This window comes from Nycticebus coucang, chromosome X (genome assembly GCF_027406575.1).
Source record: "Nycticebus coucang isolate mNycCou1 chromosome X, mNycCou1.pri, whole genome shotgun sequence".
In the NCBI taxonomy this organism is placed as follows: Eukaryota; Metazoa; Chordata; class Mammalia; order Primates; family Lorisidae; genus Nycticebus; species Nycticebus coucang.
The window spans coordinates 186,918,861-186,990,949 of record NC_069804.1 but is presented as its reverse complement, the minus strand read 5'-3'; the positions used below and the strand labels follow the sequence as shown (position 1 = coordinate 186,990,949).

Here is a 72,089-nt window from a genome sequence, read left to right as displayed (position 1 = left end):
TGCTAGCAAGCTTCTTGCCTTTTCTGAAATTCTAGCCTGTTGGGGATATAGCTTACAAACAACTTGCTGGGTCTATGAGCACTTTGGGGAGAGTAATGGCCATAGAAGAGATTATAGAAAGTCCTAGAAAAGATAAATCTTCTAGGGTATTTCCTGCCCATTAAACAGGCAAAATCAGATACCCATTGTGGAGATTTGTATTTGTCTGGAGCAGAGACCAAGGGAGAAGCTCAAGCTCTGAGATATGGGCAGAAGAGCTTATATCCCTTATGGCAGAGGAAAATCCTCTGTGGTGGTGATGGGAGGAAAATGCCTCCCTCCCACTGATCCCTCAGAAGAGATTAACGCTGGTGGCGTTTTATTCCACTAGACTGTTTATCACAGCTCAATTTACTAACACTAAAATGTGGAAACAAACTAAACGTCCACCAACCTAGGAATGGATTAGCAAGCTGTGGCATATGTATACCATGGAATACTATTCATACATTAACAGAGATTGAGACTTTATATCTTTTCTATTAACCTGGATGGAGTTGGAACATATTCTTAGTAAAATATCACAATAATGGAGAAGCAAGAATCCAGTGTACTCAATTCTAATATACCCACATGAGAGAAACTCAAATAATTTGAGGTGGTGAGTTGGGGAATGGGGGAGTCAGGAGAGGAGAGGAAAGAGGGGGATGGGAGTTTACAGTGTGTAGCACAAGTTTTGGGGCTGGGATATAATTATAAGAGGGACTTTACCTAACAAATGCAAACAGTGCAACCTAATTCTTTGTACCCTCAATGAAACTGAACCAATAAAAAATAAATTAAAAAATAAAAAAGATGTGAAATAAAGACATTTTCTGATGAAGAAAAACTAAGTTAATTCAAAAACGGTAGACTTTCTTTAAAATAATTTTTGTAAATTCTTCAGACAGAAGGGAAATGACACCAGAAGACAATTTGGATTATCAAGAATGAATAAAGGAAGCAGAGCAAAATGGCAAGTCAGGAAGACCATCACGCAGAGCTCTCCTCGAGCAACTGAGAAACAAGAGTTAGTCAGGCAGCATCTTGAGAGATTTTGCCTGGAGATGTGGCTTGGGGTGCACTACTAGTTGGTGGGGTGCTGGTTACTGTACGTGAACTGGAGCAATGGGGCAGAGGGCTGACATGCTAGGCAAGTCTTGCGCAGGCCACTGGCAAAAGCCTCCAGTGGGAGCCACGGGTGGCAGCTGCAGAGATATGGGACACGAGGAAGCCTTTTTCCAGATTTTGGTTCTCAAGGGAAGCACATTGAGTGGATTGCCTGGAAGAGTGGCCATCCTGAACAGTATATAGCAGCCAGATTTGAGGGCAGGTTGGAGCAGATTTGTCACCAGTTTGGCAGCAGTAGAGATGGCCATTCTGGGAAGGTCCCAGAAGCAAGAAGTCAGCCATTATGGCAAGGTCATGAGAAGGTCATGAGGAGGTCTTGAGGCTGGGTCCCTTACAGGAACATAGCCCTTTTAGTTCTGCCTGTTAAGATAGGTCCTCTAGTCATGACAGGCTCAGGGACTCCAGCACCCCATGATAACTGTTGTCTGGGGGTATGGTGAAACCTCCATCTGAAGAACTCTGGAGAGATCTTAGTTCCCCACCCGGCAGAACCTGAGTGCTGAGGAAATAATCAGGTGATCACTGTGGGCAATTAAGTTGGGGATCTGGACTATGCCTGGGTTCTAGGGAGAGGTTATCAGCTGTGTTGTCCATCCCCTAAAACTACAGTGCCATCTGATGTCCCGGCAATATACAATATATTGCAACACAAATATATTCCTACTAAAGTTGGACCCTCATATGTATGTGTGTGTATATATATATATATATGCTTTCATGTATATATAATTAGTTTTTATTTTGTTTATTTTTTCTTTTTTCTTCATGTTAGTATTTTTGTTTTCTTTTTGTTGCTGTTCTTTCATTTATTTGTTACTGAGGTTGCTTATTTTTGTTCATTTGGAGCTTTTTGATATTTTGTATTGATGCATTTTGTTTCTTTCTTATTTGTATGGTTGATTCTTTTCTTAACATCTATTTTTACTTTCATCAAGAGCAAGGGCTCCTGTATTTTTTGGTTACAGCATTTTAGCCTCATTTATTCTCTCTGCATATTTCACTCCAGTACATTCCCTCTTTGGACAGAGACTCTTCTACCTTTTTCATCTCTCCCACAATAATCACCTCTACAATAGCTGCCATATCTCCTCCCTTTATCTATTCTTTCTCCTTTCTTTCTTTATTCCACTTCCCTCTCTCTCCTCTGTTAAATACAACAGTATTTTTAATTTCCTTTACCTATTCTTATCTTAATATTTTTGCTTCTTTCTTTTATTCTTTTTTAATTTTTTGTTGTTGTTGTTGTTGTTGTTGAAGTTGAGGGGACACAGCTGTGCTCTGGCAGGTAGGCCACAGCAGAGATCTGGCTTGAGGGGGCTAAGAGACCTTTCTACCTCTGGCCCTAGGAAGATAATTGGCAAGATCACACTGCAGAATTTTTATATTTTGTTTTCATTACTACTTAAATTTTTCTTTGTGTTTTTTGTTTTTGCTCTTTTCCTATCCTTTCTAGTTTTTCAGAAGAAGAGTCTGGCTCCACTCAGGCTGGTGAGGACTGCCTGATTTCGAGGAACCCTTTCAGTTTATCCCCCTCAAAACCCTTGAATTACAAGCATGGCCTTGGCATTGTCTTGACCAATACCATTACTTCTGTCACTCTCAGCCTCTCTTCCTGACCTCCTACTGTCCTGTTCTCCATTTTTTTTCCTTCTGTTATTCCTCCTTCCCTTTTTTCTTTTTCTTTTCTTTTACTCTTTCCTTCTTTTTTACTCTTTCTTTCCCCCCATTTCTCCCTGCCTGATCTTTACCTTTCTCCTCATTTTGGCCTCACACCAAGAGGTCTCTTCATCACAGAAACTCTGAGACAAGGTAATTTGGAGGAAAGGAGGAACTGAGAAGGGAAACGGTGCACAAAGAGGTGAACAAGGAGAAGGCACACATGAGGAGGAACCAACAGAAAAATTTAAGCACATGAAAAACAATAATAGAGCAACTCCTCAAGGGACCTTGAAGCAGCTTTTACAGAAGACTCATCTTATAAAGAATTAATGTATCTGACAGAAAGGGAATTTAAAATATAGATGATTAAGACAATAAAGGGAATGGATGAGAAAATAAAAAGACAGAACCAAAAGTCGGACAAGAGACATGCAGAATATAGAAAAGATATGGATGAGCTTAAGAAAATGAATGAGACAATCAGGGAATATAAAGAAGCAGTAGAAATCATCAAAAATATATTAGACCATGGAGAAGAAAGAACATTGGAGTTAGAGGATAAAGTCTTTGAGTTAGCACAGGTAGTTGTAGAGTCAGAAAAGAAGAGCAAGAAAGCAGAGCAGGCAGTTAAAGAACTATAAGACTCCATGAAGAATTCAAACATACAGATAATAGGAATATCTAAAGGGGAAGAAGACTGTCCCAAAGGTATGGAAGCCCTACTGGAGACTATCATAAAAGAAAACTTCCCAAGTTTTACTAAAGATCTTGACACATTCCTTTCAAATGGATATCGAACCCCAGATCATCTCAACTCTAACAGAGCCTCTCCAAGCCACATTGTAATCAACCTGTACAACGTCAAGATGAAGGAGAAAATTCTGCAAGCAGCTTGGAGTAAGAGCCAATTGACCTACAAGGGCAGAGCCATTAGGATGACAGCAGATTTTTCAACTGAAACTTTCCAAGCTAAGAAGAGCATGGTCATCCACCTTCAACATCCTTCAACAAAATAATTTTCTTTCTTTTTTTTTTTATTAAATCATAGCTGTGTACATTAGTATGATCATGGGGCCCCATACACTTGGTTCATAGACCGTTTGACACATTTTCATCACACTAGTTAACATAGCCTTCCTGGCATTTTCTTAGTTATTTTGCTAAGACCTTTACATTCCAGGGATTAATGGGATTACACCTGCGGTGCATCTAACAAAATAATTTTCAACCCAGATTACTGTATACAACTAAACTTAGCTTCAAACATCATACATTCATGATTTGGAAAAAAATAATTCTTCATTTTGTATGGAATCAGAAAAAAATAAAAAACATAGCTAAGGCAAGTCTTAGTAATAAAAACATGGCTGGGGGCATTAGCCTACCAGACTTTAGGCTATACTACAAGGCCATAGTGATCAAAATAGCATGGTATTATCACAAAAATAAGAGTCATAGACATCTGGAATCAAATAGAAAACCACAAGATGGAACTAAAATCTTAAAGCCACCTGATCGTTGATAAGTCAAACAAGAAACAACCCCTATTCAATAAATGGTGCTGGTAGAAATGGATAACCACGTGTAAAAGACTGAAACTGGACCCACACTTTTCTCCACTCACTAAAATTGATTCAAGATGGATAAAAGACCTAACTCTATGGCATGAATCAATAAAAATCCTTGAAAAAAGTGTGGGGAAAATACTTGAAGCTATTGGCTTGGGGAAAGACTTTATGAAGAAGACTGCAGTGGCAATTGCAACACCAACAAAAATAAACAGATGGGACTTAATTAAGCTGAATAGTTTCTGTACAGCTAAGGAGACAACAACCAAAGCAAAGAGACAAACATCAGAATGGGAAAAGATATTTGCATATTATGAATCAGACAAAAGATTGATAACTAGAATCTACAAAGAATTCAAATTAATCAACAGAAAAAGAGTAAACAATCCCATATTCCACTGGGCAAGAGATATGAACAGAACCTTCTCTGATGAAGACAGATGAATGGCTAACAAACATATGAAAAAATGCTCATCATCCACAATCATCAGAGAAATGAAAATCAAAACCACCCTGAAATATCAACTAACCCCAGTAAGAATGGCCTATGTCACAAGGACTCAAAGCTGCAGGTGCTGGTGTGGATGTGGACAGAAGGGAACGCTTTTCCACTGTTGGTGGAATTGCAAACTAATACAACCCTTTTGGAAGGAAGTATGGAGAATCCTCAAAGAACTCAAATAAGACCTCCCATTTGATCCTGCAATCCCACTACTGGGCATCTACTGAGAAGAAAAAAAAGTCATTTTATCGTAAGGACATTTGCACTAGACTGTTTATTGCAGCTCAACTTACAATTGCCAAATTGTAGAAACAACTTAAATGCGTACCAACCCAGGAAAGGATCAACAAGGTGTGGTATAAGTACACCATGGAATACTATACAGCCACCAAAAAGGATGGCGACTTTAATCTTTTGTATTAATTTGGATGGAGTTGAAATACATTCTTCTTAGTAAAGCATCATAATAATGGAGAAACAAGAATCCAATGTACTTAATTCTGATATGAGGACAATTGATGCTACTACATGGTGAGGGGAGGAGAATGGAGGCGTGGAGAGAGGGAAGAAGGAAGGGGGATGTGGGGCCACAGTGTGTGACACACCTCTTGTGGTGGGACACTATTAATCGAGGGACTTCTCCCTGCAAATGCAAGCAGTACAACCTAGCTCATTGTACCCTCAATGACTCTCCAACAATAAAAAAATGAATAAAAAGCAACAGAAATTTTATATGTATAATACGTATATATAATTTTCTTCTCTTATGTTCCTTATAACATGTTTGATAATTGACAGCAAAAACTATGACAACATCTCACATGGTTTCCAATATATATAGATGTAATATATAAGACATCTATAGCACATAGGTGTGAAAAGTAAAGGAACCTATATGGTGATAGGTTTCTATATTCCAAATGAATTACTGAAATATTGATCCTGAATAGACTGTGAAACATATACATTTGGTAATTCCTAGAAAAACCACTAAATTATTGTTCAAGGATTAATACTCAAAATCACTACAAATAAATTTTAAGGGAATATTTAAAAAAGCATTCAAAAATAAACAAAAATAAAACAGTAGACCTAAATTCAAATATAGCAATAAGTGCCTCACATGTAAATGATCTAAATACACCAATCAAAAGATAGAATTTGTGTCAAATTGTATAAAAGAAAGCATGACACAAACATAATAACTTGTATACAGAAAATTAAATAATGCATGTGTTCTCCAATGAGCGAATGTGTAAATGTTGAAACATCCATACAATGGAGTATTACTAAACTGCATGAAAGAACAACCTATCTGTACATGAAAAAAACTTGAGTGATTCTCAAAAGTGTATATATATATATATATATTTTTTTTTTTTTTTTTTTTGAGACAGAGTCTCAAGCTGTTGCCCTGGGTAGTGTGCCATGGCATCATAGCTGACAGCAACCTCTAACTCTTGGGCTCCAGTGATCCTCTTGCCTCAGTTTTTCTATTTTTAGTAGAGCTGGGGGTCTTGCCTTTGCTCAGGCTGGTCTTGAACTCATGAGCTCAAGCAATCCACCCCCCTCAGCCTCCCAGAGCTCTAGGATTACAGGCATGAGCCACCATGCCCAGCCTCAAAAGCATAATGTTGAGCTTAGGAAGCCAGGCTCAAAAGATTATACATTCATTCCATTTATATGGCAGTCTATTAAAAAAAAAAAAAACTGTTGAGATGGAGAACATACAAGTGTTTGCCAAGGGTTAGGGCCAGGGGAGGATATAACAGCAGAAAGAAGATTTTTGGAGTAATGAAACTGTACTGTATACTGATAATGGTGGTGGTTACATAAATCTTCATGTGTATAAAATTTGATACCAAAAATAAAAGTCAGCTTTAGTATGTAATAAATAACAAAAATTAATAAGACAACCAATTACAATATGTGAATCTTATTTGTATCCTGATTTTAAAAGAAAATACAGTAGATTAGGAAAAAAAGATGGTGGCTGAGTAACAGCTTCTGTGCAGCCAGGTGCAGTGAGAGTGGTGAGAGAAGACTCCAGGCATCTCTGGCTGGTGGGTTTTGCCCAGAGGCTACCCTTTGGTGACACGGGAGGCTGGTGAGAGACTTCTGGACCCCATGAGGAGGACAGAAGTGGTGGAAAATCTGGCAAGTGGTAGGTGCGTTTGTTTGGTCGTAGGCTGCCTGCAGCTGTACCTATAGCAACAGCGAGACTGCAAGCAGGAAAAGCCTTACCCGTGGGCTGTTTTGGTTTTCTTGGACTTGGGCACTCGATTGAACTGCCTTGGGAGATCTTGGGCCAGTGTGTGTAGATGACTTTGGGCATTGTCTGGGGACCCCGGTCTGAGTTGCTGAGGTGGAAAGGAGCTAATATAATTCAGCTGTGGGCTGCCTGCACAGCTGCTGTGGAATAGCTGCCCCTGTGTGTTGCAGTGCGGAGATCAGCCGGGAGACCTTGGGCAAGCAATCTAGTGACTGAGCTGCCTAAAGGAGGGCACTGAGACACTGGGGAAGTGTGGAGTTCCATGTGTGGCAGATTAACAGCCTTGGCCCTCAGGGGCATAGTGGGAATCTGGACTTGGCGCACTGGATAAGCAGGCAGCCACACCAGGAGAGATCCCAGGGATAAGTGCTTTCCTTGGAAAGCTTCTGCTTGGCCAAGGTTCATAGTTTGGAGTGTCTTTCAAGTGGGCTGAGGACATTTCTGGGCTCCCAAGCCTGCGGAAAACCCAAGAGATTGGCAGAGGCTTCCAGTCTCCATCTCGTATAGCTGTATTAACATTGTGATTAATATCTTATCCCTCAGAAGATCACCTGCTGCCTGGACGATATTCAGCAAGATATAGATACTATTTGGTTTAGTTCTTCAGTTTTGGGGGTTTGGGGTTTTTTTTGAGTTTTCCTTTTTTTGTTTGTTCGGTGTTTTTCAACATTTTTCCCTGGTATTTTTCTTTTCTTTTCTTTTTTTTTTTTCCACTATCCTAGTTTAAATACAATTTTTCATTTTTGCTTTCTTTAACAATTAGAATTTCATTTTTTCCCAGTGTTTCTGCCCGTTATTTGTTTTTTTCTCCTCCAGTGTTACCCCATAAGGGTTCTTGCTTGTTTGTTTTGGTTTGATTTATAGTATTTTTGGCTTTCCTCTCTACCTGGTAGAGGTGAGGTAATGTGTTTGATCCAGCTGGCAAAGAGCTATTGACCTCATGGGAATCGCCTAACCCAGCACCCCGAGAGGTAGGTTGGGGGGTCTTTAAGGTTGGGTCATAGTATCCTACTGTACACCTATATTACTCCTGTTTCTTTCAGTGCCTTTCCTTTTTTGGTCAACATTTCCTTTTACTAACCTCCTCTTCTTTCTCTTTTTTTTCTTTTTTTATTGTTAAATCATAGCTGTGTACATTAATGTGATCATGGGGCACCACACTCTGGTTTTATAGACTGATACATTTTCATCACACTGGTTAACATAGCCTTCCTGGCATTTTCTTAGTTATTGTGTTAAGACATTTATATTCTACATTTACTAAGTTTCACATTTTCTTTCTTTTTTAAATCTTTCTTCCCCTCTTGCTCTTCAATTTTATCATCCTTCTGGTCCCCTACCAAAAGAACTCATCAAAACTTTAAAGAGCAAGAAAAAGTGAAAGAATAATTAGGGTAAGGAAACAGATACAAAAAAGTACTCATGAAGAGGAATCAGCAGAAAAATCCTGGTAACATGAAATTCCAGTTCAGAGTAACCCCTTCTAGGGATCGCGAAGTAGCTACAGCAGAGGACTCCTCCTATAAAGCAAGGTTAGAAATGACAGAAGGGGATGGCCGGTTGTGGTGGGTGCCTGTAGTCCCAGCTGCTCGGGAGGCTGAGGCAGGAGAATCGCTGAAGCCCAAGAGCTAGAGGTTGCTGTGAGTCCTATGACATCATGGCACCCTACTGAAGGCAGTAAAGTGAGACTCTGTCTCTACAAAAAAGAAAAAACTTAAAAAAGAAATGACAGAAGGGCAATTTAAACTACAGATGATGAAAACAATGAAGGAAATTGCTGAGAAAGTAGAAAATAACCATAAGGAAATCCAAAAACAGAATCAAATAAGAGATGAAAGATATGAAGAATATAAAAAGGATATAGCAGAGCTAAAGGAACTGAAGCAGTCAATTAGGGAACTTAAAGATGCAATAGAAAGTATCAACAATAGATTAGATCATGCAGAAGAAAGAATCTCAGAGGTAGAGGATAAAGCTCTTTAGATAACTCAGATAGTTAAAGAGGCAGAAAAGAAGAGAGAGAAAGCAGAACATTCACTGACAGAATTATGGGACTTTATGAAGCGTTGAAACATACGAGTTATAGGTATCCCAGAAGGGGAAAAAGAATGCCCCAGAGGAATGGAAGCCATTCTATAGAATATTATAAATGAAAATTTCCCAAATATCACCAAAGATTCTGACATACTCCTTTCAGAGGGATATCAGTTCCCTGGTCACCTCAATTCAAATAGAGCTTCTCCAAGGCACATTGTGATGAATCTATCTAAAGTCAAGACAAAAGTAAAGATTTTGCAAGCTGCCAGGAATAAGCGCCAAATGACCTACAGGGGAAAACCCATCAGGGTGACCACAGACTTCTCTAATGAAACTTTTCAGGCCAGAAGACAATGGTCATCTGTCTTTAATCTACTTAAACAGAGCAACTTCCAGCCCAGAATTTTATATCCCGCTAAGCTAAGCTTTAAAATTGACAGAGAAATCAAATCTTTTATTGATATGCAAACATTGAGGAAATTTGTCACAACAATACCAGCCTTACAGGAAATATTTCAACCTGTTCTACACACTGACCATCATGATGGACCTTCAGCAAAGTATACACCCAGAAATTAAAGGACAGAACCTAGTTTCCACAATGATGCAAAAGACAACACTAAGCAATGGACTTTCACAAAATAAGATGAATAGAACGCTACAACACTTATCAATTATCTCAATAAATGTCAATGGCTTGAATTTCCCACTGAAGAGGCATAGATTGGCTGATTGAATTAAAAAACCTAAGCCATTTATTTGCTGGCTGCAGGAAACACACCTCACATCAAAAGACAAATTAAAACTCAGAGTTAAAGGTTGGAAGTCAATTTTTCAGGCAAATGGAATTCAGAAGAAAAGAAGGGTTGCAAACTTATTTTCAGATAAATGTGGATTTAAAGCAACTAAAGTCAAAAAAGACAATGATGGTCACTTCATATTGGTCAAGGGAAAAATACAACAAGAAGACATTTCAATTCTAAGTATTTATGCACCCAATTTAAATGCTTCCAGATTCTTGAAACAGACTTTGCTTAGTTTGAGCAATATGATATCCTATAACACCATAGTAACAGGGGACTTTAATACCCCTCTCTCAGAGCTGGACAGATCCTCTGAACAGAAATTAAACAAAGATGTTAGAGATTTAAATGAGACCCTAGAACAACTGTGCTTCATAGATGTATATAGAACACTTCATCTGAAAGATAAATAAAGAATATACATTCTTCTCATCATCCCATGGAACATTCTCCAAAATTGATCATATCCTAGGATACAAAACAAACCTCAACAGAATCAAAATAATTGAAATTCTACCTTGCATCTTCTCAGATCACAAGGCACTAAAAGTGAAACTCAACTCCAACAAAAAATGCTCAACCTCACACAAAGGCATGGAAGTTAAACAACCTTATGCTGAATGACAGTTGGGGTGAGAAGAAATAAAAAAGGAAATAATTAACTTCCTTGAGTATAACAACAATGAAGACACAAGTTATCAAAACCTATGGGATACAGCAAAAGCAGTCCTGAGAGAAAAATTTATCTCTTAGCCTACATTTGAAAGCCTACATTTGAAAAACAGAAAGAGAGCACATCAACAAACTCACAAGCCATCCGATGGAATTGGAAAAAGACAAACAATCTAAGCCTAAACCCAGCAGAAGAAAAGAAATATGCAAAATTAAATCAGAGATTAATGAAATTGAAAATAAAAGAATCATTCAGAAAATTAATAACATAGTTGGTTTTTAGAAAAAAATAAATAAAATAGATAAACCTTTGGCCAGACTAACTAGAAATAGAAAAGTAAAATCTCTAGTAACCTCAATCAGAAATCACAAAAGGGAAATAACAACTGATGCCACAGAGATACAAGAGATTATCTCTGAATACTACCAGAAACTTTATGCCCAGAAATTCGACAACATGAAGGAAATGGATCAATATTTGCAAGCACACCCTCTCCCTAGACTTACCCAAGATGAAATAGATCTCCTGAACAGACCAATTTCAAGCACTGAGATCAAAGAAACAATAAAAAATCTTCCAACAAAAAAATGCCCTGGTCCAGATGGCTTCACACCAGAATTTTATCAAACCTTCAAAGAAGAGCTTATTCCTATATTGCAGAAATTATTCCAAAAAATTGAGAAGGAAGGAATCTTCCCCAACATGTTCTATGAAGCAAACATCACTCTGATACCAAAACCAGGAAAAGACCCAACTAAAAAGGAGAATTTCAGACCAATTTCACTAATGAATATAGATGCAAAAATTCTCAACAAAATCTTAGCCAACAGATTACAGCTTATCATCAAAAAAGGGATCAAGTAGGTTTCTTCCCAGGGACGCAAGGCTGGTTTAACATACACAAGTCCATAAACGATATTCACTGTATCAACAGAAGCAAAAACAAAGACCATATGATCCTCTCAATAGATGTATAAAAAGCATTCCATAAAATCCAGCATCCTTTTCTAATTAGAGCACTGAAGAGTATAGTCATATGTGGCACATTTCTTAAACTGATCAAAACTATCTATGACAACCCACAAGCTAATATTTTACTAAATGGAGTAAAACTGAAAGCTTTTCCTCTTAGAACTGGAACCAGACAAGGTTGTTCTCTGTCACCTTCACTATTCAACATAGGGCTGGAAGTTCTAGCCAATACAATTAGACAAGACAAGGAAATAAAGGGCATCCAAGTGGGAGCAGAGGAAGTCAAACTCTCCCTCTTTGCTGATGATATGATCTTATACTTATAGAAGCCCAAAGACTCACCCACAAGTCTCCTGGAAGTCATCAAAAATACAGTAATATCTCAGGATATAAAATCAATGTCCACAAGTCAGTAGCCCTTGTATATGCTAATAACAGCCAGGATGAGAGGCTAATTAAGGACACAACTCTCTTCACCATAGCTTCAAAGAAAATGAAATACCTAGGAATATACCTAACAAAAGAGGTGAAGGACCTCTATAAAGAAAATTATGTAACCTTAAGAAAGGAAATAGCAGAGGACCTTAACAAATGGAAGAACATACCATGTTCATGGCTTGGAAGAATAAACATTGTTAAAATGTCTATACTTCCCAGAGCAATTTACCCATTCAATGCCATCCCTATTAAAATACCAACATCCTATTTTCAAGACTTGCAGAAAATGATTCTGCGTTTTGTATGGAACCAGAAAAAAAACCCATATTGCTAAAGCAGTTCTTAGCAATAAAAACAAAGCTGGGGGTATCAACATTCTGGATGTTAGGCTGTATTACAAGGCCATAGCAGTCAAGACAGCATGGTACTGGCACAAAAATAGAGACAGAGACATTTGGAATAAAATAGAAAACCAGGAAATGAAATCAACAACTTACAGCCACCTAATCTTTGATAAACCAAACAAGAGCATCCACTGGGGGAAAGATTCCCTATTCAACAAATGGTGCTGGGAGAATTGGATATCCACATGTAAAAGACTAAAACTGGACCTGTACCTTTCTCCACTCACAAAAATTGATTCAAGATGGATGAAGGACTTAAATTTAAGGCATGAAACAATACAAATCCTCAAAGATAGAATAGGAAAAACACTGGAAGATATTGACCTGGGGAAAGATTTTATGAGGAAGACTGCCATGGCAATAGCACAACAGCAATAATAAACAAATGTGATTTAATTAAACTGAAAAGTTTTTGTACAGCCAAGGAGACAACAACCAAATTAAATAAACAACCTACCCAATAGGAAAAGATATTTGCATATTTTGAATCAGACAAACACTTAATAACCAGGATCTATATAGAACTTCAATTAATTCACAAGAAAAAAAACAACAATCCCATAAATCAATGGGGAAGAGGGATGAATAGAATCTTCTCCAAAGATGACCAACAAATGGCCAGCAATTATATGAAAAAATGCTCATCATCCCTAATTATCAGAGAAATGCAGATTAAAACCACCCTGAGGGGCAGTGCCTGTGGCTCAAAGGAGTAGGGCACTGGCCCCATATGCTGGAAGTGGTGGGTTCAAACCCAGCCCTGGCCAGAAACTGCAAATAAATAAATAAATAAATAAATAAATAGAAAAAAAATAAAACCACCTGAGATATCACCTAATCCCAGCTAGAATGGCCTATATCACAAAATCTCAAAACTGTAGATGCTGGCGTGGTTGTGGAGAGAAAAGAACACGTTTACATTGCTGGTGGGACTGCAAACTAATACAACCTTTTTGAAAGGAAGTATGGAGAAACCTCAAAGAACTCAACCTAGACCTCACATTTGATCCTGCAATCCCATTACTGGGCATCTATCCAAAAGGAAAAAAAACCTTTTATTATAAAGACACCTGTACTAGGCTGTTTATCGCAGCCCAATTTACAATTGCCAAAATGTGGAAACAACCCAAATGTCCTTCAACTCAGGAATGGATCGGTAAGCTGTGGTATATGTATACAATGGAATATTATTCAGTCATAAAAAATGGAGATTTTTCAGCATTTGTACTAACCTGGAAGGAGGTGGAACACATTATTCTTAGTGAAGCATCACAGGAGTGGAGAAGTATGAATTCTATGTACTCAATTCGATTTGAAGACAATTAATGACAATTAATGACATGGTGGGGCATGGGGGAAGGGGAGAGAAGACAGAGAAGGAGGGAATGGCTGAGGGAGAGGAAAAGAAGAAAAAAAAGAACAAGAAAAGAAAAGAAAATGGTGACTAATTTTCACATAAATTGGTTTTAATTTTGATCAAAGTATATTATTTAAACATTAATTTTTAATTCAACATGTTAATATGTTGTTTAGGATATTGTATCCTCATTTATAAGTGACATATGTTTGTAATTTCTCCTTTATAATAATATATTTTCTTCAACTTTAATATCAGATGTACTCAGATCAAGTAGAATGATTTTGATGTATTTCTTCTTTTTCTACTGTCTATAAGATTTAGCATGATCTGTTTTCTGAAATTATCTTTTACTTTAATTTATAAATATTAGTTGTCTATTTTTTGATACTTAAAAAAATCATAAGAAGTTAACTGATGACTCCATACTGAATTTCAGAGTCAAAGCATTCTATAATAAACATACTCTTATTTGACATTGTGAATGTTACTTTCTTTGCATTATTATTATTATTGCTTAATATTTTGATGAAGCAATTGTCTGATTCCTTTTCTGAATGTATTTATGTTCATTCGTTCTTTACAAAGTTTTTGTTTCTAATCCTTATCTTAAACATTGTTATTCTTATTAAATTTTAAGTCTTTTTAATTTTGTGATGACAAAAAAGGAAACCTAATTAAAACCTTTATATGTAAAAATAAAAATTAAAATAAAAAAAGAAAAGAAAATACAGTAGAACCTCTGTAAATGTAAGTTGACCACCCAAGGATCTGTAATAAATTGGTCAACATATGGAGGTGGTCAACATAAGGAACTAGGCCTACTATACCAATACATATATGTGATGCACATCACCTTTATAAAAATTAATTTAACTTAAAATGGTGGTCATTGTAGGGAGTTGCTCAGCCATCCAGGTTCTACTGCATATAAAATGTTTCTGACATTTATGAGACAGTTGGAAATTTGAAAATTGTATATTTAATTATACTGAAGAATTATTTTTATGTGTAGTTATGATTTCTAAGTCATTTACAGAGGGTACAACAAAATGTATACACATTTTAAGAAAGGAAAAAACTGTATTGAAATTCTAATACTCAAGTCATGTTTGACTTCTGCAATTACGAGAGCTGCTCAGTGTAGCTTGTATTCATATTTTGTTATCAGTATATACTGAATATATAAGAATAATACTGGCATTTGGTTGATAAAATTGAAAACAAAAGTACTTGGGAGAAATGTCACCAGTCAAGAAAGTATAGAGTCCTCTCCTCATCTCAGACCCCAGCAGAAAGTCAAAAGGAACAACTAGGGCATCACTCCTCATGTCCAGTGGGAGCTCCTGCCCCTCATTCTGACCCTCCTGACTTCAGTCAGTCCCAGAGCTCTAATTGACAAGTGTTGGTCTCCCTTCTGGAGACCCCAGGTTATGGGAAAGGCTGGACTTGATGGCAGGAGTCAGGCTGGGGACAGCCAGAGGGAGCCTACCAGGGAGGAGATAGAAAATCCAAGCCAGCCCCCCACCTATGAAGCATCAACTGCAGGCCCAGGCAGCCACCCTGGTGACCTCCATAGCAGAAGGCCCACACTCACTGAAGAAGAGTTGCTGGAGGCAAGGAAAGTCGCTGCCAGACCAACCGAGGAGGATGCTATGATCCAGGTGAGGCCTACCGTGATGACTAGGGCCATGATGTGGAGGGGGCCTAGAGGCAGGACACACGTGGGACAAGCCCACCTCAAATGCCATGAACTCCAGAATGATCCCATAGCCTATGAGGGCCAGGTCTCCCCTTCCACTGGCGAAGAAGTGACCAGAGGATGGGAAGGATGGGCCTGTTGCCATCCAGCAGGCCTGAGAGGAAGATTTGAGCTCCCTGGTAGGCAGGAGGATGAACTGAATTCAAACCCAAGGCTGCTCTGCTCAGCTCTCCCTGGCAGGTTTGGTGGGGACTTCCAGAACTCCCTGCTGAAGAGGGGCTCCAGCCCTCCCCCCAACCAGAAGCCCCTTCAGCTCCCTGGCTTGGAGACTCTCAACGTGTGGGTGTTTGTTTCTCCCCCACACACCCCTCTTTCCACCTGTTCTGACAGAAAGGGTCTTGACTCCTTTTTGAGACCAGTCCCTTCAACAGCCATTATGCTGTGTCCCTCTCTATCTCACACTTTCTCCTATATATTCAACCTCCCTCATCTTACAAAAGCAAAGAAAAAGCTCTCCTCAAAATCACATTCCCATCTCTACCCTGACCTTCTTCTTCTCTGTCAACCCCTCAGTAGTAATCTATGCTCACTTATTCTATCATCTCCCCTGCCATTCTCTCCACAGCCTGCTCCAATGTGGCCCTGCCTCCACCACCCCACAACCACCTATGAGCTTCATGGTGTCATTTCCTCTGGTCACCTGTCATCCCTCATCTTCCTTGACTCCTCAGTGGGCTGTCTGTGTCCTGATAGACACTCTGCTCTACTGATAACACACGCTCCTGCTCTAACCTCTTTGGACACTCATTCCTCTTAGTTAGATTGTCTTCCTCAACCTCCCCTTAAAAGCTGGGCTTTCCCAGGATTCCGTCCCAGGCTGCTTCTCATGTCCCTTTATATACTCTCCCTAAATTATATCAGCCATTCCTATGAGCAAAATTACTACTACTACCCATATGCCAATGATTCCTAAAAGTCCATCTCTGGCCCAGTTATCTTCCCTGAGCTAGATCTATATATGTAACTGCCTCTTCATTACAAGCACACCTCAGATATTGTGGGTTCAGTTTCAGACCACCAGAGTAAAACTAGTTACATTAATTTCTTGGTTTCCCAGTGCATATAAAAATGATGTTTATGTGATCCTAGTGTCTATTAAGTATGGAATAACATTGTGTATAAAAACAATGTACATACCTTAATGAAAAGATACTTTATTGCTTAAAAAAAAAAAAAAAGCTAATGGTCACATGAGCCTTCCCGGAGTCATAATCTTTTCACTGGTAGAAGGTCTTACCTAAATGTTGGTGGTTGGTGGCTGGTGACTGATCAGGGTGGTGATTCCTGAAGATTGGGGTGACTTTGGTAATTTCGTAAGACAACAATGAAGTGTGCCTTATTGATTTGACTCTTCCTTTCATGAAAAACTTATCTGTAGCATGCAGTGCTGTTTGATAGCATATTACTACAGTAGAACTTCTTTCAAAATTGGAGTCAATTTTCTCAAATCCTGGTGCTGCTTTATCAACTGTGTTTATGTCATATTCCAAATCCTTTGTTGTCATTTCAACACTGTTCACAGCATCTTTACCAAGAGTGGATTCCATCTCAAGAACACTTTCTTTGTTCATCAATGAGAAGCAACAGCTGTTCTATTTAGGTTTTGTCATGAGATTTCAACAATTCAGTCACATTTCCAGGTTCCACTTCTAATTTTAGTTCTCCTGCTGTTTCCATCATACCTGTAATTACTTCCCCCCTGAAGTCTTGAACTTCTCAAAGTCATCCATCAGGATTAGAACGAAAGTTCTGTTAGTGTTGATATCCGCACCTCCTCCCATGAATCATGAATGTTCTTAATGGCATCTAGAGTGGTGAACCCTTTCCAGAAGATTTCCAATTTATTATTCCTAGATCTATCAGAGGAATCACTACCTATGACAGCTATAGCCTTATAAAATATATTTCTTAAATAATAAGACTTGAAAGTTGAAGTTGCTCCTGGTTCATGGGCCACAGAATGGATGTCATGTCAGCAGGCATAAAACTACATTAACATCCTTGTACATCTCCATCAGAGATTTCGAGTGACCAAGTGTGTTGTCAATGAGCAGTAGTATTTTTTTTTATTAGTACCCTGTTTCCCCGAAAACAAGACAGTGTCTTATTTTAAGGTGTGCTCCCAAAGATGCGCTAGGTCTTATTTTCAGGGGACATCTTATCTTTCCTGTAAGTAGTCTTATTTTCGGTGAAACAGGGTATTAGATCATAGCTGTGTAAATTAATGCGATCATGGGGCACCATGCACTGGCTTTATAAGCAGTTCGACACATTTTCATCACACTGGTTAACATAGCATTCCTGGCATTTTCTTAGTTATTGTGTTAAGACAATCATATTCTGCATTCACTAAGTTTCACATGTACCCTTGTAAGATGCACCACAGGTGTAATCCCACCAATAACCCTCCCTCTGCCCAACTTCCGCGCTCCCTCCCCTCCCTCTCCCCCTTTCCCATATTCTCAGGTTATAACGGGGTTATAGCTTTCCTATGAAAGCCATAAATTAGTTTCATAGTAGGGCTGAGTACATTGGATACCTTTTCTTCCATTCTTGAGATACTTTACAAAGGAGAATATATTCCAGCTCCATCCATGTAAACATGAAAGGGGTAAAGTCTCCATCTTTCTTTAAAGCTGCATAATATTCCATGGTGTACATATACCACAATTTATTGATCCATTCGTGGATCAATGGGCACCTGGGCTTTTTCCATGACTTAGCAATTGTGAATTGGTCTGCAATAAACATTCTGGTACAAATATCTTTGTTATAATGTGATTTTTGGTCTTCTGGGTATATACCTAGTAGAGGAATTATAGGATTGAATGGCAGATCTATTTTTAGATCTCTAAGTATTCTCCAAACATCTTTCCAAAAGGAATGTATTAATTTGAATTCCCACTAGCAGTGTAGAAGTGTTCCCTTTTCTCCACATCCACGCCAACATCTCTGGTCTAGGGATTTTGTGATATGGGCTAATCTTACCAGAATTAGATGGTATCTCAAGGTAGTTTTGATTTGCATTTCTCTGATGATTAAAGATGATGAGCATTTTTTCATATGTCTGAAGGCAGTGCACCTGTCTTCTTCAGAGAAGTTTCTCTTCAAGTCCCTTGCCCAGCCTGAGATGGGATCACTTGTTCTCTTCTTGCTTATACATTTGAGTTCTCTGTGGATTCTGGTTATTAAACCTTTGTCGGAGACATAACCTGCAAATATCTTTTCCAATTCTGAGGGCTGTTTGCTTGCTTTACTTACTGTGTTCTTGGCTATTCAGAAGCATTTTAGTTTGATCAAGTCCCAGTAGTGTATTTTTGATGCTGCTTCAATTACCCCAGGGGGTCCTCCTCATAAAATACTCACCCAGACCGATTTCTTCAAGGGTTTTCCCTGCATGCTCTTCTAGTATTTTTATAGTTTCATGTCTTAAGTTTAAATCTTTAATAAAGTAAGACTCTATCTTAGTTAATGGTGAAAGGCGTGGGTCCTGTTTCAGTCTTCTACAGGTTGCGAGCCAGTTCACCCAGCACCATTTGTTAAATAGGGAATCTTTTCCCCACTGAATGTTTTTAATTAGCTTGGAAAAGATCAAATAACGGTAAGTAGCTGGATTGATCTCTTGGTTCTCTATTCTATTTCAGACATCTACTTCTCTGTTTTTGTGCCAGTATCATGCTTTTTTGATCACTATTGATTTATAGTATAGTCTGAGGTCTGGTAGCATGATCCCTCCTGCTTTGTTTTTATTTCTGAGTAATGTCTTGGCTATTTAAGGTTTTTTCTGATTCCATATAAAATGAAGTATTATTTTTTCAACATTTTAAAGTATGACAGTGGAGCTTTAATAGGGATTGCATTAAAATTGTATGTTGCTGAGCACCTCTGGAAGATGGCAGCCGAGTAACAGCTTCCTTGCATCTGGGCACCATGAGACTGGGCAGATAAGACTCCAGGCATCTCTGGCTGGTGGGATCTGCCTATAATCATCCCTTTGAGGATACAGGGAGTCAGTGAGAGACTTCTGGACCCCAAGAGGAGGACAAAAACAGTGGAAAACTGGCATGGGAACTTAAAGAGCAAGAGGAATGAAAGGAAAATTAGGGCAAGGAAACAGATAAAAGAAATCACTCATGAGGAAGAATCAGCAGAAAACTCCAGGCAACATGAAGAACTAGTCCAGAACAACCCCTCCAAGGGAACATGAGGCAGCTACTGCAGAGGATTCAACCAATAAAGAAATGTTAGGAATGACAGAAAGGGAATTTAGTATACACATGATGAAAACAATGAAGGAAATGATGGAAACAATGAAGGAAACTGCTAATAAAGTGGAAAATAACCAAAAGGAAATCCAAAAACAGAATCAAATAAGAGATGAACGATATGAAGACTATAGAAAGGATATAGCAGAGCTGAAGAAACTGAAGCAGTCAATTAGGGAACTTAAAGATGCAATGGAAAGTATCAGCAACAGGTTAGACCATGCAGAAGAAAGAATTTCAGAGGTAGAGGACAAACTCCTTGAGATAATTCATATAGTAAAAGAGGCAGAAAAGAAGAGAGAGAAAGCAGAATGTTTACTGTCAGAATTATGGGACTTTATGAAGCGTTCCAACATATGAGTTATAGAAATCCCAGAAGGGGAAGAAGAATGCCCCACAGGAATGGAAGCCATACTAGAGAATATTATAAAAGAAAATTTCCCAAATATCGCCAAAGATTCTGACACACTGCTTTCAGAGGGATATCGGACACCAGGTCGCCTCAACTCTAACCAAGCTTCTCCAAGACACATTGTGATGACTCTCTCCAAAGTCAAGACAAAAGAAAAGATTCTGCAAGCTGCCAGAAGTAAGCGCCAGTTGACCTACAGGGGCAAATCCATCAAAGTGACTTCAGCCTTCTCTAATGAAACTTTCCAAGCAAGAAGACAATGGTCACCTACCTTTAATCTACTTAAACAGAACAATTTCCAGCCCAGAATTCTGTACCCTGCTAAGCTAAGCTTTAAAATTGATGGAAAAATCAAATCATTTACGAATATACAAACATTGAGGAAATTCGCCACAACAAGACCAGCTCTACAGAAAATAATTCAACCTGTTCTACACACTGACCTTCACAATGGATCAGCAGCAAAGTAAGAACTCAGAAATTAAAGGACAGAACCTAACCTCCACACTGACACAAAAGATAAAACTAAGCAATGGACTCTCACAAAATAAGATGAATAGAATACTACCACACTTATCAATTATCTCAATAAATGTTAATGGCTTGAATTCCCCTCTGAAGAGACATAGATTGGCTGACTGGATTAAAAAACACAAGCCATCCATTTGCTGTCTGCAAGAAACACACCTAGCTTCAAAAGACAAATTCAAGCTCTGAGTCAAGGGGGGGAAGACAACTTCTCAGGCAAATGGAATTCAGAAGAAAAGAGGAGTTGCAATCTTATTTTCAGATACATGTGGATTTAAAGCAACTAAAGTCAAAAAAGACAAAGATGGTCACTTTATATTGGTCAAGGGAAAAATACAACAAAAGACGTTTCAATTCTAAATATTTATGCACCCAATTTAAATGCTCCCAGATTCTTGAAACAGACCTTACTCAGTCTAAGCAAGATGATATCCAATAATACCATAATAACAGGGGACTTTAACACTCCTCTTACAGAGCTGGACAGATCCTCTACACAGAAATTAAACAAAGATATAAGAGATTTAAATGAGACCTTAGAACAACTGTGCTTGATAGACGCATACAGAACACTCCATCCCAAAGATAAAGAATACACATTCTTCTCATCACCCCATGGAACATTCTCCAAAATTGATCACATCCTGGGACACAAAACAAATATCAACAGAAACAAAAGATTTGAAATTTTACATTGTATCTTCTCAGACCATAAGGCACAAAGGGTGGAACTCAACTCTAACAAAAACATTCGACCCCACACAAAGACATGGAAATTAAACAATCTTCTGTTGAGTAACAGATGGGTGCAGGAAGAAATAAAACAGGAAATCATTAACTTCCTTGAGCATAACAATAATGAAGACACAAGCTACTAAAACCTGTGGGATACTGCAAAAGCAGTTTTGAGAGGAAAATTCATTACTTTAGATGCCTACATTTGAAAAACAGAAAGAGAGCACATCAACAAACTCACAAGCCATCTTATGAAGTTGAAAAAAGAAGAACAATCGAAGCCTAATGTCAGTAGAAGAAAAGAAATATCCAAAATCAAATCAGAGATCAATGACATTGAAAACAAAAGAATCATTCAGAAAATTAATGAAGCAAGGAGTTGGTTTTTTGAAAAAAATAATAAAATAGATAAACCATTGGCCAGACTAATGAGAAATAGAAAAGTAAAATCTCTAGTAACCTCAATCAGAAATGATAAAGGGGAAATAACAACTGATCCCACACACACACAAGAGATCATCTCTGAATACTACCAGAAACTCTGCCCAGAAATTTGAAAATGTGAAGGAAATGCATCAATATTTGAAATCATACCCTCTCCCTAGACCTAGCCAGAAGAAATAGAGATCCTGAACAGACCAATTTCAAGCAGTAGGATTAAATAAACAATGAAAAATCTTCCAACCAAAAAATGCCCTGGTCGAGATGGCTTCACTCCAGAATTCTATCAAACCTTCAAGGAAGAGCTTATTCCTGTACTGCAGAAATTATTCCAAAAAGTTGAGGAAGAAGGAATCCTCTCCAACACATTCTATGAAGCAAACATCACCCTGATACCAAAACCAGGAAAAGACCCAAACAAAAAGGAGAATTTCAGACCAATCTCACTCATGAATATAGATGCAAAAATTCTCAACAAAATCCTAGCCAATGGATTGCAGCTTATCATCAAAAAAGTCATTCATCATGATCAGGTAGGTTTCATCCCAGGGATGCAAGGCTGGTTTAACATACACGAGTCCATAAATGTTATCCACCATATTAACAGAGGCAAAAATAAAGATCATATGATCCTCTCAATAGATGCAGAAAAAGCATTTGATAAAATCCAGCATCCTTTCTAATTAGAACACTGAAGAGTATAGGCATAGGTAGCACATTTCTAAAACTGATTGAAGCTATCTATGACAAACCCACAGCTAATATTTTACTGAATGGAGTAAAATTGAAAGCTTTTCCTCTTAGAACTGGAACCAGACAAGGTTGTCCTCTGTCACATTTACTATTCAACATAGTGCTGGAAGTTCTAGCCAATACAATTAGGCAAGACAAGGAAATAAAGGGAATCCAAATGGGAGCAGAGGAGGTCAAACTCTCCCTCTTTGCTGATGACATGATCTTATACTTAGAGAACCCCAAAGACTCAACCACAAGACTCCTGGAAGTCATCAAAAAATACAGTAATGTTTCAGGATATAAAATCAATGTCCACAAGTCAGTAGCCTTTGTATACACTAATAACAGTCAAGATGAGAAGCTAATTAAGGACACAACTCCCTTCACCATAGTTTCAAAGAAAATGAAATACCTAGGAATATACCTAACGAAGGAGGTGAAGGACCTCTATAAAGAAAATTATGAAATCCTCAGAAAGGAAATAGCAGAGGATATTAACAAATGGAAGAACATACCATGCTCATGGCTGGGAAGAATCGACATTGTTAAAATGTCTATTTCCCATTCTCCACTCACAAAAATTGATTCAAGATGGATAAAGGACTTGAATTTAAGACATGAAACAATAAAAATCCTCAAAGAAAGCATAGGAAAAACAATGGAAGATATTGGCCAAGGAAAGTCTTCATGAGGAAGACTGCCATGGCAATTGCAACAACAACAAAAATAAACAAATGGGACTTAATTAAACTAAAAAGCTTCTGTACAGCTAAGGAGACAACAACCAAAGCAAATAGACAACCTACACAGTGGGAAAGGTTATTTGCATATTTTGAATCAGACAAAAGCTTGATAACTAGTATCTATAGAGAACTCAAATTAATCTACATGAAAAAAGCCAACAATCCCATGTATCAATGGGCAAGAGACATGAATAGAACCTTCCCTAAAGAAGACAGACAAATGGCTAATAAACACATGAAAAAATGTTCATCTCTATATATTAGAGAAATGCAAATCAAAACCACCCTGAGATACCCCAGCGAGAATGGCCCAGATCACAAAATCTCAAAACTGCAGATGCTTCTGTGGATGTGGAGAAAAGGAAACAGTTTTGCACTGCTGGTGGGACTGCAAACTAATACAATCTTTTTGGAAGCAAGTATGGAGAAACCTCAAAGCACTCAGGCTAGACCTCCATTTGATCCTGCAATCCCATTACTGGGCATCTACCCAGAAGGAAAAAAATCCTTTTATCATAAGGACACTTGCACTAGACTGTTTATTGCAGATCAATCTACAATCCCCAAAAATGTGGAAATAGCCTAAAGGCCCACCAACCCAGGAATGGATTAACAAGCTGTGATATATGTACACCATGGAATGATGTACATATATCACAGCCATTTAAAAACAATGGAGACTTTACATCCTTTCTATTAACCTGGATGGAAGTGGAACACATTATTCTTTGTAAAGCATCACAAGAATGGAGAAGCATGAATCCCATGTATTCAATTTTGATATGAGGACATAATGACATAGCGGGGGAGGGGGGCAAGGGGGGGAGAGGAGAGCAGAGGGAGAAAGAAGGAGTTAGGGGTGGGGAAAGGAAGAGCAGAGAAAGAGAAGGAGGGAGGGGGTGGGGCCTTGGTGTGTGCCACACCTTTTGGGGGCAAGACACGATTGAAAGAGGGACTTGACCTAACAAATGCAATCAGTGTAACATGGTTTCTTGTACCCTCAATGAATCCTCAACAATAAAAAAAAAAAAAAATACTTAAAAAAAAGTCTACTTCCCAAAGCAATCTACCTATTCAATGCCATTCCTATCAAAATACCAACATCGTACTTTCAAGATTTGGAAAAAATGATTCTGCATTTTGTATGGAACTGGAAAAAAACCCATATAGCTAAGGAAGTTCTTAGTAATAAAAATAAAGCTGGGGGCATCACCATACCAGATTGTAGTCTGTACTACAAAGCCATAGTGGTCAAGACAGCATGGTACTGGCATAAAAATAGAGACATAGACACTTGGAATTGAATAGAAAACCAAGAAATGAAACGAACATCTTACAACCACCTAATCTTCGATAAACCAAACAAGAACATACCTTGGGGGAATGACTCCCTATTCAATAAATGGTATTGGGAGAACTGGATATCCACGTGTAAAAGACTGAAACTGGACCCACACCTTTCTCCACTCACAAAAATTGATTCAAGATGGATAAAGGACTTAAATTTAAAGCATGAAACAATAAAAATCCTCAAAGAAAGCATAGGAAAAACAGTGGAAGATATTGGCCTGGGGAAAGACTTCATGAAGAAGACTACCATGGCAATTGCAACAACAAAAATAAACAAATGGGACTTCATTAAACTGAAAAGCTTCTATACAGCCAAGGAGACAACAACCAAAGCAAAGAGACAACCTACACAATGGGAAAGGATATTTGCATATTTTCAATCAGACAAAAGCTTGATAACTAGGATCTATAGAGAACTCAAATTAATCTACATGAAAAAAGCCAACAATCCCATATATCAATGGGCAAGAGACATGAATAGAACTTTCTCTAAAGAAGACAGATGAATGGCTAACAAACATATGACAAAAGGTTCATCATCCCTATCTATTAGAGAAATGCAAATCAAAACCACCCTGAGATAACCATCTAACCCCAGCGAGAATGGCCCACATCAGAAAATCTCAAAACTGCAGATGCTGGCGTGGATGTGGAGAGTAGGGAACACTTTTACACTGCTGGTGGGACTGCAAGCTAGTACAACCTTTTTGGAAGGAAGTATGGAGAAACCTCAAAGCATTCAAGCTAGACCTCCCATTTGATCCTGCAATCCCATTACTGGGCATCTACCCAGAAGGAAAAAAATCCTTTTATCATAAGGACACTTGTACTAGACTGTTTATTGCAGCTCAATTTACAATTGCCAAAATGTGGAAACAGTCTAAATGCCCAACAACTCAGGAATGGATTAACAAACTGTGGTATATGTATACCATGGAATACTATTCAGTTATTAAAAAAAATGGAGACTTTACATCCTTCGTATTAACCTGGATGGAAGTGGAAGACATTATTCTTAGTAAATCATCACAAGAATGGAGAAGCATGAATCCTATGTACTCAATTTTGATATGAGGACAATTAATGACAATTAGGGTCATGGGGGGGCAAGGAAAAGCAGAGAGAGGGAAGGAGGGGGTGGGGTGGGTCCTTGGTGTGTGCCACACCTTCTGGGAGCAAGACATGATTGCAAGAGGGACTTAACCTAACAAATGCAACCAGTGTAACCTGGCTTATTGTACCCTCAATGAATCCCCAACAATAAAAAAAAAAAGAAAAAAAAATTGTATATTGCTTTGGGTAGTATGGACATTTTAACAATGTTGATTCTTTTCAGCCATGAGCATGGTATGTTTTTCCATTTGTTAACATTTTCAGCTATTTATTTTCTTAGAGTTTCATTGTTCTCTTTATAGAGATCTTTCATGTTCTTTGTTAGATAAACTCACAAATATTTCATCTTCTTTGGCACTACTGTGAATGTAATAGAGTCCTTAAATGTTTTTTCAGCTTGACTATTGTTGGTATATATAAAGGCTATCAATTTATGAGTGTTGATTTTGTAACCTGAGACACTGCTGTATTCCTTTATTACTTCTAAGAATTTTATAGTAGAATCCCTGGTGTTTTCCAGATATACAATCATATCATCTGTGAAGAGCGAAAGTTTGATCTCTTCTGACCCTATATGGATACCCTTGATCGCCTTTTCTTCCCTAATTGTGATGGCTAAAACTTCCATTGCAATGTTAAAGAGCAGTGGAGACAATGGGCAGCCTTGTCTGGTTCCTGATCTGAGTGGAAATGGTTTCGATTTAACTCCATTCAATACGATATTGGCTGTGGGTTTGCTGTAGATGGCCTCTATCAATTTAAGAAGTGTTCCTCTATACCAATTTTCTTAAGTGTTCTGATCATGAAGGGATGCTGGATATTATCAAAAGCTTTTTATGCATCAATTGAGAGAATCATATGGTCTTTGTTTTTTTTTTTTGTGTGTGTGTGTTCTGTGGTTTTTTTGGCCGGGGCTGCGTTTGAACCCGCCACCTCTGGTATATGGGACTGGCACCCCACTCCTTGAGCCACAGGCGCCACCCTGGTCTTTGTTTTTTAATTTGTTTATGTGCTGAATTATAATTATAGATTTACGTATATTGAACCAGCCTTGAGACCCTGGGATAAAACTGACTTGGTCATGATTTCTAATTTGTTTGATGTGTCGCTGGATTCTCTTTGTTAGGATCTTGTTTAATATTTTTGCATCAATATTCATTAGTGATATTGGTCTATAATTTTCTCTTCTTGTTGGGTCTTTTCCTGGATTGGGAATCAGGGTGATGTTTCCTTCATAGAACATGTTGGGTAGTGTTGTTTCTTTTTCTACATTTTGGAACAGGTTGAGTAATATAGGTACTAGTTCCTCTTTAAAGGTTTGGTGGAATTCTGAAGTGAAGCCATCTGATCCTGGGCTTTTCTTTTTGGGGAGATTTCATATGGTTGATGCTATTTCAGAACTTGATATTGGCCTGTTCAACATTTCCACTTGATTCTGGCTAAGTCTTAGAAGGTGACGTGCTTCCAAGTATCGGTCAATTTCCTTCAGGTTTTCATATTTCTGAGAATAAAGTTTCTTGTAGTATTCATTAAGGATTTTTTGAATTTCTGAGGAGTCTGTTGTTATTTCGTCTTTGTAGTTTCTGATTGATGAGATTAGAAATTTTACTTTTTTTTTTCCTGGTTAGGTTAGCCAAAGGTTTATCTATTTTATTGACATTTTCAAAAAACCAACTTTCTGATTTATTGATCTGTTGTATAATTCTTTTGTTTTCAATTTCATTTAATTCTGCTCTAATTTTGGTTATTTCTTTTCTTCTACTGGGTTTGGGGTTGGAATGTTCTTCCTTTTCCAGCTGCTTGAAATGTCCCATTAAGTTGTTAACTTCTTCTCTTTCCATTCTCTTGAGCAAGGCTTGCAGTGCTATAAATTTCCCTCTTTGGACTGCCTTTGCGGTATCCCAGAGGTTCTGATAATATGTGTCTTCATTGTCGTTTTGTTCCAAAAATTTGGCAGTTTCCTTCTTGATCTCATCTCCGACCCAGCTATCATTCAGCATAAGGTTATTTAACTTCCATGTTTTTATATGAGTATGCAGGTTCCTGTTGTTACTGACTTCAACTTTCATTCCATGGTTGTCCAACGGGATGCAAGGAACAATTTCTATTCCTTTAAATTTACTGAGGTTAGACTTGTGACCTAAGATGTGATTGATTTTGGCGTATGTTCCATGGGCTGATGAGAAGTATGTGTATTCAGTTTTGTTGGGATGAAATGTTCTGTAGATGTCTGCTAAATCCAAATGTTGGATGGTTATGTTTAAGTCTAAGATTTCTTTGCTCAGCTTCTTATTGGAGGATCTATCCAACACTGCCAAAGGAGTGTTGAAATCTCTGACTATTATGGAGCTGGAGGAAATCAAGTTGCTCATGTCAGAGTTTCTCTTATGAATTGAGGCACATTCTGGTTGGGTGCATAAATATTCATAATTGAAATCTCATCGTATTGAGTATTACCCTTAACAAATATGAAGTACCCATTTTTGTCCTTCCTTACTTTTGTTGGTTTAAAGCCTATTGTGTCTGCAAATAGAATTGCAATGCCTGCTTTTTTCTGGCTACCATTTGCCTGAAATATGGATGACCATCCTTTCACCCTGAGTCTATGTTTATCTTTTAAGGTGAGATGTGACTCACCTACGTTTTTGTATCCAGTCAGCTAACCTGTGCCTCTTTAAGCCATTCACATTAATGGAGAATATTGATAAGTCTGGTGAAATTTTGGGTATTGGGTTTTTTGAAAGACCAGTGGACATTTTTAATCTTTCGCCACTGTGGAAGTTGGAGTTTGAACAAAAGTTTATGAGTGAGTTTATTTTTGTGGCAAAGGATTGGGCTGGTTGTTATGGACGATAGGTCTGAGAATATCCTGAAGAGCTGGTTTGGTTATGGCAAATTTCTTCAACATATGAATCTCATTAAAGTATTTAATTTCTCCATCATAAATGAAACTCAGTTTAGCTAGATACATGATCTGGGGTTGAAAGTTATTTTGTTTTAGGACATTAAAAGTTGATGACCATCCTCTTCTGGCTTGAAAAGTTTCAGCAGAGAGATCTGCAGTCATTCTAATATTCTTCCCTTTGTAGGTAATGGATTTCTTATGTCTGGCTAGTTTCAGAATTTTCTCTTTCACATTTACACTGGTGAAGTTAATTATAACATGCCTGGGGGATGTCTTATTCGGATTGAGTCATGCTGGGGTTCTAAAACTCTGCTATCTGAATTTCAGAATCTCTTGGCATGTCTGGAAAATTCTCTTTCATAATTTCCTGGAGAAGGGTCCCTGTGCCTTGCGAGGCTACTTCATCACTTTCAGGGATTCCAATGAGGGGGATGTTAGCCTTCTTCAAATTATCCCAAAGCCCTCTGAGGGAATGATCTGTTTTTGGTCTCCATTTCTCTTCTTCTTTAAGAGTTTGGGAGTGTTCAAAAGCTTTGTCTTCAATTTCAGAAATCATTTCTTCTGCTGCTCCACTCTGTTACTGAGGGATTCTACTGTATTTTTCAGACCTTTGAAGGCTGCAAATTCTTGCTTCAGTGCATCAAAATCTTTGGTGGTTTTGTCTTTAAATTCATTAAATTCTTGAGACAACTTTTGAATTTCTCCTTGAATTTCTAATTCTGACTTTTGAATTGCTCCTTGAATTTCTAATCCCAAATTTTCCTCCATTCTATTAATCTTGTTTGCAATCCAAATTCTGAATTTGATTTCTGACATCTCGGCCAGCTGTTTATGAATGGGATCTTCAGTTACATCTGCCATATCTTTTTTTTTTGGGGGGGGTTGATCTATTCTGGTTATTCATTCTACCAGATTTTTTCTGTTGATTTCACCCCATGATTTTTTTTTACACCATTTGACTTTTCCACTGGAGCTTTGTTGAGGACCCGTACAATGCTATGGTCTGAGAGACTGGGGACCTTTTTGGTGTGGTGGAGCTAAGTGGTTCTGTCTTGTTTTCAGCTGGTCTCTGTTCGACCCTAGTGAAACAGTCACTCTGGTTTGAAGTTTCAACTGTGGAGAAATACCAGCAATGAAGTCACCCCGCCCCCCATAGGCAACAACTGGAAAAGGAAAATCAAACCTTCCTACAGCCACACACCCAGGGCACAACTTGAATAGTCCTCAGGTGATTGGCTCAGTTCAAAAGGTCCAAATCAGTTGTCCTAGTCAGCACCTGTCTCAGGTGTGAGAGTTTCAAAAGTGTCTGGGAACTGGATGGCAGGGATCTGGTGACAACTCAAATATGACTTGCTCTGGTGCTCCGTGAAGTCAGGATGACTCGCCCAGCTATTAGAGTAGTCTGGGAAGGTTGATGCCTTTTTCCCCACCTTGCCCCTCTGTCACACCGAGTCACTGATAGCCCCCACAGTGCTGTGACTCAGTTGCCTCCATTGAGCAGATACTCCAGGGGTTTGTACCTGCCTGAATCACAAGGAAATCTGTATCTGCTCAGCCAGGCCACTACTCTCTGCCTTTATCCAGCAGGGGGTGGTGAGGCCTAACAACCTCTGGTGCTTGATGGAGGCTGGGGGGTGTTCACTCAGTTCCAGCCCCACCCCTGAGAGATGTTACTGACAGAACAAAACAACTTTGTGGGAGTTTGTTTCTGTCCCTGCTAAATTCCTCTGCAGAACAGAAACTGTTTTGAGTTCCCAGAACCTGTACCTCAGGTCCTGTCTTTACTCCTGCAGGTTTGTATTCATAGCATGGTCAGCTTTAGCCTTCTGCCTTCCTTTGTCTATGGGCTGATGATTCCCTGAGGGCCGGGTGCATCTGAATCTCTGTTCCAGTCCTGTATGACTAAGGTAGCAGTTCTCAGTGTAGAACTTCCAGTCTGGCTTGGTTACTATTTACCTTCAACTCTCATCCTATCTTCTCCTCTTCCATTCAATCCAATCACATATTGAATTCTGTGCTCATAGCCCCAGGAAGGTCTGAAGTCCCAGCTACACTGGAGGCTGAGGCAAGAGAATCACTTGAATCCAGGAGTTTGAGATTGCTGTGAGCTTGGCTGAGTCCACAACACTTTACTGAGGGCAGCAGAAAGAGAGACTCTGTACCCCCTCCAAAACCCCAAAACTTTCAAGATCTTTCCAAGAGCTGTTTCAGGGGCCTCTCTGACCTCTCGAGCATGGAAATAAAGGAAAATATTGAGTTCCTTCAGAGGAAGTCCTAGGCAATCAGGTAGCATTTCTGCTTCAGGATGGAGGTAGGGAGAGGCAGAAGTGCTCTTTGGTCTTTGTGCCAGAAGAGACAAGATGAATCTGGGAAGAGGTAAGGAAATCTTCTTAGTTGAATGTGGAATCAGCAGTAGTATTTTGAAAGAAATTTCTTTTCTTGAGCAGTAAGTTTCAATGACCAGTTTAAAATATTCAGAAAAGCATGCAGTAAACAGATACGCTGTGTTCCAGGTTTGTTGTTACATTTGGGGAGCACATACAGAGTAGATTTAGCATATCTCTTAAGGACTTTATGATTTTCTGAATGGTCAATGAGCAGTGGCATCAAATTAAGGTCACCACTTGTATTAGCCTCTCACAATATAGTCATCCTTTCCTTTGAAGCCAAGCATTTGCTTCTCTCTAGCTATGAAAGTCCTAGATGTCAACTTCTTCTAATAGAAGGCTTTTTCATTTATATTGAAAACCCGTTGCATAGTGTAGCTACTCTCATTAATTATGTTAGCTAGAACTTCTAGATAAATTGCTGCAGCTTCTCCAGTACCACTTTATTCACCTTGCACTTTAATATTACGGAGACAGCTTCTTTCCTTAAACCTCATGAACCAACTTCTGCTCAGCTTCAAACTTTTCTTTTGTAGCTTCACCTCCTTAAGCCTTCAGAGAATTGAAGAGAGTAAGGGCCTTACTCTAGATTAGTTCCTGATTTAAGGGAATGTTGTAGCTGATTTGATCACTAGCCAGACCATTAAAACTTTCTTCATATCAGCAATAAGGCTGTTTCACTTTCTTGTCACTTATGTGTTCACTGGAGAGCACTTTCAGTTTCCTGCAAAAACTTTTCCTTTGTATTCACAACTTGACTGGCGCGGCAGTTCTCAACCTGTGGGTTGCAACCCCCTTGTAACAATGAAAATACATTGCAGCATTAGGCAGGTTGAGAACCACTGGTTTGCTGCAACAGGCCCAGCTTATGGCCTGTCTTGACTTTTGACATGCCTTCCTTGCTAAGCTTAATTATTTCTATCTGTTGATTTTAAGTGAGAGACATGTAACTCTTCCTTTCACTTGAACATTTAGAGGCCACTGTATGATTATTAATTGGCCTAATTTCAATATTGTTGTGTCTCGGGGAATAGAGAGGCCCATGGAGAGGGAGAGAGACAGGGGAATGTCTGGTTGGTGGAGCAGTCAGAGCACACACACTATCAATTAACTTTGCCATTTCATATGTGTGTGGTTTATGATATTTCAAAACAACTATAATAGTAACATGAAAGACTGCTGATCACTTATCCCTGCAAACAAAGTAGTATCTTTGAAATACAATCAACAGAAGCATAATAAAACAAGGTACACCTCTAGAATAAAAACTAAACATACTCTGAACAGACTAGCACAGAGTAGGAGCTTAAGAATATTTGTCAAATGAATCTGTCCTCTCTCAGTATTGATTAGAATGTGAAAGAACTCACTATATTCTGATATTAGTTGAAAAAACTTAATGCTTGGAAAATAAGATACACAGTAATAAGTAATAAGAGATAATAAATTAGAGGTTCATCACTCCCATTTATATAAAATCTAGCCCAGATCGACTTGGCTTGCAGTTTGCAAGGCATTACAGTTTCTTTTCTTTTTTATTAAGTCATATATACATATATCATGAATATATTTATGCATTTGTGGGATTCAACGTGTTGATTATTTGTACAAATTAGAGTGCTTACATCCTACTAATTAACATATCTTTCACCTTATTTACTTAATCACAGTGTTAAGACATTTGTGTTCAATACTTGATAGATTTGACTTGTACCCTTGCAATATGCTCCATAGGTGTGGTTCCACCATTAACCCTCCCTCTATCGAATCATCCCCCTCCCTTCCCATACCCCATCCCTTCCCCCCTTTATCCTGGGCTATAGTTGTGATTCATCTCTCATATGAAAGTGTGAGTGATTATAAATTGGTTTTATAGTAGTACTGAGTACGTTGGATTTTTTTCTATTCCTGAGATACTCTACTAAGAAGAATATTTTCCAGCTCCATCCATGTAAACATAAACAAGGCAAAGTCTCCATCTTTTTTAATGCTGCATAGTATTCCATAGTATACATATACCACAATTTATTAATCCATTCATGTGTTGATGGACACTTGGGCTTCTTCCAAGACTGGCAATTATGAATTGAGCTTCAATGAACAATCTGGTGCAAATATCTTTATTGCCAAATGATTTTTGGTCTTTTGGACATACACCTAGTAGAGGAATTGTAGGATCAAATGGCAGGTCTACATTTAGATCCCTGAGTGCTCTCCAAACTTCTTTCCAAAAGGAACGTACTAGCTTGCATTCCCACCAGCAGTGCAGAAGTGTTTCCTTTTCACCACATCCACGCCAATATATGTAATTTGGGGATTTTGTGATGTGGGCTACTCTTACTGGAGTTAGATGATATCTCAAAGTTGTTTTGGTTTGCATTTCTCTGGTGATTAAAGATGATGAGCATTTTTTCATGTGTCTTTAGGGTGTGTGCCTGTCTTCTTCAGAGAAGCTTCTGTTCATGTCTCTTGCCCACAATGAAATGGGATCACCAGTTGTTGCCCATGGGAGACGGGGTGTCTTAGTTGCTTGTATTTCTCCACAGCTGAGACTTCAACCCAGAGTCACTGATCCACTAGGATTGGAAAAAGGCCAGCTGAATGCAAGACAGAGCCACCTAACCCTACCACACCAAGTAGATCCCCAGAGCCTCAGACTGTAATACTGTACGGGTTCTTTGCAAAGCTGTAGGGGAAAAAGCTACAGTCACCAGTCCCAGATCCTTGGTAAAGGGCTAGTTAACCACAACTACAGGAGCCCCCAGTCCAATTTCACCTTACCTTCCCATTTACCCAAATGGTGAAAAATAATCATTGGGCGGAATCAGCAGAAAAACTCTGGCAACATGAATAATCAGAGTAGATCAACTCCCCCAAGAAATGACAAAACATATGGTGCCACATGATTGAGTTAATGTACACAGCTATGATTTAATAAGAAAAAAAAACTGGAAAAAAAAAAGAAATGACAAAACAGACACATCAGATGATCCCATTCATAAACAAATGGCTGAGATGTCAGAAATTGAGTTCAGAATTTGGATGGCAAATAAGATCAATGGAATGGAGATAAATATGGCATCACATTTTCATCTTTCATTCTCTTGTTTCAACCAAGTATTTAAAAATGCCATTAAAAGCCATTCTTTTCCGTTCTTTAACAATTTATTTATTCCTCCCCTCTCACTTTTGGCCTCTTTTTTGCTGTAAGGGAAAGGCTAATTTGAGAGCTCTGGCAAAGAAACACAGATTGTTAATTTGATAAATATTTTCTAAGGTATTTCTGCAGCCAGAAAAAAATAGGATATTAGAATTAGATATTTTATAGATTAACATAGCAGAATCACAAGTAGATAGGCCAGCATCCTACTCAGCATGATTTTTTCCTGTCTCTTCTGAAGGATACTCGAGTCATTTGACTGCAGTCGTTAAAATTTTTTTTCTTCTCCTGAAATAATATTATAGGAACTTTCTCCTAACTACATTTTAGGAGACCAGAGGCAGAGCAGTTTCTCATAAATTCAGAGCAGAGACAATAAAGGTAAGGAGAGAAGAATTTCTGTTACTCTAGGAAAAATTCTCTTTGATAACAAATCCATTGGATCTAGAAGTACTACTCCATTAGGATCTGTAGGGGTCCCCAAATTTCAGTTCAGGACATCCCATTCAATGTGACAGTGCTGAGATACCACTGGAAATATCTGTCTTATTCAAAAGGCCTAAAAGCTTATGTGGAAAGTGCTAATAAATACAGGTCTAATGTTTTTCCATAAGAACCACATCTGATGTGTTGCCTTCCTAGAGGGAATTTTGCAAGGTATAGTACCAAACAGTCACTCAGAAAATCTTCATTCTGTCAGTGGTGACAATGAAAGACTATTCTATCAGAAGATCCACAAAGTTTGGCCGTGAACATAGATAGATACCCCTTTTTCTCTGATAAGACATTTATTGGAATGACTCCCCAGATCCCCAATAAAGCATGGCTAAAGTCCACAGAGTTTCCATTATCTTTTTTAGATTTGTAGGAGTTATACTTTATGGTTATGAGGGTTTTAGGTAGCTAAAATATAACTCATCCTTTCTTTGCCTGAGTTTTGAACCACTTGAAAGACAGAAGTGCATCTCCATGGTGCACATGGAGAACAAAATCTTGGCTATACAACCCAAAGTAACCTCATGTGAAAGCTTGTCCCTGTAAAACTTAAGGCATGAAGGAGAAGACAAGAATGCATGCTTCCAAAGAAATATAAGACAGAGGCTGAGTTACACTTACTTATTTCATACTCCTAATTTTTTTATTAATATAGTTTTTATTTTTAATTGTGTTAAATATATGTAACATAAAATTTATGAACTTACCCATTTTAAGTGTACAGTTCAGTAGTGCTAAGTACATATACATGGTTGTGCAGCCAATCTCCACAACATTTTCATCATTCAAAACTGAAACTCAGCACCTATTTTTTTTTTTTATTGTTGGGGAATCATTGAGGGTATAAAGAGCCAGGTTACACTGCTTGCATTTGCTGGGTAAAGTCCCTCTAATAATAGTGTCCCATCCCCAAAAGGTGTGTCACACACAGCGGCACCACATCCCCTCCCTCCTTCCTTTTTACATTCCCACAGTCCCCTCTCCCCACCATATACTAGCATCAATTGTTCTCATATCAGAATTGAGTACATTAGATTCTTGATTCTCCATTCTTGTGATGCTTTACTAAGAAGAATGTATTTCAACTCCATCCAAATTAATATAAAAAATGTGAAGTAACCATCCTTTTAGTGGCTGTATAGTATTCCATGATATACATATTCCACAGCTTATCAATCCATTCCTGGATTGGTGGGCATTTAACTTGTTTCCACAATTTGGCAATTTTAAATTAAGCTGCAATGAACAGTCTAGTGCAAATGTCCTTATTATAAAATGATTTTTTTCTTCTGGGCAGATGCCCAGTAATGGGATTGCAGGATCAACTGGGAGGTCTAGTTTGAGTTCTTCAAGGGTTCTCCATACTTTCTTCCAAAAGGGTTGTATTAGTTTGCAGTCTCACCAGCGTGTAAAAGTGTTCCCTTCTGTCCACAACCACGCCAGCATCTGCAGCTTTGAGTCTTTGTGATGTGGACCATTCTCACTAGGGTTAGGTGTCTCAGGGTGGTTTTGATTTGCATTTCTATGATGATTTGGGTTCATGAGCATTTTTTCATATGCTTATTAGCCATTCATCTGTCTTCTTTAGAGAAGGTTCTATTCATCTCACTTGCCCATTGATCTAAGGGATTGTTGACTCTTTTTTTGTTGCTTAATTTGAGTTCTCTGTAGATTCTAGTTATCAATCTTTTGTCCAATTCATAATATGCAAATATCTTTTTTATTCTGAAGGTTGTCTTTTTGCTTTGGTTGTTGTCTCCTTAGCTATACAGAAGCTATTCAATTTAATTAAGTCCCAATTGTTTATTTTTGTTGTTGTTGCAGAAGTCTTTCCCCAAGCCAATAGCTTCAAGTGTTTTCCCCACATTTGCTTCAAGGATTTTTATTGATTCATGCCTCAGAGTTAGATCTTTTACCCATCTTGAATCAATTTTAGTGAGTGGAGAAAGGTTCTCGTCCAGTTTCAGTCTTTTACACGTGGTTATCCAGTTCTCCCAGCACCATTTATTGAATTGGGATTCTTTCTCCCAGTGAGTGCTCTTGTTTGCTTTATCAAAGATTTTAGTTCCATCTTGTGGTTTTCTATTCTATTCCAGATGTCTATGTCTCTATTTTTGTGCCAGTACCATACTGTTTTGATCACTATGGCCTTGTAGTACAATCTAAAGTCTGGTAGGCTAATGGCCCCGGCCTTGTTTTTATTACTAAGAATTGCCTTAGCTATACAGGGCTTTTTCTGGTTTCACACAAAATGAAGAATTATTTTTCTTACAAATCTTAAAAGTATGATGTTGGTATTTTACTGGTAATTTATTTGCATTGAATCTGCAGATTGCTTTGGGAAGTATAGACATTTTAACAATGTTGATTCTTCCCAGCCATGAGCATAGTATGTTCTTGCATTTGTTAATATCTTCTGCTATTTCTTTTCTAAGGGTTCTGTAGTTTTCTTTTAGAGGTCCTTCACCTCTTTTGTTGAGTATATTCCTAGGTATTTCATTTTCTTTGAAGCTACTGAGAAGGGAATTGTGTCCTTGATTAGTTCCTCATCTTTGCTGTTATTGGCATATGCAAAGGCTACTGATTTGTGGAGACTGATTTTATATCCTGAGGCATTATTGCATATTTTGATCACTTCCAGGAGTTTTGTGGTTGAGTCTTTGTGGTTCTCTAAGTATGATCATACTCCTAAATTCATCTGTCATGTTAAGTCACCATAACTAGTCAGTGATGTAAACATAAAGACAACAAAAAAATATAGAAAAAATCTCTCATGGAAACCAAAATAGAGTGGAAAAATTGGTCCCTATCTCTCAGAAAATCAGCTTTCATCTAACATTTTATAAATATACATCTCCAAGTAATCAGAGAGTCCCAAGATTTACATCAGTGTCTTTTTATTGATGAGCATTTATCTTTAAATTGATATTCCTTCAAATGACTCTGATTTGTTGGTGTTTCTCTCTGTAAACATACTTTAAGTAATGCCAATATACAATTATGAATTCTGTGATTCAATTAACATCTACAATCACTTACCTGAATCGACTAACAGAATACATCTAGAAATGAAGAGGATGAAAGAAAAACACAGGAAGAACATAAAAGAGGCTTAAGATGTTTATAGTGACAACAGATAACCATGGTTTGAACGTGTCCCCTCCAAAATTCAGTTGTTGTTAATGTGCTAGTGTAAGAGGTGAGGCCTTTTAAGCTGTGATTAGGCCATGAGGACCCCTCCCTAATGAATGGGAATAGCCACTTTTATAAAGGGGCATGATGGAGGTTGCTGATTCTCTCTTGCCCTCTACCTTCTACCATGTGAGGACATAGCAAGAAGGCCCTCACTAGATGCCCAGTGGTCTTACCACCTCCAGAACTATGAAACAGAAAGAGGTTTGTTTTTCTTTTATAAATTACTGCTCAGTGTCAGGTATTTTGTTATAGAAGCACAAAACAAACAAGACACTCAGCATTCATGATTACAGATATTTCATACTCTAATATACTATTAGAATCAGAATCTATAAAAGATCTTAGGCATCACTTGACTCAATTTATTTGACACTATGTTTCAGAGAGGGGAAGGGACTTACAAAAAAATCACAACAGCAAATTTTAGTACAGAAAGAGAAATGGAATTAAATTTTAGGTCTTCCGTTTCTCATTACAAGATAGATCACCAAGATTTGTCCTTTCAGAATCACTTACATATGCTGGGTCATGTAAGGAAACTGTTTGGACCATGGTTTTTTTTTGTGTTTTTTTTTCAGTCACAGATATATTTTATTTGGCCCTCACAATATTTCCAAATATTATTTGAGTTTTTATGTGTCTAAGGGATAAACATATTCTCCATATCCCTGTTGCCTTAAGCTGACTCTCTGTGGGCCATATGTTATATTAATAGATGATCAAAAATTAGATCAATACTTGAGCCCAGGAGTTCATAGCTGCAGTGATCTATATTTGTGCCACTGTACTCCAGCCTGGGCAACAAAATGAGACCTTGTATCAAAAAAAATTAGATCAAAATTACTCAGATATCATTTTGCCACCATCTTCTCTGTTAATGTAATGTTACACAATGAACATACTAGAACATTTAAAAGAGAAAGTATAACCCGGGCGGCGCCTGTGGCTCAGTGAGTAGGGCGCCGGCCCCATATGCTGAGGGTGGCGGGTTCAAACCCAGCCCCGGCCAAAACTGCAACAAAAAAATAGCCGGGCGTTGTGGCGGGCGCCTGTAGTCCCAGCTGCTTGGGAGGCTGAGGCAAGAGAATCACGTAAGCCCAAGAGTTAGAGGTTGCTGTGAGCCGTGTGATGCCACGGCACTCTACCCGAGGGCGGTACAGTGAGACTCTGTCTCTACAAAAAAAAAAAAAAAAAAGAAAGTATAACCCAAGACAGATGGTAAAACAGAAGACACTATGTTGTTAACTCAGTAGGTTCAAGTCTTACCATCAAATGAATCATATTTATACTGAGAAAAATTATCAATTAGATCCTGCTTGCTGATCTTTGAAGACTCATGGAAAATAAAACACTCCTTAATGAATATTACAAGAAACTTTATTCTCAGAAATATGAAAATCTGAAGGAAATTGATCGATACTTGGAAGCACATCACCTTCCAAGACTTAGCCAGAATCAAGTGGAAATACTGAACAGGCCCATATCAAGTTCAGAAATAGCATCAACTATACAAAACCTCCCTAAAAAGAAAAGCCCAGGACCAGATGGTTTCACATCAGAATTCTACCAAACCTTTAAAGAGGAATTAGTACCTGTATTACTCAACCTGCTCCAAAAGGTAGAAGAAGAAGTAAGACTACCCAACACGTTCTATGAAGTAAACATCACCCTGATCCCAAACCAGGAAAAGACCCAACAAGAAAAGAAAATTATAGACCAATATCACTAATGAATATAGATGCAAAAATATTCAACAAGATCCTAACAAACAGAATCCAGCAACACATCAAACAAATTATACACCATGACCAAGTTGGTTTTATCCCAGGGTCTCAAGGCTAGTTCAATATCCGTAAATCTATAAATGTAATTCAGCACATAAACAAAATAAAAAACAAAGACCATATGATTCTCTCAATCGATGCAGAAAAAGCTTTTGATAATATCCAGCATCCCTTCATGATCAGAACACTCAAGAAAATTGGTCTAGAAGGGACTTTTCTTAAACTGATAGAGGCCATCTACAGCAAACCCACAGCCAATATCATATTGAATGGAGTTAAATTGGAATCATTTCCACTCAGATCAGGAACCAGACAAGGCTGCCCATTGTCTCCATTGCTTTTTAAAATTGTAATGGAAGTTTTAGCCACCGCAATTAGGGAAGAAAGCGATCAAGGGTATCCATATAGGGTCAGAAGAGATCAAACATTCGCTCTTCGCAGATGATATGATTGTATATCTGGAAAACACTAGGGACTCTACTACAAAACTCTTAGAAATGATAAAGGAATACAGCAGTGTCTCAGGTTACAAAATCAACATTTATAAATCGGTAGCCTTTATATATACCAACAATAGTAAAGTTGAAAAAACAGTTAAGGACTCTATCCCATTCACAGTAGTGCCAAAGATGAAATACTTGGGAATTTATCTAACAAAGGACGTAAAAGACCTATATAAAGAGAACTATGAAACTATAAGAAAAGAAATAGCTGAAAATGTTAACATATGGAAAAACATACCATGCTCAGGGCTGGGAAGAATCAACATTGTTAAAATGTCCATACTACCCAAAGCAATATATAATTTCAATGCAATCCCTATTAAAGCTCCACTGTCATACATAAAAGATCTTGAAAAAACAATACTTTGTTTTATTTATTCTATTTTTTTTTATTAAATCATAGCTGTGTACATTGATATGATCATGGAGCATCATTCACTAGCTTCACAGACCGTTTGACACACTTTCACCACACTGGTTAACATAGCCTTCCTGGCATTCTTTCAGTTACTCTGCCAAGACACTTACATTCCACATTTACCAAGTTTCACATATGCCCTTGTAAGATGCACCACTGGTGTAATCCCACCAATCCCCTTCCCTCTACTCACCTCCCTCCTCCCTCCCCTCCCTTTCCCCCTTCCCCCTATTCTTAGGTTGTAACTGGGTTATACCTTTCATGTGAAAACCCTAAATTAGTTTCATAGTAGGGCTGAGTACATTGGGTACTTTTTCTTCCATTCTTGAGATACTTTACTAAGAAGAATATGTTCCAGCTCCATCCATGTAAACATGAAAGAAGTAAAGTCTCCATCTTTCTTTAAGGCTGCATAATATTCCATGGTGTACATATACCACAATTTATTAATCCATTCGTGGATCGATGGACACTTGGGCTCTTTCCATGACTTGGCAATTATGAATAGGGCTGCACTAAACATTCTGGTACAAATATCTTTGTTATGATGTGATTTTTGGTCTTCTGGGTATGTGCCCAGTAGAGGGATTACAGGATTGAATGGCAGATCTATTTTTAGATCTCTAAGTGTTCTCCGTATCTCTTTCCAAAAGGAATGTATTATTTTGCATTCCCACCAGCAGTGCAAAAGTGTTCCCTTTTCTCTACATCTGCTCCAACATCTCTGGTCTTGGGATTTTGTGATATAGGCTAGTCTCACTGGAGTTAGATGATATCTCAAAGTAGTTTTGATTTGAATTTCTCTGATGATTAAAGATGATGAGCATTTTTCATATGTCTGAAGGCCACGCACCTGTCTTCTTCAGAGAAATTTCTCTTCAAATCCCTTGCCCAGCCTGCTATGGGATCCCTTGTTCTATTCTTGCTAATGCATTTGAGTTATCTGTGAAAACTGGTTATTAAACGTTTGTCGGAGACATAACCTGCAAATATCTTCTCCCATTCTGAGGGCTGTTTGCTTGCTTTACTTACTGTGTTCTTAGCTGTGCAGAAGCTTTTTAGTTTGATCAAGTCCCAGTAGTGTATTTTTGAAGCTGCTTCAATTGCCCTGGAGGGGGGTCCTCGTTATAAAATACTCACCCAGACCGATTTCTTCAAGGGTTTTCCCTGCACTCTCCTCTAGTATTTTTATAGTTTCATGTCTTAAGTTTAAATCTTTAATCCACTGAGAGTCTATCTTAGTTAATTGTGAAAGGTGTGGGTCCAGTTTCAATCTTCTGCAGGTTGCCAGCCAGTTCACCCAGCACCATTTGTTAAATAGGGAATCTTTTCCCCACTGAATGTTTTTAATTGGCTTGTCAAATATCAAATAACAGTAAGTAGCTGGATTCATCTCTTGGTTCTCTATTCTGTTCCAGACTTCCACTTCTCTGTTTTTGTGCCAATACCATGCTTTTTTTGTCACTATCGATTTGTAGTATAGTCTGAGGTCTGGTAGTGTAATTTCTCCTGCTTTGTTTTTATTTCTGAGTAATACCTTGGCTATTCGAGGTTTTTTCTGATTCCATATAAAACAAAGTATTGTTTTTTCAAGATCTTTAAAGTATGGCAGTAGAGCTTTAATAGGGATTGCATTGAAATTATATATTGCTTTGGGTAGTATGGACATTTTAACAATGTTGATTTTTCCCAGCCATGAGCATGGTATGTTTTTCCATTTGTTAATATTTTCAGCTATTTCTTTTCGTAGATTCTCATAGTTCTCTTTATATAGATCTTTCATGTCCTTTGTTAGATAAATTCATATATATATATATATATATATTTATTGCTAGGGATTCATTGAGGGTACAATGAGCCAGGTTACACTGATTGCAATTGTTAGGTAAAGTCCCTCTTGCAATCATGTCTTGCCCCCAAAAAGTGTGACACACACCAAGGCCCCACGCCCCTCCCTCTGTCCCTCTTTCTGCTTCCCCCCCTCATAACCTTAATTGTCATCAATTGCCCTCATATCAAAATTGAGTACATAGGATTCATGCTTCTCCATTCTTGTGATGTTTTACTAAGAATAATGTCTTCCACTTCCATCCAGGTTAATACGAAGGATGTAAGGTCTCCATTTTTTTTAATGGCTGAATAGTATTCCGTGGTATACATATACCACAGCTTCTTAATCCATTCCTGGGTTGGTGGACATTTAGGCTGTTTCCACATTTTGGCGATTGTAAATTGAGCTGCAATATACAGTCTAGTACAAGTGTCCTTATGATAAAAGGATTTTTTTCCTTCTGGGTAGATGCCCAGTAATGGGATTGCAGGATCAAATGGGAGTTCTAGCTTGAGTGCTTTGAGGTTTCTCCATACTTCCTTCCAGAAAGGTTGTACTAGTTTGCAGTCCCACCAGCAGTGTAAAAGTGTTCCCTTCTCTCCACATCCACGCCAGCATCTGCAGTTTTGAGATTTTGTGATGTGGGCCATTCTCACTGGGGTTAGATGATATTTCAGGGTTGTTTTGATTTGGATTTCTCTAATATATAGAGATGATGAACATTTTTTCATGTGTTTGTTAGCCATTCGTCTGTCATCTTTAGAGAAAGTTCTATTCATGTTTCTTGCCCATTGATATATGGGATTGTTGGCCTTTTTCATGCGGATTAATTTGAGTTCTCTATAGATCCTAGTTATCAAGCTTTTATCTGATTGAAAATATGCAAATATCCTTTCCCATTGCGTGGGTTGTCTCTTTGCTTTGGTTATTGTCTCCTGTGCTGTACATAAGCTTTTCAGTTTTATGAAGTCCCATTTGTTTATTTTTGTTGTTGTTGCAATTGCCATGGCAGTCTTCTTCATGAAATCTTTCCCCAGGCCAATATCTTCCAGTGTTTTTCCTATGCTTTCTTTGAGGATTTTTATTGTTTCATGCCTTAAATTTAAGTCCTTTATCCATCTTGAATCAATTTTTGTGAGTGGGGAAAGTGTGGGTCCAGTTTCAGTCTTTTACATGTGGAGATCCAGTTCTCCCAACACCATTTATTGAATAGGGAGTCTTTCCCCCAAGGTATGTTCTTGTTTGGTTTATCGAAGATTAGGTAGTTGTAAGATGTTAGTTTCATTTCTTGGTTTTCAATTCGATTCCAAGTGTCTATGTCTGTTTTTGTGCCAGTACCATGATGTCTTGACCACTATGGCTTTGTAGTACAGACTAAAGTCTGGTATGCTGATGCCCCCAGCTTTATTTTCATTACTAAGAACTGCCTTAACTATACGGGTTTTTTTCCGGTTCCATAAAAAACGCAGAATCGTTTTCTCCAAATCTTGAAAGTACAATGTTGGTATTTTGATAGGAATGGCATTGAATACGTAGATTGCTTTGGGAAGTATAGACATTTTAACAATGTTGATTCTTCCCGTCCATGAGCACGGTATGTTCTTCCATTTGTTAATATCCTCTGCTATTTCCTTTCTGAGGATTTCATTGTTTTCTTTATACAGGTCCTTCACCTCCTTCGTTAGGTATATTCCTAGGTATTTAATTTTCTTTGAGACTATGGTGAAGGGAGTTGTGTCCTTAATTAGCTTCTCATCTTGACTGTTATTGGTGTATACAAAGGCTACTGACATGTGGACATTGATTTTATATCCTGAAACATTACTGTATTTTTTGATGACTTCCAGGAGTCTTGTGGTTGAGTCTTTGGGGTTCTCTAAGTATAAGATCATGTCGTCAGCAAAGAGGGAGAGTTTGACCTCCTCTGCTCCCATTTGGATTCCCTTTATTTCCTTGTCTTGCCTAATTGTATTGGCTAGAACTTCCAGCACTATGTTGAATAGTAAAGGTGACAGAGGACAACCTTGTCTGGTTCCAGTTCTAAGAGGAAAAGCTTTCAGTTTTACTCCATTCAGTAAAATATTGGCTGTGGGTTTGTCATAGATAGCTTCAATCAGTTTTAGAAATGTGCCACCTATGCCTATACTCTTCGGTGTTCTAATAAGAAAAGGATGCTGGATTTTATCAAATGCTTTTTCTGCATCTATTGAGAGGATCATGTGATCTTTATTTTTGCCTCTGTTATTATGGTGGATAACGTTTATGGACTTGTGTATGTTAAACCAGCCTTGCGTCCCTGGGATGAAGCCTACTTGATCATGATGAATGACTTTTTTGATGATAAGCTGTAATCTATTGGCTAGGATTTTGTTGAGAATTATTGCATCTATATTCATGAGTGAGATTGGTCTGAAATTCTCCTTTTTGTTTGGGTCTTTTCCTGGTTTTGGTATCAAGGTGATGTTTGCTTCATAGAATGTGTTGGGGAGGATTCCCTCTTCCTCAGTTTTTTGGAATAATTTCTGCAGTACAGGAATAAGCTCTTCCTTGAAGGTTTGATAGAATTCTGGAGTGAAGCCATCTGGAGCAGGGCATTTTTTGGTTGGAAGCTTTTTTATTGTTTCTTTGATCTCAGTGCTTGAAATTGGTCTTCTCAGGAGCTCTTTTTCTTCCTGGCTGAGTCTAGGGAGAGGGTGTGATTCCAAATATTGATCCATTTCCTTCACATTGTCAAATTTCTGGGCATAGAGTTTCTGGTAGTATTCAGAGATGATCTCTTGTGTGTGTGTGGGATCAGTTGTTATTTCCCCTTTATAATTTCTGATTGAGGTTACTAGAGAGTTTACTTTTCTATTCCTCGTTAGTCTGGCCAATGGTTTATCTATTTTATTTATTTTTTCAAAAAACCAACTCCTTGTTTCATTAATTTTCTGAATGATTCTTTTGTTTTCAATTTCATTGATCTCTGATTTGATTTTGGATATTTCTTTTCTTCTACTGAGTTTAGGCTTAGATTGTTCTTTTTTTCCAATTCCATAAGATCTCTTGTGAGATTGTTGATGCGCTCTCTTTCTGTTTTTCGAATGTAGGCATCTAAAGCGATGAATTTTCCTCTCAAAACTGCTTTTGCAGTATCCCACAGGTTTTGGTAGCTTGTGTCTTCATTGTTGTTATACTCAAGGAAGTTAATGATTTCCTGTTTTATTTCTTCCTGCACCCATCTGTTATTCAAGAGAAGATTGTTTAATTTCCATGACTTTGGGTGGGGTTGAGAATTTTTGTTAGAGTTGAGTTCCACCTTTATTTTCTTATAGTCTGAGAAGATACAAGGTAAAATTTCGATTCTTTTGATTCTGTTGATATTTGTTTTGTGTCCCAGGATATGATCAATTTTGGAGAATGTTCCATGGGGTGATGACAAGAATATATATTCTTTATCTTTGAGGTAGAGTGTTCTGTATGCGTCTATCAAGCACAGTTGTTCTAGGGTCTCATTTAAATCTCTTATATCTTTGTTTAATTTCTGTTTAGAGGATCTGTCCAGCTCTGTAAGAGGAGTGTTAAGGTCCCCTGTTATTATGGTATTATCAGATATCATATTGCTCAGACTGAGTAAGGTCTGTTTCAAGAATCTGGGAACATTTAAATTGGGTGCATAGATATTTAGAATTGTAATGTCTTCTTGTTGTATTTTTCCCTTGACCAATATAAAGTGACCATCTTTGTCTTTTTTGACTTTAGTTGCTTTAAATCCACATGTATCTGAAAATAAGATTGCAACTCCTCTTTTCTTCTGAATTCCATTTGCCTGAAAAATTGTCTTCCAACCCTTGACTCGGAGCTTTAATTTCTCTTTTGAAGCCAGGTGTGTTTCTTGCAGACAGCAAATGGATGGCTTGTGTTTTTTAATCCTGTCAGCCAATCTATGTCTCTTCAGTGGGGAATTCAAGCCATTAACATTTATTGAGATAATTGATAAATGTGGTAGTATTCTATTTGTTTTATTTGGTGAGAGTCCATTGCTTAGTTTTATCTTTTGCATCAGTGTGGAGGTTAGGTTCTGCTCTTTATTTTCTGAGTTCTTACTTTGCTGCTGATCCGTTGTGGTGGTCAGTGTGCAGAACAGGTTGAAGTATTTCCTGTAGAGCTGGTCTTGTTGTGGCAAATTTCCTCAATGTTTGTATATCCGTAAATGATTTGATATCTCCGTCAATTTTGAAGCTTAGCTTAGCAGGGTACAGAATTCTGGGCTGGAAATTGTTCTGTTTAAGTAGATTAAAGGTAGATGACCATTGTCTTCTTGCTTGGAAAGTTTCATTAGAGAAGTCTGCGGTCACTCTGATGGATTTGCCCCTGTAGGTCAACTGGCGCTTACTCCTGGCAGCTTGTAGAATCTTTTCTTTTGTCTTGACTTTTGACACGTTCATCACAATGTGTCTTGGAGAAGCTCAGTTAGAGTTGAGGTGACCTGGGGTCCGATATCCCTCTGAAAGCAGTGTGTCAGAATCTTTGGTGATATTTGGGAAATTTTCTTTTATAATATTCTCTAGTATGGCTTCCATTCCTCTGGGGCATTCTTCTTCCCCTTCTGGGATTCCTATAACTCGTATGTTGGAACGCTTCATAGAGCCCCATAATTCTGACAGTGAACGTTCTGCTTTCTCTCTCTTCTTTTCTGCCTCTTTTACTATCTGAGTTATCTCAAGAATTTTGTCTTCTACCTCTGAATTTCTTTCTTCTGCATGGTCTAACCTGTTGCCGATACTTTCCATTGCATCTTTAAGTTCCTTAATTGACTCTTTCATTTCTTTCTGATTCTTCATATCATTCATCTCTTATTTGATTCTGTTTTTGAATTTCCTTTTGGTTATTTTCCACTTTATTAGCAGTTTCCTTCATTGTTTCCATCATTTCTTTCATTGTTTTCAACATGTGTATTCTAAATTTCCTTTCTGTCATTCCTAACATTTCTTTACAGGTGGAATCATCTGCAGTAGCTACCTCATATTCCCTTGGCGGGGTTGTTCTGGACTTGTTCTTCATGTTGCCTGGAGTTTTCTGCTGATTCTTCCTCATGAGTGATTTCTTTTATCTGTTTCCTTGCCCTAATTTTCCTTTCACTTCCTCTTGCTCTTTAAGTTCTCGTGCCTGTGCACTAAGGGTTACATGACCAGAAGGGTGAGAAGGATGAAGAGCAAAAACGAGATGGAAGAAAGGAGGACTGAGTGATAAGAAAAACAAAGAAAAATAGAGAATGGAGAGGTGGTGGGTAAAAGGAATATTGACGAAAAGAAGAGAGGCACAGAAAGAGGGAGACAGAGCAATATAGGTGTACAGGAGGGTGCTTTGATACAACCTTCAAAATACCCCACGTTCTGGGGGTGCCCAGTTGGGTGGTTCTCTTGAGGTCAGCAGCTCTTTGCTAACCTGATCAGACACAGTACCCCACCTCCACCAAGTAGAGAGGAAAGACAAAATTGCTATAAATCAAACCAAAACAAGCAAACAGAAAACTTTACGGGATAAAATTGGGTGAAAAACCAAATAATAGCGGTAGCAACACTAGCAAAAATGAAGTTCTAGTGATTGAAAAAGGCAGCAATGGGAAATTATAATTAAACTAGAAAAATTGAGAAAGAAAAGGATCTGTATGGAAAAGGTTGAAATTAAAAAACAAAAGAACATCAACAACATCAAAATAAACAAAAAAAACAACCAAACCAAAAAACAAACAAACAAAAAAACACAAAAAATGCACAACCAAAACAAAGCAGTATGTATATGTTATTGAATATTGTCTGTGCAACACGTGGTCTTCTGGGGTATGAGATGTTAATCACAGTTCTGATACGACTGGAGGCTGCTGATTTCTCAAACACCAGCAGGTAGACACCCTAAATCTCTCTTCAGCCCACTTAAAAGGCACTTTGAACTTGTAAACTTGCTGAGCAGAAGCTTTCCCAGGAAAGTGCTTGTCGCTGGAATCACTGCTGAAGGGGCTATCCACTTACCCAGTGTGCCAAAAGTGGTTTCACTCTGCCCCTGAGGGTTAGGGCTGCAAGGCGGCTCAGACCCCACCCTTAGGCTTCTTGGTCGCTGGGTTACCAGCTCCCACCCAATTCTAGCTCTCCCACCATGAGGGCGGAGCTTGCCAGGGCAGATCACTCACAATGGCTCCCTGTGACCCACAGTCAAACACTATTAGCTCCGTCTGGCTCAGTGGCTGAGACTGGGGCCCTAGACATCGGCCAAAGTTCTCTGCACTCCCACTCAGGTTCCCCCCAAGGCAGTTTAACTGAGTGCCAAGTCCAAAGACACCAAAACAGTTCACAGGTAAGGCCTTTCTGGTTTGCTTTCTTGCTGCTACTGAACTTACGGGCTGGTTTAGACGGATCGAACACACATGACCACTTGCCGTTTTTCCACTGTTGTAGTCCTCCTCTTGGGGTCCGGAAGTCTCTCGCTGACTCCCTGTATCCTCACAGGGGTGATGATAGGCAGATCCCACCAGCCAGAGATGCCTGGAGTCCTATGTCCCCAGACTCATGGTGCCCAGATTCAAGGAAGCTGTTACTCCGCCGCCATCTACTCTAGATTCAAATTCCCATATATTTCATTTTCTTTGGCACTACTGTCAACAGGATAGAGTCCTTAACTGTTTTTTCAACTTGACTATTGTTGGTATATATAAAGGCTACGGATTTATGAATGTTGATTTTGTAAGCTGAGATGCTGCTGTATTCCTTGATCACTTCTAAGAGTTTTGTAGTAGACTCCCTAGTGTTTTCCAGACATACTATCATATCATCTGCGAAGAGCATAAGTTTGATCTCTTCTGACCCTATATGGATACCCTTGATCGCCTTTTCTTCCCTAATTGTGGTGGCTAAAACTTCCATTACAATGTTTAAAAGCAATGGAGACAATGGGCAGCCTTGTCTGGTCCCTGATCTGAGTGGAAATGATTCCAATTTAACTCCATTCAATATGATATTGGCTGTGGGTTTGCTGTAGATGGTCTCTATCAGTTTAAGAAATGTGTCTTCTATACCAATTTTCTTAAGTGTTCTGATCATGAAGGGATGCTGGATATTATCAAAAGCTTTATGTGCATCCATTGAATCATGTAGTCTTTGTTTTTTAATTTGTTTATGTGCTGAATTACATTTATAGATTTACGTATATTGAACCAGCCTTGAGACCCTGGGATAAAACCGACTTGGTCATGATGTATAATTTGTTTGATGTGCTGCTGGATTCTGTTTGTTAGGATCTTGTTGAATATTTTTGCATCTATATTCATTAGTGAAATCGGTCTATAATTTTCTTTTCTTGTTGGGTCTTTTCCTGGTTTGGGGATCAGGGTGATGTTTGCTTCATAGAAGGTGTTGGGTAGTCTTCCTTCTTTTTCTACCTTTTGGAACAGGTTGAGTAATATAGGTACTAATTCCTCTTTAAAAGATTGGTAGAATTCTGACGTGAAACCATCTGGTCCCGGGCTTTTCTTTTTAGGGAGGTTTTGTATGATTGATGCTATTTCCGAACTTGATATGGGCCTGTTCAACATTTCCACTTGATTCTGGCTAAGTCTTGGAAGGTGACGTGCTTCCAAGTATTGGTCAATTTCCTTCAGATTTTCATATTTCTGAGAAGAAACTTTCTTGTAATATTCATTAAAGATTTTTTTGGGGTGGCGCCTGTAGCTCATTCGGTGAGGCGCCAGCCCCGTATACCACGGGTGGCGGGTTTAAACCCGGCCCGGGTCAAACTGCAACCAAAAAATAGCCGGACATTGTTGTGGCGGGCGCCTGTAGTCCCAGCTACTTGGGAGGCTGAGGCAAGAGAATCGCTTAAACCCAGGAGTTGGAGGTTTCTGTGAGCTGTGTGAGGCCACGGCACTCTACCGAGGGCCATAAAGTGAAACTCTGTCTCTACAAAAAAAAAAAAAAAAGATTTTTTTGATTTCTGAGTAGTCTGTTGTTATTTCGTCTTTGTTGTTTCTGATTGATGAGATTATAGATTTTACTCTTTTTTTCCAGATTAGGTTGGCCAAAGGTTTATCTATTTAATTGACCTTTTCGAAAAACCAGCTTTTTGATTTATTGATCTGTTGTATTATTCTTTTGTTTTCAATTTCATTTAATTCTTCTCTAATTTTGGTTATTTTTTTCTTCTACTGGGTTTGGAGTTGGAATGTTCTTCCTTTTCCAGTTGCTTGAGATGTCCCATTAAGTTGTTAACTTCCTCTCTTTCCAATCTCTTGAGGAAGGCTTGCAGTGCTATAAATTTCCCTCTTAGAACTGCCTTTGCAGTGTCCCAGAGGTTCTGATAGTTTGTGTTTTCACTGTTGTTTTGTTCCAAAAAATTGGTGATTTCTTTCTTAATCGCATCTCTAACCCAGCTATCATTCAGCATAAGGTTATTTAACTTCCATGTTTTTGTATGAGTATGCAGATTCCTGTTGTTACTCAGCTCAAGTTTTATTCCATGGTGGTCAGAGAAGATGCATGGAATAATTTCTATTCCTTTAAATTTACTGAGGTTAGACTTGTAACCTAAGATGTGATCGATTTTGGAGTAAGTTCCATGGGCTGATGAGAAGTGTGTGTATTTAGTTTTGTTGGGATGAAATGTTCTGTAGATGTCTGCTAAATCCAAATGTTGTATGGTTAGGTTTAAATCTAAGATTTATTTGCTCAGCTTTTTGTTGGAGGATCGATCCAACACTGCCAAAGGAGTGTTGAAATCTCCGACGATTATGGAGCTGGAGGAAATGAAGTTGCTCATGTCTGTTAGAGTTTCTCTTATAAATTGAGGTGCATTCTTGTTGGGTGAATAGATATTAATAATTGAGATCTCATCATATTGAGTATTACCCTTAACAAATATGAAGTGACCATTCTTGTCCTTCCTTACTTTTGTTGGTTTAAAGCCTATTGTATCTGCAAATAAAATTGCAACACCTGCTTTTTTCTGATTACCATTTGCCTAAAATATGGATGACCATCCTTTCACCCTGAGTCTGTATTTGTCTTTTAAGTTAAGATGTGACTCTTGTATGCAACAAATATCTGGCCTGAGTTTTTGTATCCAGTCAGCTAACGTATGCCTCTTTCGAGGACAGTTTAAGCTGTTCACATTAATGGAGAATATTGATAAGTCTGGTGAAGTTTTAGGTATCGAGTTTTTCAAAAGTCCAGTGGGCATTTTTAATCCTTTCACCAGTGTGGAAATTGGAGTTTGTTCCAAAGTTTCTGAGTGAGTTTACTTTTGTGGTTTAGGATTGGATTGGTCATTATGGAGCATAGGTCTGAGAATATCCTGAAGAGCTGGTTTGGTTATGGCAAATTTCTTCAACATATGAATGTCATTAAAGTATTTAATTTCTCCATCATAAATGGAGACCTCAGTTTAGCTGGACACAAGTTCCGGGGTTGAAAGTTATTTTGCTTTAGGAGATTAAAAGTTGGTGACCTCCCTCTTCTGGCTTGAAAAGTTTCAGCAGAGAGATATGCAGTCATTCTAATATTCTTCCCTTTGAAGGTAATGGTTTTCTTTCTCCTGGCAGCTTTGAGAATTTTCTCCTTCATATTAACTTTAGTGAAGTTAATTATGATATGCCTGGGGGAGGTCTTACTGGGGTTGACTCGTGCTGTGGTTCTGAAGCTGTCCACTATCTGAATTTCAGAATCTCTAGGCATGTCTGGAAAATTATCTTTCATAATTTCATGCAGAAGGGCCTCAATACTTTGTTTTATGTGGAATCAGAAAAAATCTTGAGTAGCCAAGACATTACTCAGAAAGAAAAACAAAGCAGGAGGAATTACACTACCAGACTTGAGACTATACTACAAATCGATAGTTATCAAATCAGCATGGTATTGGCACAAAAACAGAGAAGTAGATGTCTGGAACAGAATAGAGAACCAAGAGATGAATCCAGCTACTTACCCTTATTTAATCTTTGATAAGCCAATTAAAAACATTCAGTGGGGAAAAGATTCCCTATTAAGTGTATGGTGCCCCATGATCATCCTAATGTACACAGCTATGATTTAATAAAAAGTTTGAGGACTCCTGAAAAAAAAAAAAAGATTCCCCATTTAACAAATGGTGCTGGGTGAACTGGCTGGCAACCTGCAGAAGAGTGAAACTGGACCCACACCTTTCACCATGAAGTAAGATAGACTCTACTGCATTAAAGATTTAAACTTAAGGGCGCTGGCCCCATATACCGAGGGTGGCGGGTTCAAACCTGGCTCCAGCCGAACTGCAACAAAAAGATAGCCGGGTGTTGTGGCGGGTGCCTGTAGTCCCAGCTATTCAGGAGGCTGAGGCAAGAGAATCGCTTGAGCCCAGGAGTTGGAGGTTGCTGTGAGCTATGTGATGCCATGGCACTCTACTGAGGGCCATAACGTGAAACTCTGTCTCTACAAAAAAAAAAAAAAAAGATTTAAACTTAAGACATGAAACTATAAAAATGCTAGAGGAGAGTGCAAGGAAAACCCTTGAAGAAATAGGCGGTCTGGGAGAGTATTTTATGAGAAGGACCCCGCGAGCAATTGAAGCAGCTTCAAAAATACACTACTGGGACTTGATCAAACTAAAAAGCTTCTGCACAGCCAAGAATACAGTAAGTAAAGCATGAAAACAGCCCTGAAAATGGGAGAAGATATTTGCAAGTTATGTGACTGAAAAAGGTTTAATAACCAGAATCCACAGAGAACTCAAATGCATCAGCAAGAAAAGAACAAGGGATCCCATAGCAGGCTGGGTAAGGGATTTGAAGAGAAATTTCTCTGAAGAAGACAGGTGCGCGGCCTTCAGACATATGAAAAAATGCTCATCATCTTTAATCATCAGAGAAATGCAAATCAAAACTACTTTGAGATATCATCTCACTCCAGTGAGACTAGCCTATATCACAAAATCCCAAGACCAGAGATGTTGGTGCAGATGTGGAGAAAAGGGAACACTTTTGCACTGCTGGTGGGAATGCAAATTAGTACATTCCTTTTGGAAAGAGATATGGAGAACACTTAGAGATCTAAAAATAGATCTGCCATTCAATCCTGTAATCCCTCTACTGGGCATATACCCAGAAGACCAAAAATCACATCATAACAAAGATATTTGTACCAGAATGTTTAGTGCAGCCCTATTCATAATTGCTAAGTCATGGAAAAAGCCCAAGTGCCCATCGATCCACGAATGGATTAATAAATTGTGGTATATGTACACCATGGAATATTATGCAGCCTTAAAGAAAGATGGAGACTTTACTTCTTTCATGTTTACATGGATGGAGCTGGAACATATTCTTCTTAGTAAAGTATCTCAAGAATGGAAGAAAAAGTACCCAATGTACTCAGCCCTATTATGAAATTAATTTAGGGTTTTCACATGAAAGCTATAACCCAGTTACAATCTAAGAATAGGGGTAAGGGGAAAGGGAGGGGAGGGAGGGGTGAGATGGGTAGAGGAAAGGGGATTGGTGGGATTACACCAGCGGTGCATCTTACAAGGGTATATGTGAAACTTGGTAAATGTGGAATGTAAGTGTCTTGGCAGAGTAACTGAGAGAATGCTAGGAAGGCTGTGTTAACCGGTGCAATGAAAGTGTGTCAAACGGTCTGTGAAGCTAGTGAATGATGCCCCATGATAATATCAATGTACACAGCTATCATTTAATAAAAACAACAACAAGAAAGTATCACCTAACATGATGAAGAGAACAATATCTCACATATCAATATTATGAATTATCTTAATACTCCATTCAAAAGACATAGACTGGCTGAATGGATTAAAAAAAAACACAATCCAAGTATATGCTGTCTCCAAATAACACACCTGACACTTAAGTAATTGCACAGACTCAAGGTAAAGAGATAAAAAAATTCTATTCAAATGGAAACCAAAAGTGAGCAGGTGTAGCAATTCTCATATCAGAAAAATATAGAGTTTAAGTCAATAATGGTTTAAAAAAAAGACAAAGATAGTCGTTACAAAGAAATTCAACTAGCTGGGCACTATGGCAGTGCCTGCAGTCCCAGCTAATTGGTAGGCCAACACCGGACAATCACTTGAGCCCAAGAGTCTGAGGTTGCTGTGAGCTATGATGCCATAGCATTCTACCCAGTGCAACAGAGTGAGACTTTGTCTGAAAAAAAATAAAAAATAAAAAAATAAGATTGACAAATGGCTAATAAATACATAAAAAATGCTCAATATCACTAATCATCAGGGAAACGCAAATCAAAACCACAATGAGATATGACCTTACCCCAAATAGAATGGCTATAATTAAAAATTCCAAAAACAATAGATGCTGGTGTGGATGCAGAGAGAAAGGAATGCTTATCCACTGTTGGTGGGACTGCAAACTAGTACAACATCTATGGGAAACAGTGTGGAGATTCCTCAAATAAAGAATTGCAGTTTTAGCATTTAATCCAGCAGTCCTACTACTGGGTTTCTACCCAGAGGAAAAGAAGTCATTTTAGCAAAAGACACCTGCATGCAAAATTTTTGCAGCACAATTCATAATTTCAAATATGTGGAATCAACATAAGTGCCCATCTGTTCATGAGTGGATAAAGAAAATGTGCTATATATGCACACTATGTATATATGTGTGTGTACACACACACACACACACACACTCATATATATGAGTAATTCTCAGACTTTAAAAGGAATTAGCCATAAAAAGGAATACTCAGCCATCTTTTGCAACTTGGATTCAACTGGAAACCATTATCCTAAGTTAAGTATTTCAAGAATAGCAAAACAAACACAACATGTAGTCACTAATAAATAGGAGTCAAACAATAGGCACACTTGGGCACAAGGAGATGTAAGGGACACTGGAAACCAAGAAGGAGAGTGGTGGGAAGGGGGTTGAGTGTAAATGCTTATGTATAAGGATAACAATGAACACTATTCCAGTGATGTGAACACTAAAAAGCCCCAACTTAAGCATTATACAAAATACACATGCAACAAAAACATTTGTACCCCCTTAATATGTTGAGATAAGAAAAGAAAAAGTTTTGGGTATAGATAGTGATGATTAGTACACATTATTTTGAACACATTTAATGACACTAAATTGTACACTTGCAAATGGTTAAATGGATAAATAAATAAAAAATTACAAAAAAAAGACACCATGTTCTGCCTGAGCTGTGGTGGACGTTTCCAGCACAGCAGATCCAGATCTTCTGAGTCCCGTACCACCTCCTGTGGAAGCTTGAGCTAGCTGTGCAGCTTTCTCCCTTTGTCTCATAACCATGTCCACCAATGAGAATGCTAATTCACCAGCTGCCTGACTTAACAGGTTCAAGAACAAGGGAAAAGACAGTACAGAATTGAGACAATGCCAAATAGAAGTTAATGTGGAGTTGAGGAAAGCTAAGAAAGATGACCAGATGCTGAAAAGGAAAAATGTAAGTTCGTTTCCTGATGATGCTACTTCTCCAGTTCAGGAAAACTGAAACAACCAGGGTACTGTAAATTGGTCTGTGGATGACAAGGTCAAAGGTATAAATAGCACCAATATGGAAAACCAGTTCCAAGCTACTCAAGCTGCCAGGAAACTACTTTCTAGAGAAAAACAGCCTCCCATCAACAATATAATCTGATCTGGTTTGATCCCAAAATTTGTGTCCTTCTTGGGTAGAACTGATTGTAGTCCCATTCAGTTTGAATCTGCTTGGGCACTAACTAACATTGCTTATGGGACATCAAAACAGACTAAGGCTGTGGTAGATGGAGGTGCTATTCCAGCGTTCATTTCTCTGTTGGCATCTCCTCATGATCATATCAGTGAACAAGCTGTGCGGGCTCTAGGAAACATTGCAGGTGATGGTTCAGTTTTCCGAGATTTGGTTATTAAGTATGGGTGCAGTTGACCCACTGTTGGCTCTTCTAGCTATTCCTGATATGTCATCTTTATCATGTGGTTACTTATGTAATCTTACCTAGACACTTTCAAACCTTTGTGGCAACAAGAATCCTGCACCCCCATTAGATGCTGTGGAACAGATTCTTCCTACTTTAGTGTGTCTCCTGCTTCACGATGATCCAGAGGTATTAGCAGATACTTGCTGGGCTATTTCTTACCTTATGGATGGTCCAAATGAACAGATTGAAATGATTGTGAAAACAGGAATTGTGCCCCAACTTGCGAAGCTTTTGGGAGCTACTGAATTGCTAATTGTGACTGCTGCACTAAGAGCCATAGGGAATATTGTCACTGGGACAAATGAACAGACTCAGGTTGTAATTGATGCAGGAGCACTTACTGTCTTTCCCAGCCTGCTGACCAACCCCAAAACTAACATTCAAAAGGAAACTACATGGACAATGTCAAACATCACAGCTGGCCATCAGGACCAGATAAGCAAGTTGTGAATCATGGACTAGCCCCATTACTTGTTGGTGTTCTCTCTAAGGCAGACTTTAAGACACAAAGGGAAGCTGTATGGGCTGTGACCAACTATGCAAGTGGTGGAACAGTTGAACAGATTGTATATCTCGATGATTGTGGCATAATAGAACCATTGATAAACCTGCAAAGATACCTTTGCAGTTGATGAACTGCAAAAGATACCAAAATTATTCTGGTTATTCTGGATGCCATTTCAAATATCTTTCAGGCTGCTGAAAAACTAGGTGAAACTGAGAAACTTAGTTGTTTGAAGAATGTGGAGGTTTGGACAAAATTGAAGCTCCATAAAACTATGAAAATGAGTGTGTGTACAAGGCTTCATTAAACTTAATTGAGAAGTATTTCTCTGTAGAGGAAGAGGAGGATCAAAATGTAGAACCAGAAACTACCTCTGAAGGCTATACATTCCAAGTTCAGGATGGGACTCCTGGGACTTTTAACTTTTAGATTGTATAGCTAAGGCACAAAGTTGTCTGTACTGCATTCAGTATAAGTTTGTCTTACTATTTCTCTACTATGAACTCTTTTTAAACATGGTTTGTTATTGTAGCACTTTTTACAACAAAACTATACTTGAACAGTTCCAAACTGTACATACATACTATATGGAGCCTATCCTCTGAAAGGATTTCTTATTTCTATGTGGAATTTCATATCTTGCAGTGTCCTGTAAATAAAGATTAAAGTCTACCCTTTTCTTAAAAAAAAAAAAATATATATATATATATATATTATAAAAAAACAAGAAAGAACCATTTAATGGAAATTATAAGGATGGAATCACAAGCTACAGGCTGGGATAAAATATTTGTAAGTAATGTATTGCCGCAAACAACTATTAGCTAAAATACTCAAAATGAGAAAATGAGAAAAAGGCATTAACAGAGTATTTCACTGAAAAAATATACAGATGGCAAAGAAGGATGTGAGAAGATGAAAGTCCTCATTACAGAAGTGCAAATCAAAAGTGCAATGAGATCCCTACAAACCTATCAGAATGGTTAAAGTAAAAAAAAAACAAATGATAACACCAGTGCTGGCTGGGATGAAGAAAAACTGCATCACCAATACATTGCTGGTGGGAAAGTAAAATGGTACATCCTCTAAGGAATATAGTTTGGTGTTTTCTTATAAAAATAAACATGAAATTACCACATGCTTCAGAAATTTTGCTCTTGAGAATCTGTCTCAGAGAAATGAAAACTTACGCTCTTGTAAAATGTGTAGAATACTGTATTAAGATTGTGGGAAGATGGCTGACTAGAAGTAGCTTTTTCCAGAAGCTCATGCCCAGAGGGAGAGATATTGGACTGAAGTGGATGGAAGCCAAATGTGAATATCTCTGCAGAGAGGGCTGTGTGAGGTACACATCACCCAAGCTGAATCAAGCAGCAGAAACAAGAAAGTGGAAGAAAAACAACAGGTACAAGCCCAAATCTCAGAGGAAGGGAGACCCCTCCTGCCAAGTGGGAGCTCTGCAGTGGGTGACCAGCCTGCCAGCAAACAGTGTTCAAAAGTTTGTTCACCTTATCCTATGGGAGAGCAGTTGCTATGTCCCACCCAGTCCTCCTTCATTACTGAGGTCCCACCACTGAGCCTAGGCCCCATTCTGTCTGGCACAAAAGACCAAATGTTTTTCCTGCAATCCTGAGCACCCAGATCACCCTTCCCCCACCCTAGTTCCCAGAAGGACTGCCCCCAGTAGAATCTAGAGTGTTTGGCAAGCTCACTGAGAATCTCATGAAGTCTGCTGGCCATTAAGAAGCACCATGATAATAGTAGCACAGTAATCCAAACTTTGGTGGCGAGAGGGTAAATTACTCCAGCTCCTCAGGAATTCTCAGGCATATCTATTTTCTGCCCTCCAGTACAACTTCTGAGCTCCATTGGGTGGGTAGGGGAGTGCTTAAATGACTTTGACTTTTAACTGAACTTTGGATCTGTCCCATCCACCAGGCACAGCTCTCTGAGCTTAATTGGATGGGTAGGCCAGTGTCTAAGTGACTTTGGACTAAACTTTGGATCTAACTTTGGATCTCTGGTCTCTGCCAGGCCAAGCTTTCTGAGCCCAATTGGGTGGGTGGGGCAGGGGTTTAAGTGACTTTGGATTCAACTTTGTACCTGTGGCCTCCACTGGGTGGGGGAGGGGGGCTTTCTGAGCTTGATTTGGTGTGTAGGGCAGGGTTTAAATGACTTTATACTGATCTTTGGACTGTTGGCCTCCACCAGGCAGGGTTCTCTGAGCTCAATTAGGTGGGTGAGACCAGGTGCCTGAGCAACTCTTATCTGCACTTTAGACCTGAACACCCCTGCTGGGCAGCAACCCTCTGAGCTTAACTGGGCAGGCTGTGCCTGGTGCCTGAGTGACTTTGAGCTTTGGGCCTACACTGTCCACAGAGCTGTGGCTCTAAGCACTGGATTGCCTGGATGGTGCCCAAGACATAAGCATCTCTCCTGAACTCTGGGCCAGTTTTATCAGCTCAGAACCCCATAGCTTGATTTGATGGGAAAAGCCAGCCCTGGCAGAGTGACTTTGAGTGGAACTCTAGGCCAGGACTGTTTACTGATTCTTGTCCCGTTGTAGATACTGTCTGGGGGTGTGGATTCACCACTTGTCTGCTTTTGTTAATGCAGTGGTGGCACTGCAACAGTAAGGAGTGGACTCATCAGGGACAACCTATCAATTCAACTGAAAAAGCATAACATATTAAAAATATAAAAAAAGGAAGAAGCTGAAAATACTCATGAAGAGGAATCAGCAGAAGAACTCTGGCAACACAAAATATCAGAGTAGATCGAAGCTTCCTGGATATGTCAAATAATATACATCAGAAAATTCCATCCACAGAAAAATTGCTGAAATGTCAGAAATAGAATTTAGAATATGGATGGCAAATAAGATAATTGGAATAGAGGAAAAGATGGAAACAGAGAACTAAAAAATAGTTCAGAAGTTGTCTCAAGAAATTAATAAATTCAAAGACAAAGTCGCCAAGGATATGGACTTAATGAGGAAAGATATAGCAGAGCTGTGGCTCAACGGGGTAGGGCGCCTGTCCCATATGCCAGAGGTGGCTGGTTCAAGCCCAGCCCTGGCCAAAAACCACAAAAAAAAAAAAAAAAGAAAAGAAAATGAAAAAGGGGTGGTGCCTGTGGCTCAGTGGGTAGGGTGCCAGCCCCATATACCAAGGGTAGCAGGTTCGAACCCGGCCCTGGCCAAACTGCAACAAAACATAGCCAGGCATTGTGGTGGGCTTGTAGTCCCAGCTTCAGGAGGCTGAAGCAAGAGGATCACCTAAACCCAAGAGTTGGAGATTGCTGTGAGCCATGATGCCCCAGCACTCTATTGAGGGTGATGGGGGTAAGGGGTGGAGACAAGATGGCTGACTGAAGCCAGCTTTCCACAGAGGCTCCCATCCAGAAGAGAGTTAAAGGACAGAAATTTAGCAAGTAACCTGGTGGATTACAGCTGTGCCAAGAGAGAAGGTTGAAGAATGCACATCAACCCTGTTGAGGTGAGCTGCGACCCCAAGGGCACAAACAAAAGGTACAAAATCCATTACCAAGCAGATGGGAGTCCCCTGTCCATGAAAATGGCTCAGAGTACCCCATAAACAAACAAGCAGAGTTCAAAACTCCTCCCATTATACTACATGGGAGAGACTCTCTAAAAACTGGAACTACTTCCCCTACTAGGGTGCCATGGCACTCTCCTGCCAGGCTTAAAACTGTGTAAAACTGTATATATTCTCTACCTACAATTCTGAGCTCCCAGCACTCCCTCCACTCTCACTCTGAGTTCTAGAGGCCTGTCCCCCAGGAGTCCGGATTCTTGGGTGTTTTCTCAGGAGGTGTGGACAGGGCCTGGACTGCTGCTGGTCAGTGCCGATTCTACAGCACGGAAGTGAGGAGAGGACGGTCAGCTGAGAGGGAACCACACACGGGGTGGCAATGTACCGAGGTGCAGAGTAGCAGCCGTTTTTGGCAACAATAGGGCTCACCTTTGTATATTCTGGAGTCACATCCCCTGTCTCTGGGTTGGGCATCTTCTCAGGTGGCAACCACCTGCTGAACAGATCTGGGATGGAAACACAGGCCCTGTGAGTAAAGGGTTTTCCTGAGGTGGTACTGGCCTGGGTGGAGCGCGGGGAATAGAAAATGCACGCACAGGGCCGGCAGACTCCCAGGGAGGGGCTGACCCAGAGGACTGCTTTACTGAGCCTAAGATGCACCTGGCCCTCAGGGGATCATCAGCCTAGACAAAGTGGGGCAGGACGCTAGAACTGACAACTAACTGTGCTGCAAATACAAACTACCGGGCAGCAGCAAAGACAGGGCCTGAGGCGCAGGTTCTGTGAACTCAAAACAGCTTCTCTTCTGCAGGGGAATTTACCCAGGACAGAAACAAAATCCACAAAGTTGTTCTGTTCTGTCTAACATCAATCAGGGGTAGGGCTGGAACTGAGTGAACAGCCCCATCCTCCATCAGGCAGCCAAGGTTGTCAGGGCTCACCTCCACCTGCCAGATAGTGGCAGAGAGCAGTGGCATGGCTGAGGAGACATAGATCTCCTTGAGATTCAGGCAGGTGCAAACCCCTGGAGTATCTGCTAATTGGAGGCAACTGGGTCATAGCCCGGTGGGGTAATCAGTGACGGGGTGTGGCAGAGGTGCAAGGTGGGGAAGGAGGCATCAACCTTCCAAGACTAATCTATTTGCTGGGTGGGTCCTCCTGACTTCATGGAGCACCAGAGCAAGTCATATTTCAGTTGTCAGCAGACCCCTGCAATCTAGTTGCCAGAGACCTTTTAAACTCTTCCACCTGAGACAAGTGCTGACTGAGACAATTGATTTGGACCTTTTGAACCGAGCCAACACCCGAGGACTATCCAAGTGATGCCCTGGGTGTGTGGTTGTGGGAAGGTTTGATTTTCCTTTTCCAATTATTGCCAGTGGGGCATAGGGTGATTTAATTTCTGGTATTTCTCCACAGCTGAGACTTCAACCCAGAATAATTTATTCACTAGGATAGGACAGAGATGAGCTGAAAATGAGACAGAGCCAATTAGCGCCACCACACCAAACAAGTCCCCAGTTTCTCAGGCCGTAGCACTGTATGGGTCCTCGGCAAAGCTCCAGGAGAAAAGGTAAAGACACCAGTTCCAGCTTTTGGGCAAAGTGCTGGTTAATCACTACTCCTGGAGCCCTGAACCCAACTTTTCTTTATCCACTCATCTATTCAAACAGTGTAAAATAATCATAGGGCAGAATCAGCAGAAAAACTCTGGTAATATGAATAACCAGAGAATATCAATCCCCTCAAGGAAAGATATGGCAGATGTAATTGCAGATCCCATTCATAAATAGAAGATTGAGATGTCAGAAATCGAACTCAGAATTTGCATTAGAAACAAGATTAACAGAATGGAGGAAAAGTTGGAATTAGAAATTTGAGGAGCAATTCAAAAGTTGTCTCAAGAATTCAACAAATTTAAAGACAAAACCACCAAAGATTTTGACACACTGAAGCAAGAATTTGCAGTCCTCAAAGATCTGAAAAATACAGTAGAATCCCTCAGTAACAGAGTAGACCAAGCAGAAGAAAGGATTTCTGACATTGAAGACAAAGCTTTTGAACACTCCCAAATTCTCAAAGAGGAAGAAAAATGGAGAGCAAAAACAGATCATTCTCTCAGAGAACTCTGGGATAATTCGAAGAACGCTAATATCTGCCTCATTGGAATCCCTGAAAGTGATAAAGTGGCTTCGCAAGGCACAGAGGCTCTTCTCTATGAAATTATGAAAGAGAATTTTCCAGACATACCAAGAGATTCTAAAATTCAGATACCAGACAGTTTCAGAACCCCAGCATGACTCAACCTCAATAAGACATCCCTCAGGCACATCATAATTAACTTCATTAAAGTTAATGTGAAAGGGAAAATTTTGAAAGCAGCCAGACATAACCTACAAAGGGAAGAATATTAGAATGACTGCAGATCTCTCTGCTGAAACTTTTCAAGCCAGAAGAGGATGGTCATCGACTTTTAATCTCCTAAGACAAAATAACTTTCAACCCAGGATCCTGTATCCAGTAAAACTGAATTTCATTTAAGATGAAGATATTAAATACTTTAATGACATTCATATGTTGAAGAAATTTGCCATAACCAAACCAGCTCTTCAGGATATTCTCAGACCTATCCTCCATAATGACCAGCCCAATCCTCTACCACAAAAGTAAACTGACTCACAAACTTTTGATCAAACTCCAACTTCCACAGTGGCAAAAGGACTAAAAATGTCCACTGGACTTTTGAAAAACTTGATTCCCAAAATTTTGCCAGACTTATCAATATTCTCAAGTAATGTGAATGGCTTAAACTATCCTCTAAAGAGTCAAAGGTTGGCTGACTGTATACAAAAACTGAGGCCAGATATTTGCTGCATACAAGAATCTCATCTTACCTTAAAAGATAAATATAGACTCAGGGTGAAAGGATGGTCATCCATATTTCAGGCAAATGGAAATCAGAAAAAGCAGGTGTTGCAATTCTATTTGCAGATACAATAGACTTTAAACCAACAAAAGTAAGGAAGGATAAGAATGGTCACTTCATATTTCTTAAGGATAATACACAATATGATGAGATTTCAATTATTAATCTTTATGTACCCAACAGAATGTGCTTCAATTTCTACGAGAAACTCTAATAGACATGAACAACTTGATTTCCTCCAGCTCCATAATAGTCGGACATTTTAACATTCTTTGGCAGCGTTGGATATCCTCCAATAAGAACCTGAGCAAAGAAATTTTAGATCTAAACCTAACCATCCAACATTTGGATTGAACAGACATCTACAGAACATTTCATCCAAACAAAACTGAATACACATACTTCTCATCAACCCACAGAACATACTCAAAAACAAATCACACCCTAGGTCACAAGTCTAACCTGAATAAATTTAAAGGAATATAAATTATTCCCTCAATCTTCTCAGACAACCATGGAATAAAAGTTGAACTCACTAACAACAGGAATCTGCATACTCATACAAAAACAAGGAAGTTGAATAACCTTATGCTGAATGATAGCTGGGTCATAGATGAGATTAAGAAGGAAAGTACCAAATTTTTGAACAAAACAACACTGAAGACAAGAATTATCAGAACCTCTGTGATACCACAAAGGCAGTCCTAAGAGGGAAATTTATAGCACTGCAAGCCATTGTCAAGAGAACAGAAAGAGAGGAAGTTAACAACTTAAAGGGAAATTTTAAGCAACTGGAAAAGGAAGAACATTCCAACCCCAAACCCAGTAGAAGAAAAGAAATAACCAAAATCAGAGCAGAATGAAATGAAATCAAAAACAAAAGAATTATACAATACATCAATAAATCAAAAAGTTGTTTTTTTGAAAAGGTCAAAAAATAGATAAACCTTCACCTAACCAAACCAAGAAAAAAAGAGTAAAATCTCTAATTTCATCAATCAGAAATGACAAAGACAAAATAACAACAGACTCCTTAGAAATTCAAAAAATCCTTAATGAATATTATAAGAAACTTCATGCTCAGAAATACGAAAATCTGAAGGAAATTACCGTGCTTGGAAGCATGTCACCTTCCAAGACTTAGCCAGAATCAAGTGGAAATGTTGAACAGGCCTATATCAAGTTCGGAAATAGCATCAACCATACAAAGTCTGCCTATAAAGAAAAGCCCAGGACCAGATGGCTTCACGTCAGAATTCTACCAAACTGTTAAAGAGGAACTAGTACCTATACTACTCAACCTGTTCCAAAACATAGAAAGAGAAGGAATACTACCCAACACAGTCAATAAAGCAAACATCACCCTGATCCCCAAACCAGGAAAAGACCCAACAAGAAAAAAAAATTATAGACCAATATCACTAATGAATACTGATGCAAAAATATTCAATAAGATCCTAACAAAAAGGGCGGTGCCTGTGGCTCAGTCGGTGGGGCGCCGGCCCCATATAACAAGGGTGGCGGGTTTGAACCCGGCCCCGGCCAGACTGCAGCCAAGAAATGGCCGGGTGTTGTGGCGGGCGCCTGTGGTCCCAGCTGCTCGGGAGGCTGAGGCAAGAGAATCGCTTAAGCCCAGGAGTTGGGGGTTGCTGTGAGCTGTGTGGGGCCACGGCACTCTACCAAGGGCCATGGAGTGGGACTCTGTCTCTACAAAAAAAAAAAAAAAAAGATCCTAACAAACAGAATCCAGCAACACAACAAAGAAATTATACATCATGACCAAGTCAGTTTTACCCCAGGTACTCAAGGCTAGTTCAATATATGTAATCTATAAATATAATTCAGCACATCAACAAATTAAAGAACAAAGACCATATGATTCTCTCAATTGATGCAGAAAAAGCTTTTGATAATATCCAGCATCCCTTCATGATCAGAACACTTAAGAAAATTGGTATAGAAGGGATATTTTTTAAACTGATGGAGGCCATCTACAGTGAACCCACAGCCAATATTATATTGAATGGAGTTAAATTGAAATCATTTCCACTTAGATCAGGAACCAGACAATGTTGCCCATTGTCTTCATTGCTCTTTAACATTGTCATGGAAGTTTTAGCCATTGCAATTAGGACAGAAAAGGCCATCAAGGGTATCCATATAGGGTCAGAAGAGATCACCCTGTCGCTCTTCACAGATGATATGATTGTATATATGGAAAACACCAGGGATTCTACTATAAAATTCTTAGAAGTAATCAAGGAATACAGTGGTGTCTCAGGTTACAAAATCAACATTCATAAATCGGTAGCCTTTATATATACCAACAATAGTCAAGCTGAAAAAACAGTTAAGGACTCTATTCCATTCACAGTAGTGCCAAAAAAAGATGAAATATTTGGGAGTTTTTAACAAAAGACATGAAAGATCTCTATAAAGAGAACTATGAAATGCTAAGAAAAGACATAGCTTAAGGGAGAGATTAAAGATGGCGGCCGAGTAACAGCTTCCCTAAAACTGGGAACAGCGAGTCTGGGGAGACAAGGCTCCAGGCATCTCTGGCCGGTGGGATCAGCCTATAATCATCCCTTTAAGGATACAAGGAGCCAGCAAGGGACTTCTGGACCCCAAGAGGATGACAAAAACACTGGAAAACTGGCAAGTGGTTGCATGTGTTTGATTGATCTAATCATGCCGGCAATTGTAAGTGCAAGCAGCAGTGAGACTGCAAACCGGAAAGGCCTTACCTGTGAACTGTTTCAGTGTTCTTGGACGTGGCACTCAGTTGAACTGTCTTGGGGAGAGCTTGAGCAGGAGTGTGGAGAACTTTGGGCATTGTCTGGGGCCCCAGACTGAGCCACTGAGCTGGGCGCAGGAAGCCATTGTGAAAGAACTGCCCCAGCAAGCTCTGCCCTCAGGGTCTCAGAGCAAGGATTGGGCGGGTCAAAGTAACCTACTGACTGAGCAGCCTGAAGGCAGGGACTGAGCTGCCATACAGCCTTAATCCTTAGGGGCAGAGTGAGACGGTTTTGGCACACTGGAGCCTTGGGTTGTTGCCCTGGGTAGAGTGCCATGACATCACAGCTCATAGCAACCTCAAACTCCTGGGCTTGGTGCCATCCAGACCTCCATAAGAGCTGTGCAGCAACCCCCGACTGGTGACCCGCACCCACGAGGCCTCGACATACCCTGACCAGGAACTGTGGGAGCCACGCAACCCTGTGTCCTCCCTCCCATGTCCTCCCAGTTTCCACACTAGCCCGTTCATCTGGACAGGGACTCTGGTAGTTGCGTGCTCTTTGGAGACTTCCCTGCATCTGCACAGAGCTCTTCTCCTGGCCAGAGACTGCTGGAGCCTTGGGCTCTCTGTGCCAAAGTCACTGGGTGCCTGGCACTCCCAGAACCATGCGCACCACCCTCAGCCCTGTTGCTGGATCTGGGTGTGTCACACACTGGACCTGCTTCCACAACCAGAACTCCCTAGCTAGAGCCAGAGGAACTACACAGGGTCACTCCCTACAAAGATCCAGTGACAATAGAGTGATCCCGCTGGGGTCTAATCTTGGAGAGACACCGCCCCAACTCTGAGGACAGCCAGAGGCAATGGTTAAAAACAGTCATGAGGTGAAATCAACAGAAAACTTCTGGCAATATGAATAATCAGAGTAGATCAACTCCCCCAAGGATCAATGGGGCAGAAACAGCACAAGACCCCATGCACAAACAAATAGCTGTGATGTCAGAAATTGAATTCAGCATCTGGATAGCAAATAAGATAGAATTAGAATTCCAAAAGTTATCTTAAGAATTCAACGGATTCAAAGACCAAATGACCAAAGACTTTGACACATTGAGACAAGAAGTTGCATCCCTCAAAGATCTGAGAAACACAGTAGAATGCCTCAGTAACAGAAGGGAGCAAGCAGAAGAAAGGATTTCTGACATTGAAGACAAAGCTTTCGAACGCTCCCAAACCCTCAAAGAAGAAGAGAAATGGAGAGCAAAAACAGACCACTCTCTCAGAGAGCTCTTGGATAATTTGAAGAAAACGAATATTCGTCTTATAGGGATCCCCGAAAGTGACAAAGTGGCTTCACAAGGCACAGAATCTCTTCTCCATGAGATTATGAAGGAGAACTCTCCAGACATGCCAAGAGATTCTGAAATTCAGATAGCAGACAGTTTCAGAACTCCAGCACGACTCAACCCAAATAAGACATCCCCCAGACCCATCATAATCAATTTCACTAAAGTTAATATGAAGGAGAAAATTCTGAAAGCTGCCAGACGAAAGAAAACCATTACCTACAAGGGGAAGAATATCAGAATAACTGCAGATCTCTCCGCTGAAAACTTTCAAGCTAGAAGAGGATGGTCATCTACTTTTAATCTCCTAAAACAAAATAATTTTCAACCCAGGATCCTGTACCCAGCTAAACTGAGCTTCATTTATGATGGAGAAATTACATACTTCAATGACATTCACATGTTGAAGAAATTTGCCACAGCTAAACCAGCTCTCCAGAACATTATTAGACGTATCCTCCATAAAGACCAGCATAATTCTCCACCACAAAAGTAAACCCACCCCCAAAATTTTTTATCAAATTCCAACTTCCACAGTCACAAAAGGATTAAAAATGTCCACCGGTCTCTCGAAAGGCTTATCAATACTCTCAATTAATGTGAATGGTTTAAATTGTCCTCTAAAGAGGCATAGGTTGGCGGACTGGATACAAAAACTCAAGCCAGATATCTGCTGCATCCAAGAATCACATCTTACATTAAAAGACAGATATAGACTCAAGGTGAAGGGATGGTCATCTGTATTCCAGGCAAATGGAAAGCAGAAAAAAGCAAGCATTGCAATCCTGTTTGTAGATGCAATAGGATTTAAACCAACCAAAATAATTAAGGATAAGGATGGACACTTCATATTTGTTAAAGGTAATACTCAATATGATGAGATCTCAATTATTAATATTTATGCACCCAACCACAACGTACCTCAATTTATAAGAGAAACTCTAACAGACATGAGCAACTCGATTTCCTCCACTTCCATACTAGTTGGAGATTTTAACACCCCTTTAGCAGTCCTGGATAGATCCTCCAAAAAGAAGCTAAGCAAAGAAATTTTAGATTTAAACTCAACCATTCAACATCTGGACTTAACAGACATCTACAGAAAATTTCATCCCCAAAAAACTGAATACACATTCTTCTCATCAGCCCATGGAACGTACTCCAAAATAGACCACATCCTACCCCACAAATCTAACCTCAGTAAATTTTAAAAATAGAAATTATTCCTTGCATCTTCTCAGACCATCATGGAATAAAAGTTGAAATAAATAACAACAAGAACCTGCATACCCATACAAAACCATGGAAGCTAAATAACCTTATGCTCAAGGATACATGGGTTATAGATGAGATTAAGAAGGAAATCACCATATTTTTGGAACGAAACAACAATCAAGACATGAATTACCAGAACCTCTGCGATACTGCAAAGGCAGTCCTAAGAGGGAAATTTATAGCACTGCAAGCCTTCCTCAAGAAAATGGAAAAAGAGGAAGTCAATAACTTAATGGAACATCTCAAGCAGCTAGAGAAAAAAGAACACTTCAACCCCAAATGCAGCAGAAGAAAAGAAATAACCAAAATCAGAGCAGAATTAAATGAAATTGAAAACAAAAGAATTATACAACAGATCAATAAATCCAAAAGCTGTTTTTTTGAAAAGATCAATAAAATAAATAAACCTTTGTCCAACCTAACCAGGAAGAAAAGAGTAAAATCTCTAATTTCATCAATCAGAAATGGTAATAATGAAATAACAACAGACCCCTCAGAAATTCAAAAAATCCTTAACGAATACTACAAGAAACTCTACTCTCACAAATATGAAAATCTGAAAGTAATCGATCAATACCTGGAAGCACGCCACCTACCAAGACTTAGCCAGAATGAAGTGGAAATGTTGAATATCAAGTTTTGAAATAGCATCAACTATACAAAATCTCCTGAAAAAGAAAAGCCCAGGACCACATGGCTTTACTATACTACTAAACCTCTTCCAAAATATAGAAGAAGAAGGAATATTACCCAGCACATTCTATGAAGCAAACATCACCTTGATCCCCAAACCAGGGAAAGACCCAACAAGAAAAGAAAATTATAGACCAATATCACTAAAGAATATAGATGCTAAAATACTCAATAAGATCCTAACAAACAGAATCCAACAACACATCAAAAAAATTATACACCATGACCAAGTCGGATTTATCCCAGGGTCTCAAGACTGGTTCAATATACATAAATCTATAAATGTAATTCAACACATAAACAAACTTAAAAATAAAGACCATATGATTCTTTCAATTGATGCAGAAAATTTTGATAATATTTTGATAATATTCAGCATCCCTTCATGATCAGAGCACTTAAGAAAATTGGTATAGAAGGGACATTTCTTAACCTAATAGAGGCCATCTACAGCAAAACCACAGCCAATATCATATTGAATGGAGTTAAATTGAAATCATTTCCACTTAGATCAGGAACCAGGCAAGGTTGCCCATTGTCTCCATTGCTCTTTAACATTGTAATGGAAGTTTTAGCCATTGCAATTAGGGAAGAAAAGGCGATCAAGGGTATCCACATAGGGTCAGAAGAGACCAAACTTTCACTCTTTGCAGATGATATGATCGTATATCTGGAAAACACTAGGGATTCTACTACAAAACTTTTAGAAGTGATCAAGGAATATAGCAATGTCTCAGGCTACAAAATCAACCCCCATAAATCTGTAGCCTTTATATGTACCAACAATAACCAAGCCGAACAAATAGTCAAGGACTCTATTCCTTTCACACTAGTGCCAAAGAAGATGAAATATTTGGGAGTATACCTAACAAAGGACGTGAAAAATCTCTACAAAGAGAACTATGAAACTCTAAGAAAAGAAATAGCCGAAGTTGTTAACAGATGGAAAAACATACCATGCACATGGCTGGGAAGAATCAACATTGTTAAAATGTCCATACTGCCCAAAGCAGTATATAATTTTAATGCAATTCCTTATCTGCCGGGTCCTCCCGCAGTCGCAGTTGAGGGAAGATCGGGGCCAGCCCTATCTCATCCCAGGGGCTGAGTGGGATGGTGAGTGTCGACGGCCGGAGCAGGAACACACAGAGCCAGGAGTCTGTCGAAGCAGGAACTGAACTTTATTGCGACAAGCAGCTGCTTATATAGGGCATGTGGAAGGGGCGGGGAAAGGAGGCGGGGACTGAGGTGGTGTGATGGGTGGTAACAGGGTCGGACCAATGCCATGATGCCATGTTGGCTGTATCTAGGTAGAGGCAGTTTCAGGCCGGGCCTTGCTGAGTCATTGCTACGCAGAAGTAGCTCAATAGATCTACTTCTAGTCAAGATTGGGAAGTTGCACTAGGCCTCATGCACATGGCAGGGCCCAACAGAATCAACATTGTTAAAATGTCCAAACTGCCCAAAGCAATATATAATTTTAATGCAATTCCTTTTAAAGCTCCATTGTCATACTTTAAAGATCTTGAAAAAATAATACTTCATTTTATATGGAATCAGAAAAAACCTCGAATAGCCAAAACATTACTGAGCAATAAAAACAAAGCAGGAGGAATCACGCTACCAGACTTGAGACTGTACTATAAATCCATAGTGATCAACACAGCATGGTACTGGCACAAAAGCAGAGAAGTAGATGTCTGGAACAGAATAGAGAACCAAGAGCTGGATCCAGCTACTTACCGTTATTTGATCTTTCACAAGCCAATTAAAAATATTCAGTGGGGCAAAGATTCCCTATTTAACAAATGGTGCTGGGTGAACTGGCTGGCAACCTGTAGAAGATTGAAACTGGACCCACACCTTTCACCATTAACTAAGATAGAATCTCACTGGATAAAAGATTTAAACTTAAGACATGAAACTATAAAAATACTTGAAGAAAGTGCAGGGAAAACTCTTGAAGGAAATGGCCTGGGTGAATATTTTATGAGGAGGACTCCCCAGGCAATTGAAGCAGTATCAAAAATACACTACTGGGACCTGATCAAACTAAAAAGCTTCTGCACAGCCAAGAACATAGTGAGTAAAGCAAGCAGACAGCCCTCAGAATGGGAGAAAATATTTGCAGGTTACACCTCCAATAAAGGTCTAATAATCAGAATCCACATAGAACTCAAACGAATTAACAAGAAAAGAACATGTGACCCAATCTCAGGGTGGGCAAGGGACTTGAAGAGAAACTTCTCTAAAGAAGACCGACACGCAATCTACAAACACATGAAACAAAGCTCATAATCCTTAATAATCAGAGAAATGCAAATCAAAACTACTCTGAGATATCACCTAACCCCAGTAAGAGTAGCCCACATAACAAAATCCCAAAACCAGAAATGTTGGCATGGATGTGGAGGAAAGGGCACACTTCTACACTGCTGGTGGGAATGCACACTAATACGTTCCTTCTGGAAGGATGTTTGGAGAGT

The 72,089-nt window shown here is 39.0% G+C and overlaps 1 pseudogene; it reads left to right on the top strand.

Annotated features, from left to right (window-relative positions):
• Positions 1 to 56,066: 56,066 nt before the first annotated feature.
• LOC128578417 (importin subunit alpha-1-like) lies at positions 56,067 to 57,498 on the top strand (annotated as a pseudogene).
• Positions 57,499 to 72,089: the final 14,591 nt, after the last annotated feature.